Source organism: Apium graveolens, chromosome 11 (assembly GCF_009905375.1).
Source record: "Apium graveolens cultivar Ventura chromosome 11, ASM990537v1, whole genome shotgun sequence".
In the NCBI taxonomy this organism is placed as follows: domain Eukaryota; kingdom Viridiplantae; phylum Streptophyta; class Magnoliopsida; order Apiales; family Apiaceae; genus Apium; species Apium graveolens.
In genome coordinates, this window is record NC_133657.1 from 111,676,234 (window position 1) to 111,748,322 (window position 72,089).

Genomic DNA, 72,089 nt, shown 5'->3' on the forward strand with positions numbered 1-72,089 from the left:
AATATTATTTTGAATATTCATTCGAGGACTTATGACTACGCTTATTTTATTAAATAATATTCTTTATTTTATTAAAGAATAATGTTTCGATAATCAAACTTATTTTCGATTATTCAAATAAAGATCGTACTTTCGTATAAGTATATCTTTGGTTATTTATTATTCATTTCAAGTATAAGTTTTAAAACTTCTACTTCAATTATTTTTATAAGGATTATCCTTATGGGAATATTATTTAAATAATAATATTCAGATATTTTCTAATATATCGGGACTGATTTATTTCATTAAATCAGCATTACTCCAAACATTCTTAAAAATGTTTTCTAGACTTTAAAATGATTTTAAAAGTTAGAGCGGATCCCAAAACTCATTTTTATATTTAAGATATTCCTTTCGAAGGGGATTTAAATACTCGCTCAAAACCTGAGGTTGCTGTTTTGAGAAAACATCTTAATTACTTGCCCAACATTCGGGAAGTAAGTCCATCTATTTGAGTCGGCATAAGCAACATGGGCTCAGTGGGCGTCCATGAAAGTGTAAGTGGCTCAGTGGGAGTCCATCAATGCGTAAGTGGCTGAGTGGCAGTCCAGCATAGGTCCAAATGCGGCCAGGGTGATGACCAGTGGGGAATTCGTCCATCTACTAGTAGAAAAGGTTACTTATTGGTATCTTTGCCTGATCAGCAAGATATCAGGTTTATGCCAAGGTTTTCTCCTTTCCAAATTCATTGGATATTGCAACTCTGTTTATAATTTTCATAACAGAGGTTTTCAAGGAGTGTATGAAATGTATATATATATAGGTGTATATATATATCGAGACTTAATGAAGTATCTCGTAACTTCATTTCTTTCAAATGATATTTCAAAGATTGAATCTATTCAAGTCTTATCTTGTAGTCTCATCAGTGTGATGAACTTTTGAAACTGATTATAACTTGAACGGTGGTAGTTCAAGTAGTATTTAGAAAAGATATAAGTATATTGGAGTATCTTGTAACTTCATCTTTTAAACTTATATCTAGTAAATGATTATCTTATGCATGTCAAAGATTTTCAGAAAAACGTTGAGACAAGGTTAGATATATGAGATCACCTTACAACGATATTTTTATACAGTTATAAACTGGAACTCTGTGTATATTATACATGTCAGAGGATTTCAAAGATTTGAGAGGTATATATGTATATATATACTGAATATTTTTGCGACTTGGTCGCATTAAAATAACAAACTTGGTTCATTTCTTTTTAACCAAGACTTTCATGAGTACTGTGAGTATGCTCATATATTGTTAATTATTATACATATTATTTCGGTGGGCTTGTTTCTCACCCTTGCTTTCTTCTTTCATCACACAACAATAGATAGACAAGATGAACAGGATCAAGCTCCCATTCGTGAGCGGTTAGGAAACGTTCCGCAGTTTCCTGTAGGCGTTGATGTCGTTGTAGCTGAGGTAGGAGCTACCAGTAGGCTAGGCTTTTAACTTTTGTTGTGTCAGACTTATGTATATTTATGAATTGTAATAATGGCAAAGAATATGTAAACTATTCAGAAACCCTTTTTATGGTGAAATGGTTTATAATTGTGGAATAAAATGACTTGTGTTATTTTTGGTATTCATCTCTGAGACTATAACTTGTGGTGTGTGTGTGTATATTGTGGGGTCATAGTACGCAGTAGTTGGTTGACTGTTAAGATTAAGATTAAGTAGTTGGTTGACTTATGTATATTTATGTAAATCTGATTCTCTAGGATACCACAATCCCAGATCAGCTGTACCCTTAAGGTACTTGAAAATTCTCTTCATAACTATTAAATGAGGTTCTCTTGGATCAGCCTGAAATCTTACACAAAGACAGGTAGCATACATGATATCAGGTCTACTTGCAGTTAAATAGAGTAATGAACCAATCATACCTCTGTAGTTAGTAATATCTACTGGTGAGCCAGTATCTTTATCTAACTTGGTTGCAGTGGCCATGGAAGTGGATGCAGTTGAATAATCTTGCATTCCAAATTTCTTCAGTAAATTTCTGGTGTACTTGGATTGACAGATAAAAGTACCTTCTTCATTTTGCTTGACTTGAAGACCCAGAAAATAACTAAGTTCTCCCATCATACTCATTTCATATCTTGACTACATTAGCTTTGCAAACCTCTCACAGAGTTTGGCATTTGTAGAACCAAATATGATATCATCAACATATATCTGTACCAAAAGTAAGTCCTTTCCATGGTTGAGGTAGAACAGTGTTTTATCAATTGTACCTTTGTGAAATCCACTTTCCAGAAGGAATTGAGCTAAAGTCTCATACCATGCTCTAGGAGCTTGCTTAAGGCCATAAAGTGCTTTGTCAAGCCTGTAGACATGATTTAGAAATTTTGAATCTACAAAGCCTGGAGGTTGTTCAACATAGACCTCTTCTTCCAATTCTCCATTAAGAAAAGCACTTTTCACATCCATTTGAAAGACTTTAAACTTTTTGTGAGCAGCATAAGTCAAAAAGATCCTTATGGCTTCTAATATAGCAACTGGTGCAAATGTTTCATCATAATCAATACCCTCCTGTTGAGAGTAGCATTTAGCAACCAGCCTTGCTTTATTCCTTGTAATTATGCTATCACTGTCAGTTTTGTTTCTGAACACCCATTTTGTGCCAACAACTGATCTGTTCTTTGGTCTTGGAACTAGGGTCCAGACTTTATTCCTTTCAAATTCATTTAACTCTTCCTGCATTGCTTGCACCCAATGAGCATCTTGAAGAGCTTCTTCCACTTTCTTTGGTTCAATCTGAGATAGAAAAGAATGATAGAGACATTCATTTGATGTTGCAGTTCTAGATCTGACACCTGCTTCAGGATCTCCAATAATTAAGTCAGGTGTATGTGATTTGGTCCACTTCCTTGCAGATTGAAGTTGACTTCTAGAACTGGATCCTCCCCCATGATCCATGTTGTCTCCATCAGCATTTTCTGATGCTCCCCCTGTAGTTATGCTCTCTGAGACTTCAGAATTTGACTTGGATCCTTTAAGATTTGAAGTATCAGAGATTCCAGAATTATCAGAATTTGGCTCATCAGAGCTAGATGAATCAGAGCTTGAAGAGCTAGTGATAGGTTCTGATGCTTCTTGAGAGTCTTGAGATGTGGTAGGATTTTCAGCTTGCTTCCCCTGGACAGGTGCATTTTCCATTAGAGTTGTTACCACAGATTCAATGACATCAGTACTTACAGGATCAGAATTTACAGAATCGGAATTTAAGTCTTCATTTTCAAATCTCAGCTGATCATGATCATTGAAATCTTGAAGTCTAGTAATCTTCTTATCATCAAAAGATACATTGATAGATTCCATGACAACCCTTGTTCTTAAATTGTAGACTCTGAAGGCTTTTGTGGAAAATGGATATCCAACAAAGATTCATTCATCAGCTTTTAGATCAAATTTTGACAGCTGCTCAGGATGAGTCTTAAGAACAAAACACTTACAACCAAATACATGAAAGTATTTCAGATTTGGCTTCGTTTTCTTTACCATCTCATATGGTGTTTTTCCTTATTTATGAGTGTTGTATTCTGTGTAAAATAAGCAGTCTGCACAGCTTCAGCCTAAAAGTAGGTTGGCAGCTTTGCTTCATCAAGCATAGTTCATGCAACTTCAATGAGAGTCCTGTTCTTCCTTTGTACAACTCCATTTTTTTATGGAGTTCCAGGTGCAGAAAATTCATGTTTGATTCCATGCTCTTTGTAGAACTCTTCCATGATTGAATTCTTGAACTCAATTCCATTATCACTTCTTATAATTTTAATAAAATCTTTGACCAACTTATCCAGCTGTCTGACATGATCAGTTAGAGTAAATGCAGTTTCATTCTTCTTGTGCAAGAAGTACACCCAAGTGTACCTTGTGAACTCATCCACTATAACCATAGCATATTTCTTTTTTGCAGTAGACATGACATTGACTGGACCAAATAGATCAACATGCAGTAGGTGATAAGGCTCAAGAATTGATGACTCAGTTTTGCTCTTGAAAGAAGACTTTCTTTGTTTTGCCTTTTCACATGAATCACAAAGGCCATCAGGAGCAAATATTGATTTTGGCAGTCCTCTCACAAGATCTTTCTTTACAAGCTCATTTATGTTGTTGAAGTTTAAATGAGAGAGTCTTTTGTGCCTATTCTAGCTTTCTTCAATTGATGCTCTACTCAACAGACACACTGCAAAACCATCAGAACTTGTTACAGATAAATGTCCTCCGATAAATGTCCTATTCTTCCAATTGGAATTGAGATGCAATACCGTAACCCAAGCCTAGGTGTTGGGTTTACCATTAAGGTATGTGTAGACTAAATAAGTCAATAAAAAACATTACTTCGAAAAGAGGTGTATATCACCAAGAAAATGATTCTCCCGAGATATCGGAGACACGCTGCAAAACCAGAAAGTCTGGTTTCATAAATGTTACCATGCCTGTAACCTTTCAGAACCACTTTGCCTGTAGAATTACTTATAACTTTACAATGTTATTCAAAGAAATCCACATGATAATCTATGTCACAGATTTTACTCACATTCAGCAGATTGTGTTTAAGTCCTGAGACAAGAGCTACTGTTTCAGTGATGACATTCCCAAGATTAATACTTCCATATCCCAGAGTTTTTCCCATGTTGCCATCTCCATAAGAAACTCCTGGGCCAGCTTTCTCCATAAAGTCTGAGAGCAGGGCTTTATTTCCAGTCATATGTCCTGAACATCCGCTATTTAGTACTAAGATGTTTGTCATGTTGCCCTGCGATCACAAAGACCACTAATGGTTAGTTTTAAGGACCCGGACTTGCTTGGATCCTTTGGCGTTTTTAAGTTTGTTAGCATTTGCAGCGGATTTAATATCAGAGTTTATGCTTACATGTTGTTTATCAGAACTTATATCAGACTTTGCATCAGACTTTACACTAGAAGGAATTAAAGCAACTTTCTTCAAAGAAGGTTTTATTTGATAATAATCATAGTATAAACTATGATATTCCTTAGAAGTATAAATGGAATGTCATAAACTTCCACAATGAAAACAAGGATTTTGTGGCTTAAACCTAACAGACTGACTCTTAACTCCTGACTTAGGAGGTAAAGAGTTTATATTCTTATTCTTCCTGCAAAAAGAAACAAGATAGTTAGAGTTTCCACAGTTATAACATTTCTTTCTAGGAGCATTAGGAACAGGCATATAATTATTGCTTTTATTCACACCTTCCTTTCCATTCCTATTTTTCCTAGCTGCCTTAACCTTGTTGACATTCCTTATTTCTTTCAGCTTATGCTTAAGCTGCTTCTTTGTCATTAAGCCTATGTTGACTTCAGCTGGTTTATCCTGTTCTAATTTGTCAGAAGTTGACTTCTCCTTAACTTCTGTCACATACTCTTTCATCTTTTCAGAATCAGACTTTACAGTTTTAGTTACAAACTTAACAGGATTTACCTTTGGCTTAACAGTTTGTTTAACAACAATTGGCTCATTTTGTTCAGTTCCTTTTTCACTTTTATCATCTCCATAACCTAAGCCCTCTTTCCAGTTTCCAATACTTAATAAATTCTGAGTTGTTCTGCCAGAGTTAGTCCAAGTCTTGATAATCTCTTTTTCTTTTTCTAACTCAGTTTTTAGAGATTTATTCAATTTTAGCAATTCATCTCTAACATAAAAAGCATCATCTCTTTCTTTCTGAGTTTGATGGAACATAACTAACTCCTTTTTCTAAATAATCATTCCTTTTCTTAAAAGCAAGATTTTCAGAAGTTAATCTTTCACATGTTAAAGTTTGATCTCTGTAGCTAATAAACATGGTTTTAAGATATAATCTCAACTCAGTAATATCATCAGTATGAAAGGCATAAGTTGTTTGAGGTACCTTTAATTCAGCAGTCTCAGGGCTGCCATCAGCATTTGCCATTAAAGCATAATTCACCTCATCTTCAGAATTTGAAGAGTCTGTCCAACTTTTCTTCTTTGTGACAAGTGCCTTGCCTTTGTCACTCTTTCCTTTCTTGCAGTCAGGAGTTATATGGCTTCTTTCACCACAATTGTAGCATTTGACATTTTAGTTGTCTCCTCTGTCAGACTTTGCACTTTTTCCTTTATACTTTATGAATCCTTTCTTATCAGTACTTCCACCTTTCTTGAAAAACTTCTTTCCCCTTCTGAATTTACTCTATCTTTGTGATACCCTTCACCATAAGAGCATAAAATTTCATCATCTCTTCATCAGCATCTATTTCAGGTAAACTTTCAGTTTCTGAATCATCTGATGGATTTTAATCGCAGCGGAGGCATGGTAAAACACTTTTACACACATAAAATCCAAATAAAAGCATATAAATCGTGGTAAAAACGAGGGAATCGATTACTAACCTTTAATATGCGATCCAGGAGCAACGATCGGAGATCCTTAGCAGCTGCTCCTCAAACGTGAAGCACTCTACCGGTATCCACCAAGAAAATGACGTTAAGGAGGAGGAGGAGGTGAAGAGAATTTGTTTTTCTAAAACTTTTGGGTTTTTGGGTTCGAATGAAAATAGGGTCTATAATAGTATATTTATAGACAAAATTTTCAGCTGAAATTTTCCATAAATATTATTATTATTATCCCATTTATTATTCTCATTAATAATTAAAACACCTTTTAATTATTAATCCTTTTTCTAAACACTTTAGAAATAATTCTCTCTCTTGATTTAATTTCCAAAAATTGAATCCTTTAATTAATAATATTAAGAACTTTTCTTAATTAATTTATAATCAATTAAATCTCATTTAATTAATTATTAAATTTGCCAATTAAATATTTATTTTATAAATAAATAATTATCAGCCATTATTAATTAATTCCTCCACCATTTAATCATTCTCTTTTTATGTTGTGACCCTGTAGGTTCAATATTAAGCCGGTAGTAGAAATAAATAATAATAAAACTATTTTATCATTATTTATATAAATTCTCTAATTTATTAAAAATGATTAATTAATTAATCATATTTATTCTACATCATGAGGGATACTTCTCAGCATATCGCGACTATCCGGATAATATGAATTCACTGCTTAGAATACCAAGAACCTATTCAGTGAATAGTTACCGTACAATAAACTCCTTCTACCCTACAATGTCTCGACTAAATACAAGGCATTGATCTCGTGTCAAGCCTATCTAATTTAATCACTTGCTTACCATTTACTATGCGTAGTTCTATGCAAATTAAAAACTCCTTTCTAATTTCATTCACTCTGGCCAGAGATTCCTGAACTAGCATAAGTGGATCAGCCTTGAACATTCGCTTCCTTCACTGGAAGGGGTAGATCCTTTATTGATCATACAATATCTTCATGTACAAATTTCTATACCTAGTAGAGCCCTAATAATTGTCCCTGGAGACTAAGAACTAAACCAAAGCATAGTTCAGTGTACACAAGATGACTATGATGACCTCAAGTCTAAGGATACTTGTACAACTATCACTATGTGAACAACTGCTGACACGTGAGTGAACTTCATCAGTTGTTCAGCTGTGCGAGTCATGTTCAGTGAACTTATTCTATAATAAGCACCTACATACTAGCTATAGTGTCACCACACAAATGTCTATGAGAACAGACATCCTTCATAATGAAGCAAGCATAGTATGTACCGATCTTTGTGGATTATTAATTACCAGTTAGTAATCCTATGATCAGGAACTATTTAAGTTTAGAGTTATCATCTTTTAGGTCTCACTATTATGATCTCATCATAATCCATAAAAAGCTTTACTCTAAACTATGGTATATCTTATTTAAACACTTAAATAGATAGAGCCCGTAATAAAAACAAAACAAGTCTTTTATTAGTATCAATGAAATCAAAACAGATTACACGGGAAGTTATTCCTTATTCCTAATTCATGATTGGACTTAGGACATATTCCTTTCAATCTCCCACTTGTACTAAAGCCAATCACTCTGGTATGTAATACCCATCTTGTCTTTATGACGATCAAAGTGACTTTCATAAAGTAGCTTTGTGAGTGGGTCTGCTATGTTGTTATGTGTGTCAACTCTAATTCAATACAATACAAGAAATGTTACCGCGCTCCCACTAACCCTTTTGTAGACGCATGGTTCATCTTCATTTTTGATAAAATCAAACTCTTTGATTGTCTCATCAAAACGAATGTTCTATCTTTCGAGAAGCTTGCTTTAAACCACATATGGTTCGCAGCAGCTTACACACTAGGTTTTCATTTCTCTTGGAAAGAAAACCATCTGGCTATTTGCCAGATCTCATAGTCGTAGTAAGCAGCAATCGCAAGCAAAATCCGAACTGATTATAACAGGGCTACAGGTAAAAGGTTTCATCAAAGTCAATCCATTGCCTTTGTTTGAATTCTTTTGCCACAAGCCTGGCCTTAAAGGTCTCCACCTGGCCATCTGCTCTAATCATTCTTTTGTATCCCGTATACATAGAATTCATTCCGGATTTCATGGCACTATGCCATTTCTCTGAGTCAACACTACTCATAGCCTCATTATAGGTTACAGGGTCGTCATCATCAATGATCGACAACTCATTGTCATTCTCAATGATAAGGCCATAATACCTCTCAGGTTGGCGAGACACTCTCCCTGATCTATGAATGGGCTGTTCCACAAAAGGTTGTTCAGTCAGAACAGGTGTTTCCACTCGATCTGTAGTAGTTTGTGCTTCTTGAACTTCATCAAGTTCAATTTTGCTCCCACTGTTTCCTTCAAGGATAAACTCCTTTTCCAAGAAGGTAGCATGTCTGGAGACAAACACCCGATGATCGGTGCAAAAGTAATACCCTAAAGTCTCTTTAGGATATCCCACAAAACTACATTTTATGGATCGATATTCCAGCTTATCTGGGTCAACTTACTTGACATAAGCTGGACATCCCCAAATCTTAACGTGTTTAAGACTCGGTTTCCTTTCTTTCCATATCTCATATGAAGTTTGAGGAACATATTTTGGAAGGCACCTTATTCAGTAAATATGCTGAGGTTTCCAATGCATAACCCCATAGGAATACTGGAAGATTTGCATAGCTCATCATGGACCGAACTATGTCTAACAAAGTTCGATTTCTCCTTTCAGATACCAATCTGGAGGAGTCCACTGGGAGACTATACCATTTACTTTGAGATAATTTAAAAACACTCCATTAAAGTATTCACCACCTCGATCTAATTGAAGAATTATAATACTATGTTTGGTTTGTTTCTCCACTTCATACTTATACTCTTTGAACTTTTCAAAGGCTTCAGACTTGTGTTTCATCAAACACATATCCGAATCTAGATCTATCATCTATGAAAGTAATGAAGTATGAAAATCCACCCATGGCTTGCTTAGACATTGGTCCACATACATCTGTGTGTACCATTCCTAGCAAATTTGCAGTCCTCTCTCCATGTCTACTAAATGGAGACTGCAGTGCCACTATGAAGTGAGATTTTCATCATCCCTTTTCTTTTATTAGTTTGTTCAATATGAAGTAAATTATGTCACATTTATACAGACCATTATTTAAAGTACCACGTCCATAAAGAATATTATCTCTAAGAATAGAACATTCATTATTCTCAATAATAAATGAAAATCCAGCCAAGTCTAACATGGGAATAATATTCCTCACAATCGAGGGAACAAAATAACAATTATTGAAAACAATAGTCTTGCCCGTAGGCATATGTAAATGAAATGATTCTACATCTTCAGCAGCAACTCTTGCTCCATTTCCATCAGTAGAATCACCTCCTCTTCCTCAAGAGTCCAACTTCTCCTTGGTCCCTGCAATAAATTGCATAATTGAGAACCACAGGCGGTATCTAATACCCAAGTAGAAATTTGATTTAATGACATATTCACTTCTATCATGAACATACCTGAATCAGAAGTGGTAGTCTCACTACCCTTCTTCTTCTTCAATTCTGCAAGGTAAACCTTGCAGTTCCTCTTCCAGTGCCCCACCTTGTTACAGTGAAAGCAAACAACTTTGCTCTTGGGGTCTTCAGCTTTTGGTGGAACCGGGTTTTCTTCACCTACTTTCTTCTTCTTGGAAGAGTTCCTCTTCCTTTTCTTAGGATTGGAACCTTCACCAATTAGAAGAACAGAACTCTTTTTAGGGGAAAATTCGATTCCGCAGTCTTCAACATATTGTGGAGTTCAGGCAGGCTGACATCTAACTTATTCATGTGAAAGTTCATAACAAACTACGAGAACGAACTCGGAAGCGATTGTAAGACCAAGTCTTGGCTCAACTCCCCATCCATGGCAAAACCAAGTTGTCCAAGACGTTCAATCAAATTGATCATCTTAAGTACATGGTCATTCACAGATGATCCCTCAGACATCCTACAACCGAACAGCTCCTTCGATATCTCATACCGAGCTGTCCTCCCCGCCACATCATACAACTCTTGTAGATGCATGAGGATAGTGTGAGCATCCATATGCTCATATTGCTTCCGTAGCTCAATGTTCATGGAAGCTAGCATGATGTATTGAGCTACATTTGCATCATCTATCCAATTACGATACACAACATGTTCATCATTATGCGCATTGCTAGCAGGTTCAGTAGGCTTAGGTGAGTCAATCACGTATTCCAGCTTCTCAATCCTGAGAACAATTCTCAAGTTTCAAAGCCAGTCAGCATAATTAGGACCAGTCAATTTGTGAGCATCTAGTATGCTCCTGAGTGATAGTATAGAAGATATAATGTAAATTGTAAATCTGTAAATGATAAACACATAACAACACTTAGCAAATATTCGATTTCATTTTAAAACACTATATGAATCGGGTCTTTATTCATAAGTGGCTCCCACTAGTTTATCTAATTTATTCAACCCCCTACGTGAAAATTTAAGCATTCATAATGCTAGTGGGAATAGGGATCCTACATTCCATTACACAACCCCGGTTGTGGCACGAAACGCCATGTAATGTTCAATAGGCAGACAACTCTTGTCAATTACATCTAATGTTATTCCCTAATCAAACTTTAGCCTCTTGAATAATTGAGTCACGGCTGTGGCACGACAAACTCAATATTCTAAGTCAAGTCTAACCCAACATTCCGTACAATTGAATCAGTCCCCAAAGGCCCACGGCTGTGGCACGTAACGACCTTTAGATTCTTATTCAATGTACACATCTCTATGTAATAGACAAGTATTTCTTATTTCGAAATCAAAGCCCTCGGCTGTGGCACGAAACGACAATGATTTAAAAATAAGAACTACTTTCTATCATGTTGGAAGGCTATGACCGACACAAGCCCGTTGTATCATTGGCCAATTACTACTTGATATTATTTAATTTTAGAGGGATTATATTATGTTACAATCATAATCATATTATAAAGAAATTCTTCCTTTTAAATTAAATATTTCAAATCAATAATCAATAATCAGATGATTCCCAGATCGGGTGGAGCATTGTCAAGAGGCGTCACTTAATAACCCTTTCTTGCAGATAGAAATCTGTTGTTGACAGAATCATCATTTCTCTCATATCGAAAATTCATATTCAATTACGTGTTTCATAAACACAAGAATCTCATGATTGTATTCATAATATTATTCTTAAGGTTATGAATAATTTCACTATACTAGGTTGTCTTACAAACGCCTTATGTTCATTTAAGTTCACCTAAATTTATCATTGCATGATAAACTAAGCATATATCACATATATCAACATGAATAAACATCAAGGTAGGCATGTTATATCACCTAGCACATTAGTCTAAGCATTATACATCTCTATGTATCACATTAAGCATTTAAAAGCAATTAAAAACAGTTAAAAACAGCTTTAAAACACTTTCGGAAATATAAACAGTTCAAAACTTTTATATAAACTAAAATTGATCACTCCATTAGATCCGTCTCGGAAAAATGAATCCAACGGTATATTGCACGCCCAAAACGGAGTTACGAAACTCCCAGAAAATCAATTTTAATGTAAACAGTCGGGCTGTAACGCATTACAGGAACGCGTTATAAGCCCTGTAACGCATTCCGGTGATGCGTTACAACCCTTTTAACCAATTAAAAGGTGTAACGCATTCCGTGAATGCGCCACAGGCTGTAACGCATTCCCGGAATGCGCGACACCCCTTTTTTTTTGTTGCAGCAGCCGCCGGACAGATTCTCTCGAACGCCATGCATGTCAGCTTCTGCCGTCCTTTTCTGTGTCTTCTCTTCACACAGCAGGTAATAGCAGACAACACAAATATATATATATATATACTATATATACATATATTTACTTATTTAATTACGAATTTTAATTGTAAGAACTTCAAAAATTCATAATAAAAAATCTATACATCATAAAATTATGAAAAAAATACCCAGACGATCTACAACACTTGTAGAACCCAGATCAACATTCAAAATTATTCTGAGAAATGATTTCTCATCAGACATAATTAATCCATAATATAACTTGTAAAAATCATAATTAATTCATACAAGCACATAAAATTCTGAAATTTTTACCACAGATCTATATGCATACAACCTAAGCTCTGATACCAATGTTGGATTTTAAATGCAGCGGGGGCATGGTAAAACACTTTTACACATACTAAATCCAAATAAAAGCATATAAATCGTGGTAAAAACAAGGGGATCGATTACTAACCTTTAATATGCGATCCAGGAGCAACGATCAGAGATCCTTAGCAGCTGCTCCTCAAACGTGAAGCACTCTACAGGTATCCTCCAAGAAAACGACGTTAAGGAGGAGGAGGAGGTGGAGAGAATTTGTTTTTCTAAAACTTTTGGGTTTTTGGGTTCGAATGAAAATAGGGTCTATAATAGTATATTTATAGGCAAAATTTTCAGCTGAAATTTTCCATAAATATTATTATTATTATCCCATTTATTATTCTCATTAATAATTAAAACACCTTTTAATTATTAATCCTTTTTCTAAACACTTTAGAAATAATTTTCTCTCTTGATTTAATTTCCAAAAATTAAATCCTTTAATTAATAATATTAAGAACTTTTCTTAATTAATTTATAATCAATTAAATCTCATTTAATTAATTATTAAATTTGCCAATTAATTATTTATTTCATAAATAAATAATTATCAGCCATTATTAATTAATTCCTCCACCATTAAATCATTCTCTTTTTATGGTGTGACCCTGTAGGTTCAATATTAAGCCGGTAGTAGAAATAAATAATAATAACACTATTTTATCATTATTTATATAAATTTTCTAATTTATTAAATATGATTAATTAATTAATCATATTTATTCTACGTCGTGAGGGATACTTCTCAGCATATCGCGACTATCCGGATAATATGAATTCACTGCTTAGAATACCAAGAACCTATTCAGTGAATAGTTACCGTACAATAAACTCCTTCTACCCTACAATATCCCGATTAAATACAAGGCATGGATCTCATGTCAAGCCTATCTAATTTAATCACTTGCTTACCATTTACTATGCGTAGTTCTATGCAAATTAGAAACTTCTTTCTAATTTCATTCACTCTGGCCAGAGATTCCTGAACTAGCATAAGTGGATCAGCCTTGAACATTCGCTTCCTTCACTAGAAGGGGTAGATCCTTTATTGATCATACACTATCTTCGTGTACAAATTCCTATACCAGTAGAGCCCTAATAATTGTCCCTGGAGACTAAGAACTAAACCAAAGCATAGTTCAGTGTACACAAGATGACTATGATGACCTCAAGTCTAAGGATACTTGTACAACTATCACTCTGTGAACAACTGCTGACACGTGAGTGAACTCCATCAGTTGTTCAGCTGTGCGAATCATGTTCAGTGAACTTATTCTATAATAAGCACCTACATACTAGCTATAGTGTCACCACACAAATGTCTATGAGAACAGACATCCTTCATAATGAAACAAGCATAGTATGTACCGATCTTTGCTGATTATTAATTACCAGTTAGTAATCCTATGATCAGGAACTATTTAAGTTTAGAGTTATCATCTTTTAGGTCTCACTATTATGATCTCATCATAATCCATAAAAAGCTTTACTCTAAACTATGGTATATCTTATTTAAACACTTAAATAGATAGAGCCCGTAATAAAAACAAAACAAGTCTTTTATTAATATCAATGAAATCAAAACAGATTACACAGGAAGTTATTCCTAAATCCTAATTCATGATTGGACTTAGGACATATTCCTTTCATCATCATCATCAGAACTTGATGATTCTGAATCAGACTTTGTGATGAGAGCTTTTCCTTTGCCTTTCTTTGAGACAGCCACTTTGGGGAATTCCTCCTCAGCCTTAAGAGCAACTGTCCTTGACTTTCTCCCATATCTCTTGCTTCTTTGATCCATCTAAAGTTCATAAGTCTTGAGCATACCATAAATTTCATCAAGAGTAGTTTCATCAAGAGCATAGTTGTCTCTTATAGTAGTAGACTTCAAATCCCAACTTTCAGGAAGAGCTAAAAGGAATTTTAGATTTGAATCTTCAAGATCATATTCCTTGTCCACCAGTGACAGATCATTCAAGAGTTTGACAAACCTGTCATATAAGTCAGTTAATGACTCATCAGCTTTTGAGTCAAAGTGCTCATACTCTTGAGTGAGTATAGTCCTCCTGTTCTTCTTGATTGCATCAGTTCCCTGACATCTTGTCTCCAAAGCATCCCATATCTCCTTTGCAGTCTTGCAATGAATTACCCAGTTTGACAGACATTATCAATGGCACTATGCAGCAAATGTCTTACCTTTGAATCCTTGTCAATAGATGAGATATCTTCAGCTATATACTCACTTTTCTCCTTTGGTATGGTCTTTGCTGGCTGATCTGCAACTACAACAAAGAGCTTGGTTGGCTTATGCGGTCCTTCATTAATTCTGTCAAGGTATTCTGGATCAGTAGCTTCCAGAAACATAGCCATCTTCACTTTCCATATGGGATACTCAGAAGGTCTCAGTATGGGAACCCTAATAGTCTCATATCGACTGTGGGTTTGAGTATTTTTAGTTTTTTCAATTTTGGTGGGCTTGGTTGGATTTTATGCTTCTTCAGACATGATTGTTTGGATCTTTACTGTATGTGTGTTAACCGATAGGCTCTGATATCAATTGTTAGGTCACACAACACTGTAGAAGGGGGTTGAATACAGTGTAGAATACAATCAAATCGATTTCGAACACAAGTAATAGTAAACAGATATATTCGATATAATAAACTTTGTTACAATGGAACGGTTCTCTCTCAATGATGAACAAATATCACGAGAGCTGCTAGGTTACAATGTATAATCTTCTCGATAATGATAACACATATAGTGTAAACCTATGTCTGTGTTTATATAGTACACAGTTACAAGATAACTTCTAATTGATATGGAATATAATTCTGTCTCCTAAAATATATCAATCAGATATCTTATACAATTATTCTTATCTTCTAACTTTTTCCATGCATATCTTCTTTTGTATTAGTCTTGATCTTCTTTCCTGTAAATCAGCCTCCTTCCTTAACTGTTATTCCTCCCGTACTTAAGTTCTGATATCCATCTTCTGATATTTATCTTCTGATAATCTAAAATCTGATATCCTTAAGTTCTGACTTCCAGTAAGTACTGATTCCAGTAAGTACTGATATTTCCTGTTTGTTAAGATCTGAAAACTGAACATGAAACATATTAGACATAACATCTCAAATAAATCTAACATTATCATCATTAGAGTATTTGAAGGTATGCCAACCAAGGATTATCCTAGTCAAGTCAAAGTAAGACTTTGTGATGGGATTACCAAGAATGATAGTGAATTACAATGCGGTTGTAATATTAGTAGTGTATAGAGAAGTCAGTCATTTTCTTTCCCTCTCTATTTCTCTTCCTCTGTTTCTTTATCTCAATCTATCTTTCTCTTTCTCCCTCTCTCTATCAGTGATAGTGATTCTATTGTAAAATTGGTCAAATGGTATGTGGATGGAACAGTGGTGAGGAGTCAAACTCCTGTGATAATTATGTTATACAAGGAATCTGAGTTTTTATTTGAGATTTCGGAAAAAGTGATGTTGTAGGTAATAGAAAGTTGGCAAGAAGACACCTATTGTTCACCCGGGTATAGGGTGAGGTTTAAAAATATTTAAAAATAATATTTTACAGCTATTTTGTTACGTGTTAAATGAATTATTATGTGCTTAATAATGTTAAAATGTGTTTGTCCATGATTTAATATGCGGTGAATGTATATGTGGTCCTGTAAGGACCAGAGTATTTTTCGGATACTCATTACGTGTTTAAAATACATTTATATGAAATTACTCGCAATCTGGACGTGTGTTATAGTGCGTTTTTATCGAGGTACTTGTTTTGAGGAGATAATTTACGTAGCATATTTCCGTGTTAATTTATTTCCGGGGCATAGAAAAGGAGTTTGACGGCGTTGATTACTCCACATGGCATTTCAGCATGTATATGTTTATGGCCATGAATTTCGGATTTTTCTGGAGGTATTTTCCGGACATCAGATATTCTCTTCGGGGTGATCAGAATTTATTTTAGGTAACGATTTCAAAATTCCGCTATCGTATTTGGGTATATTATAGCATGTTAGTGTTTATATATTTATTTCAGAAGTTTTAGAAGTTTTTGTAGAAGTCGCTTTTGGAGGTATCTTTCATTTCTGGCGTGTTTATATGTGCAGATAGAAATTATTGTGTGTTTTAAATTTATTGATTTTATTAGAGTAGAGTTGGATTATATTGTTTGAAATTGATTTTGTGGGGTTCTGACCCCGGGAAAAGTCCGTCTTACAAATATGTTATTTCGAATTTTTTTATAAAATATCTATTTTAATTTCAAATCATTATCTTTTATTATTTTTGAAAATTATAATTTGAATTAATTATTTATAATTTATTTTGATTAATTATTTATTCATTTAATTAATTGATTAATTCATTTAATCAATTAATTTTATTTATAAATAATTGAATGAAGTGTAATTATTTATAATTAAGCCAAATAATATTTTAGAATTATTTTGAGCTTTTAAAATTATATAAAGGTATTGTATATTAATTGAATTAACCTTATTTTATTCATAATAAATACACCGTTCATCCATTTAATACGAAATGAACGTATCTAGACTCAGAAAAATATTATGCTTCTATTAAAAATACTTTCGAGACATAAATCCTTTTATTTAGAAAGGTCTCTTGTTTTGCAAGCCAGTTCTAAGTCACGTATTTATCGAAATGTCATATTTTGACTCAGTTTCAGTTTTAAACCAACCAAGTCATATGTTTTGATGAACTAAATCATGTATTTTATGAATTATGTGATATGTGAATTATATGTTTACTGCAAGTCAAGGCAAATTTTCTTTTATGTTTACTGCAAGTCAAGGCAGATTTTCTTATGTGTTTACAGCAAGTCAAGGTTGATTCTTACTATATATTTGATTGTTGATTGAGATTGAAAATAGGTGGATAGTCTAATAAAAAGAGAAAATGTTGCCGAATTTTTGGTAGATTTCATATAAATTTATTGGATATAAATGAGTTTATTATATAAATAAATTGTCAGTCTACATATAATTGAAACATGTCTACGTGCGTATATGAGTCAAGAGTCTTTTGTCTGATTGTTTTCTATATATGTGGGTTATCGTTTGGGTAGACGATAGAGTTTTGACGCGCAGTTCGTCGAGTAATTATCATGTAGACGATTAAGATTGTATCTTTTAATTATAGATGTGAGTTGTTCAAGACGATCAAGACCAGACTTTGGGATCCAGGGTAAAGTTGATCAGTAATGCATATCGGGCTTCTAGCAATCGCAGGAACATCATATCAGTGAATTATTAAAATAGAAGACATCAATGTCATGAGATGTCAGAACGAGTCAATTGTGTTATTGTGAGTGTGCTTAACTGCTAAAAACCAATGGCAAGTTTTCTTGTACTATTCTAATTCCAGAATAGTTAAATGTTTTAGACATCAAAATGATTTGATTTTGATTATGCAAGTTATTATACACTATTCTAATTTTAGAATAGTTATATGTTTATAGATTTAGATTAAACTGTTTTATAAAGCTTTTGGAAGACATTGCATGCATATAATCATTGGGATTATTGAAGTCGTGTTATTCTAGCAATTGTTCTGCTAGTATATAATTCATTTCCAGATAGATAGTGAATTACTATGCTGTCCCTTTCACTCTATACAGTAGAACTTGATATTGATATTTAGCGAAAAACTAATCATTCTAGTTATTTCGCCATCAGTTGTTGAGATTACTCCGGACCATGAGAAATGGGGAGTAGATTATGATAGGATATCGATTGATTCGATTCCTTAATGACGAAAAATTATTTTGATTGAAAGATTCGTAAGTGGCCCGGGAGGACGGTCCAGCATTAGGGCGTTGTGTTAACTGAAATATGTTAACACAATTTTGTCCTTTGGCCACAGTGTGCCTTTTTATTAAAGTACATATCAGTTGTGGCCGGTATGTAGCTTTTGTCTCATTTTTGGGATCTGAATTCAATGAATTATGATCCAGCTCTATCACAGTGGGTGATCAGCATGTGATAAGGCATCCGCCGGAATATTGTGATTCCCAATCTAAAAATTATTGCTCACTATTTTATAAGCTTACTGTTAGCTTCAGTTATTATGATTTAAAATGTTCTGCCCTAGTGCAGATGTCGGCTTTTATATCAAAAGACCATATATATGCTATAATGAACTTGCTGAGCATTTATTTCGCTCATACTTGCCTGTTTTTAAATTTAACCTTCCAGTGAGGAGTAGCTTGCACTATTTAACGGACTAGTGTAAGTTCTATTGTGTAAAGTTGTTTATTTATATATTAGTTATGTTATCTTATAGTTGAGCCTAGTATACTTCTTTTCGAAGTTATACTAGTAGGTTTAGTATTGAGTTGGAATTTATTGAGAAGAGTTTTAAAAGAAAGTGAAAAAATTATTTATGTAATTTGGATATCTTGTTTCTAGAACTGTAACCTAAAAAGATCTTGGTGTAGTTTGGGGTCACATATGCGATATTTCAGTTGCTGACATTTATTTATTGATTAAAAATGTTATGTTGTATTGAGGTTTCATCGTGACGACCAAATCCTGTGACCCCGGATTTGGGGGCGTTACATATTTTTATTCTAAATTCAGTTATTTAATATTTACTAAAGATTGATCTAATTACTTAAAAGGTAAATTAGTTGAGGAATAATAACTTAAATATTCTTTTAAAATATAATTACTCGGTATTTAATTATTTAATTATTGTTATTAAATATTAAATGTTTAATAAATGATTTAATATAATCATAAAAACCTATTTTTAAATACTTTCCAAGTTTTAGAAAATCATTCTAATACTTTCGAATTGTCAAAAAATATTATCTCTACGTATTTTAAATATCTTGACTATAGTCAAAAGAACCCCTCTTATTTATTTATCTGTTGACAACAGTCAATTCACATTATCTTAGTACTTCCTCCTAAAATTCTTAGAAGTACACACACACACACATATATATATATATCAACAAGAAAAACAATTGGGGAACTTCGATGTGGTTTGAGTTTTTGGGATATGATAAGAATTTTCAAAGGACTAGGAGGGGTCTAGTATTTTGAGTATTAGGGAGACTATCAAAGGTACCGTGGGAGAGGGTACTCTGTGCACTCAGGAATCTGTGAAGTATGTCTATACCCGAATGGGACACAATACATAGACTGAATGCGGCCAGGGTGGTAAACGGGATACGAATGTGTCGTCCTTCTACTATTAGAAAAGGTTATAGATTTTTGTATTACGACTGATCATCGTATGTGGTGGCTCCGGTGAATGTCCCATTTTTCCAATTGGAATTGAGATGCAATACCATAACTCAAGCCTAGGTGCTACATTTACCATTAAGGTATTTATAGACTCAATAAGTCGATCAAAAATATTGTTTTGAAAAGAGGTGTATGTCACCAAGAAAATGATTCTCATGGGTTTATAAATCAAGAACATTGTCAAGATATTTTGATATTTATAAAATATCTAATTTGATTAAAAAGGAATATGTGTGTACCACCAAGTTTTCAAATCGTTCTATTATATGATGAAATATTATTTTTTGTATATCGTTTTCGAGAATATAACTTGTGTATGTGTGTGTGAGAGAGAGAGAGAAAGATTGGATCTTTTGGATTATTTATTCAGTAAGGATGGCGTGACGATCTAAATTCTTAACCCCGGAATTGGCGGCTTTACAGCTAGGCCACATCCTTTCTTGTTTCACTCAGAAGCAGAGCTTCTGCTGTTTTTATTTCTCTTTATTTTTACTTTGACACTTATAATGTTTCATACAAACAAAAGCCTTATATATAGGATGCAAAAGATAGGTTGATCTAATCGCCTGCATCACCATATATGAGTACTTAATAACCCAACCTATATGGACTATACATCAATCCATGTTTCTAGACTAAGTGAATTATTTGACACATTACTAGATTATCGAACTCTTCAAAATTGCATGCATATGTTTTCCAGCAAAACCAAATTGGACAAATTATAATAAGTATACAATGAGAATCCAATAATCTTCTAGGACGTTATTTCTCATTACTGCAATAATTATCATCATTGCTGTTCAAGAAACAAATGCACTTAACCATAACCTAATATGTAATGAAAAACTAATTAGATAAATTATTGGGCTTATGTTCTAAACCCCTTTAATTTGGAGGGTTAACAAATCACTTGAACTCAAAATTTATAAGTTTGCATTTTCCCATGTGCTGATACATTAGATTCGCATGTCACTCTTTCTGCAATTTATGTTGTCTGTTATAACATTACAAAAAAAATTAGTAGATGATTTTTATACTTTTTTCTGGTCCTTCAAACTTTCTAAACTAATTCTTTATTGTTAAGATAAAATATGCAATTAAGTCATCCTTCTAACACTACTACATAGTTTAAGGAGAGCGTGTAATTTAAAATTTACCAACAAAAAGTTGAACGAATTAAATAAGTTTACCAACAAAAATTTTGAACTAATCTGAGTAGACGATAAAGTGTTGTGATTATAATAGAAAATTTTCTTTATAACATATTTGTACGATTTTTTCTTTAAGTTGATGACGTCGTTATAAGGTGAAGATTATTTAATTATCTATTTATTTATTTTAGATATTATTTGTCGTCTAATGAAATAAGATTGGAGAACCTTCGAGAATAATAGATATATCAACGTTTTCCTTTCTAGAGTCTTCCTTTATGGATATATTATAGATATTAAACACCGTAATCGCAAATATGGTGAACCTTCGAGAATAATCGAGACATTGGCATTTTCCTTTCTAGAGTCTTCCTTTGGGGATAGATTGTAAGTATTTAAGCGTTGTAATCACAAATTTGTAGCTATTCTTGAGGTTCATCAAAATTTCTTTTTATATTCTTTATAGTTTCTCTAGTCTCATACTTTCTTAATTTTCTACTAGAATTAACTAATCTTGCATTACAAAGTTCATTAAATTGTGAAATCAACATCCAAACACTTTGTAAGAAATTACCACCATTTCTCATTAGTTATTTCATTTCTTAACCTCCCCCCTCAAACTCTGCTTCTCTCTCTGTTTTCTTGTGTTCATAACCCTGTTATTAATCACTTTGTTATCTATCACTTTCAGAATCTAATTCCAGATCTTGACAACCATTTTTTTCAATTATTTTCCCTTTTTATCATTAAAAAAACCAGCACAAATATACATCCTTGCTTACTGTATGTTTTTCCTATACATGAAATAAAAAGAATCCATCAATAAAGTCGATAAGGCTTATTTTCAGAAACATTGGCCAAAATCTGCTGATTAAACATTTCGAATTTTATTACCCATCTTATAAGGGTATATTTCTAGAATTGAGAAAAATATCCATTCATCTTGTAATTCATATATTGATAAAGCCTATAAATAAGCAATGAAGAAGATGCTCCAAAATTTTAGATACTTATCCGAAGTGGAAAGGGATAAATTAAAGGTAAATTTTTAATTCAAAAATTGAAAATATTTTGTCATTTCTTTCTTTACCGCGAGTTAGGAATCTATTCATCAATAGTGATAGCTGTAGTAAGTGGTAAAGGAGTACTATTCCGGATCCATTTGATGCTATAAGAATCTTTGAAAACTTTAAGTCAATAACAAATTACGATAATATGGTGTGAATCTCACTTCCATTCACAAAACTCGCAGATATATATATGGGAAGGTAGCTTTGGGGGCAATTGAAAACATAATAGGCGTATACTCATTTGATATTGATATGTATCACATATTTACATATCTTTTTATTGTTTATTAGGTCTCATGTCAATTATATCTCTAATGCGGAGCTGAAAATTGAAGAGTTTTCAGCGTGATTTACCACATTAAGATAGCAGAAGTATAGATAATAGATCGATCTTTTTATATAATAATGGATGTAACATTCTCTTTATTTTTTAATTTCATTTGGCAACCTTGAATTTATCCGCAGGTAATGAATGGCTCCCCCTTGTTTGTGCATACATCCCAAATGTTGTGTATGTGGCAAGAGATACGAAGATTTACGAAGGGCTATATGTCACACGGAGTTCATTATCTGCCACCCAATTACCTGTCATTGGCTTCTCCACTGCAATCCACAGCTGCACCGACTGCTTCTGCCAACATCACATATGGTAAGTGAGCAACCAGCCGCATGCACCGACTACACCGAGAGAGAGGGAGAGACTTGTGTAGTCGAGAGCATTTTTATACAATTTTTGGTGTTTTGTCCATCATTTCCTTTCAAATTTGATCAATTTTTACTTTATTTCTTCTATGTAACTGTATAAATCGGTGAAAAATTGTAAAAGTTAATAAAGTTAATCATAAATTTCATGGGCCCGTTTAATTTGGGCACGTGCGGAGCTAGTGTAATCTATAATTGAAAAATGATATTCGACTCAATTGTTTCTTGCTTTTTACTCTTTGCATTAGTACGTACTAGGGATTTTTGTCCGCGCTACGCATTCTAAATAAATTTAAATTTTTTAAAATATATTAAATAATATAAAGAAAAATGTTAACGTAACTTTTCAGTTGAACACGAACACAACATTACTCTTTTAACCAAAAAAATGACGCGAATATAATTTTTCATATATGATAGAAAAATATATTTAAGATACTAAGACAACATAATAAATGTAAATTTATTTATATATGTTTTTTACTCAATGTAAACATATTTATAAAAAATAACGAAAAATATATTTATATACGAAAAAGTTTCTTTATACTGTCGACCCGATTATAAATGTAATAATTTGTTTTTTGAATATAATGTATATATTTATATGATTATAATTAACTTAAAAAAAGTTTGTTAAATTTTATACTCTCATAACTTTTTGTAACATCTAATCTCATTTTTGAATATACAATAATTGAAAGAGTACATACATCTTATGATATCAAATTATCATATCAAATATGAATCGAGGGAGCCAATCTTAAGAAGCCAACATTCAACGCAAATGCTGGATGCGACGATTACAGGATTTTTGGGCTCACAGACTTGGCTGGATTCTCTCAATATTATTGTAATGTGGACCTGAGACTTTGTTCCTTGAAAGAATTTGACGGGTTGAGACTTAAGCATCTATTTTAAATCAACTTCATGTCCTGGCTTGCGCAAATAAAATTTAACCAATTAATGTGGAACTTTAGTATTAGAAGACACTAATTTATTTGTCAAATTGATACATTCAAGACTTACCACTTACAAGTACCTCTATACTAAATAAATTGTACTGTACATATATGCAATGCACTTTTCAGCTTAGAAAGCACAGGTATAACAGAATCATACTCAATCATTACTGGACCCAGATAGTACTGTGGCTAGCAAAATTTATGTCAAGGCATATTAAGTCACTTAGGAACATACCGCTTCCAGGACTTTCCTTCAAAGCAGACGAAGATAACTTCTTATTTCCTGCTTCTGCTTCAGATAATTGTATAAAGTGCTCAAACTGTGTTTTCATGTTACAAATTTCTTTCTCAATGCCAAGATCAATGGCATCAGGAAGCAAGTCGACAATGTCTTCCAAGTCATCTTCATCATATACAAAAAAAACACCATCCTCATGTTGCTGGCTGAGCCAGTAGTTATAGAACCATGTCGGGGTTTTCATCAATTGCCACCATTCTGATGAGAAGCCCTTCACTTGACGAAGAGCAGCTGAAATAAAGAGTGGGCCATTTGGATTCATGGCAGACTTTTCTTAAGAGATTCATTTCATTCTTACCTTTTGAAAATTGAAACAAAAAAACACAATGCAGAGTAGTAACTTAAGACTTTCAGTTTTTCATTGAGAATATATTATGTCTAAAATACATTGTAGATATAACAATGCTTTATCTGTTTAATAACAATGTAAATTCATTATCTGGAGGATACGTACTACATTGATCACGGGGTAGTAATTGTACAAACGGATCTAAACATATAGACTGTACAAATTTTAATATATAACATTTTACATTGGCACAAATAATCAGTTTTGCCTAATGTGCGTAATTTGATTGAATACAAACATCATTTTTTACAACTCTAACATGGTTTTTGGTAAACATTCTTTAAAGTATCTTCTCAAAATGAGAAGATAATCAGCATATTCTTTAAAGGCACGTCAAAAAATTCAAGTAACATGACTGTTGAAATCAGAAAAACTAAATAAAATTGATAACTACCATTCAGTTATTCTAAATTGCGGTAACTGTTTAATTGACTAGAAAAGAACTGCCCCAAAACTACTGGACATACTCACACGTATATATACCTTTAGGTGTTTTTTTATATTTAGATGTATACTACAAATTATAAAATGACTTCACGAAGTGAAAATAGGAAGAGATGGTCAGGCATAAAGAATGTAGCGAAGCAAGAGTTGCAAAATTTGGCTATAACGTGCGCATACTTCAATAATGACATGGAAGAAACAAAGATTTTCTACTTAGAGATGTATGCTACAGTGGAAAACAGACAATCTGAATTGTTTGCTCGTTCTGTTGGCCTTGAGGAACAATTCAAGTAATATTTAAATGTGTATCTGATTTTATGATTTATATTGCTTTATATTACAAACTGAATGGCATTACTTTCAATGTTTCACAGCGAAATAGAAAATACTTTGAAGAATGGATCAAGGAAAAAATGTGGAGAGTCATCACAAAGTAGTACTGAAATTTTACATTCTTATACATGGAATTCACTCAGATTCCTAGATTCCTAGGTGATTCCTAGGTAATAACTTACAAAGTTATTAACAAATAGTGCTAGAAAGTGCTATCGTGGTCACCATTCCAATTCCATTTATTCAATACATCTCTATTTTCGAACAGAAATTATTTGAGTCTCTAGTTGGAACTTAAACTAAATTATTTTTGCTTCTGAAATTCAAAAAATTGTGAAGTAAATATTAAAAAAAATATGTAACTTAATATAACTTATAAAATATGTTGTGTAATAATGTGGAGTACAAAATGATGTTATTGATAAGAGGAAAAGACCTCGGGTCTTAATTCAAAAGATGGATAATAGCGACTACACTCCTTAAATTTGTTAAGTTCCCAATATGCATTTCATAATTTATACATAAATGTGACTAATAAATACATATTTTTTATTAATGTGGGACGGAGTATGTTAAATTAATTATAATTTTCTCAACATTTTGACTCAATTAAATTAATAAAAATTACAAATTAACTACTTTGACAACTTGTATTAAATTAAAATTAAAAAATTTATCAAATTATATTTGTTTAAATAGGAAAACCTAAACTTTTTTCTTTCATGTTGTCATGTATGCCAATCCCGCAATTTTTAATTTGAAAAAATATCACAAATTTGGTTTAAGAGTTATTACCTAATTCATTTATCTTTAACTCATATTGATACTAAACTATCTAATAATAGAAAAAATATTAAGTTAAAAAGATATATATAAAGAAAAATACTTTTTATAAATTATTTGAATTTAAAATATATCATGTAACAGTTTGACTACTCATTTATATATAGCTGAAAGTTATTTTTAAAATGATTTGTAGAAAATCTTAAATTTTTAACAATCTAAATTAATTTATACAAATAATTAATTTAGTTTTTAGAAAACAAATATTATACAAACAACTTTTGTACCCGAGAATATGAATTTATTTAAAAAAAACGCAAACTGTATATCAAATGATGGAATTAAAGTAAAAATATGGAGAGTATAAATAAAAGGTATTTTAATTACTCAAAATATATTGTCGTGATACACTAATCACTATTTCAAATTCTGTAATTATTTGATTTTTTTAGTTTTATTTATTATTCTTAAGAAATTAATAATTAACATTATTTATAAATTATGTATCTTAACTTACTAATAACGTGAATGAAAGTTTATTTAACTCTTTTTTAAAATCTTTAATGTATACTGGTGCTTTGGAAATAAAAAAACAAATCATTTAAAATAAAATCATTTGATTATACAATGCAATTGAAAAAAATTATGAATCTTTTTTTCCGATATGACTATATAAGGTTTAAATAAAATTATGTTATCTATCAATTAATAAAAATATATGAACTAAAAAATACGAAAAAAATGTTTATCAAAATTTAGTCATTTTGAAATAAGTAATTTGCAGTTAATGTTTATTTTGCAAAAAAAATATTTTGCATTGCATTTGAAATCATTTTATATTAAGTTTTCATTCATACAAATAACTATACATCAGTTCAGTCCCACAAATCTTTAAATTATTAATTAACAACTTATAAAGAGAATTTTTTTTGCAATTTTAATTCAGTGTAATTGCTTTGTATAATTGAGAAGGGGAATTTTACGTGTCTCTCACATTTTGTTTTATGAATCTTTACTATTATTTATGAAGAAAACTTAAAGATAAGAAGTATATTAATTTTTAATAAATTTGATGAAGGTTAATGTTTGAATTAGGTATAGTATTTCCCAATTAGTTAAATTAAAATAAATGAGGAAAAGCACGGTATTTCCCACAGAGCGAAGTCCCTCCAAATCAGCAGTGGTAATGGTATTTATATAGATGTTTCAAATATGTCTTTCTTTACTTTCTTAATCTGTACATGCCACCATATGTATCGAGAACATAATACAGAATATTACAATCTAACAACCTACATAAGAATAGTAAAAAATTACGGGCAAAAATATATAGAATCATAGGTGTAACTCGTATACTCTCAAGAAGTAGCATATGCCATATTTCACCCAATTGCTTCCATTTTTCACACCATACGCAAGTGTCTAAAGTTACATGTGCTTTTAAAAATCATACGTCTGAGTAGGTGTGTTGTCCTAAATCCATGTGATTTTTCATAGATTGCGCCAGAGTTGATGAAAAGCCCAAGAAATCCTACATGGCCCTATCGAACCAAGTTAAATAAATTAATAACCATCATAACATATATAATTTCTTCATCCTAAAGCAGACACTTTTTTGTAACATGACATTTTCGATGTTATTTTGAGACTGTACATTGTTATCTGAGTCTTGCCCTATTTAGCATGATCTAGTAGTGGATGAAGGATAGTAATATCCTTAAGAGAAACATCTAAAGGAGGGAAAGAACTACTTTTTCTCCATTTAACTAACAAAATAAATATTCTGTTTCCAAGTTCTAATAAAAAAACTCCAGATAACGTATCAAGTTTCAGGCTCCAAGAGCATTCCACATCCTCAATAAAAAAGACTGATTCTGCACTTTTGGTAACACTATTCTATTCCAGATAAACATTCCGTTTCTAAGTTCTAACCTTTTCAATTCTTCATACATTAGAAAAATTACTTCATAATCAGCCGACACTAAAATGCTCTTCATTACAAAATTATAATTATTTATTCAGTAACTATTCCTAAGATTAATATAGAGAAAAATTAGATTACATGAAACTTTGCAAGCTCGTCAATAAACTCACCAGGCTATAGATCAAACCACTAAATTAAATTTACTCACTTTAGTATCATAATTATATTTTGAGCCAAGATACCACAAAAATTGCAAGAATTTATACCCTCAATTCTCTGGCTAAATGCTCAAATCATCAATTTATAGCGTTGACAAAAGAAGATAACATAGTTTTGTACCTACATGTAAATATGATGTGAAACTCTAAAATTCATAGTCATAATATTTTTAGAAACCTCCCGCTCTAACCTTAAGTAAAATTGACCACAACTGAATTCAAAGTTTTAAAAAAATAAAATATGAACATGGCTACAACTTATACAATTCTAAAATAGAGATAAAATGGAGACAAAATGGAAATTTGTTATGTTTCCTTTATTCGTTTGCAGTCTCCTTTTAGATAAACATGAGTCATATTTTTAACATTGTGTTATATTTGAACTTAGAACAAAATGTGGAAATTGTGGATGTGGCAGGTGACATGGAGGTCGGAGGAAATGATAATACTGCAAAAACCAATGTTGGAATACCAAATATGGAGATGATTGGAAACCACAATCCAGATGATGCGTAAGATGAAATGATTCTCCAGTTTTCTAAAGGATTTGTTGAAAGCCTCTTAAAATCTAGATGTCATGGATATCACAAACTGATTTCAAATAGCTAATGGTATAATTGCAAGCATATGTGTATTCTAAAAGTTGTTTTTAAAAAAAGTTAACAACAAACATAGATATGAAACAATATACTATGCGTATTCACATCCTAATTCTAATCCGGATGCTGACAAACCCTGATTCAAAAATAGAGAAAAATAAAAACAAATAGAGAAAAATGAGATGTTTGAGATTTAAAATCAAACAGTTGGTGTACATACCTTGATTTGTGATTCTATAACCACCGTTGTAGAATTAATCAATCCATCATCATCTTCTGTCTAAACCAAAATTAATATAGGTAAATAATAATAGTACAAACATATTAAATCTATACAAATAACAATACTAAAATTACATAGAGGAAGAAGTGAAGAGACGCATAAAAAGGAGAAATATGATTTACTAACCTGTTTGTTCGTTGTGTTGCATTAGCATATGAAACCCAATTAAAATCCGCATGTGACCTGCAAAAAGAAAGAGAAAAAATGAGAATCTAAGATTTGAAATTTGAGAGAAAAAGAGTAATTGACGTGTATATATCAATCTAATTTAACTGAATTTACAAATCAAGAAAGTATGAATTCTAAGATTTTGTCATCGTCGGACTATCAAGTTATGAGTTTGAGATTTAATGGTGATCTATGGTGAAATCTCCGGTCAATCGAGAGAGAGATGAAGAGAGAAGGAGATAGAGAAAGAGAGAGATATAACAAACCGGAGACAATTATGCATGATTTGATTTTTTAAATTATTTTCCATAGATAGATTGATTTTGAAATTCAAAAGTAGCTAAATATTAATTAAGATGGGTCAATTAAAATTAATTGGATAATTCATGGATATAGAAAATTATATAGGATTTGGGTTATGAGTAAATTTATTTAGCCATGGGTAAATTAAGTAGTAGTCATTAAGATATATAAATTTGCAACCAGACCCGATGTAAAAATCATAGGAATATGAAAGCGCATACAAAGAGAAATGGCAGGGGCATCATCCAAGAAAATTTTCAACAAGAGCTATTTCAGACATAATGATAGATATGACGGCCTGACGGGGCATTGTGAAGAGAAATTTAGGACTTGGAAGGGAGTTATATCTGCACTTTCATGGGTGCTTATTGTAGTCAACGAACAGTTAACAATTAAGATTAACTCTAAACAAGTTGGAGGACCAAAAAGTTAAACAAATTAACTATAAGGTGACCATGCAGTCCCGATTTCGGAAATAGTGCTTGTTAATTCAACAATATTGATACTGAAAAATGTAGCTTTCCGAAAAACATGTTCAAAATTAAAAAGCAAATAAATAAACTTCAGTGGAATACCAACCAAATGAAGACATCCGTGCCATGGTCAAGAACAACTGCTGAATCAGGCTGCATAACAAGGTCTTGAGCTGGCAGTTCTTCAAAGGTGCATCGGGGTGCCACCCTGCGAACAGACAGATCCAAAGACGCATTCACAAATATATTGCGCAACACAAACCTCTCATCTTCATGAATTGCAAACTGAAAGTATACATAGTCGCCTTTCATGGATAACGCAAAGCACTGCATTTCTTCAACATTAAGCATTTGTACAGATCGAGAACTGTCATTTTTAAAACTTTCCTGATAATGATAATCTGTATTTGCCTCTTCACCCCGACATTTTACCTGAGTTATAGGAATATCATCAGAACAGCGCGCACCTCCAACAAACCATGGGAACCAGCTGCCCTACTAGAAGCCCTCTGCAAGTTTACACTGAAGGCGTCTCCAAAGTTATCATGGAGTATAACAACACCTCCAGAAGCTTTTGCAAGAGGTTGCAAAATAGGAACTTGTACAGGGCACGTTCCTGCATTTAATATATCAACCACTATGTCCTGTTAACGAGCCTCACGGCCAAGATTCTCCATCCATTTTAATGCTGCCTTCTCCAGATAAGGATAGTTGGGATGACTAAATCAGTGTGCCACTGATCCAGGACCATGAGTAGTTGGCCCACCAGCACAGACGATTACACGACTATTACATCCAGCTCTCTTTATATCTCCTCTTGGAAGCTCCGCTGATGGTCCTTGAATTACTGCAAGAGCAACCTCAACTGCGGTGCCCAGGCAACGGTCTCTGGAAGCTTCAGGAAAATTTAGCTCGTATGGCCGCAAGGATGAGATTATTCAAACACTAACGTTTATAAGAAGTATTTATCTACTTATCACTTATTAGTCAGTTATTTATTTTAAGTCATAAGTTACTTATTTTAAGATTTCTCAAATGGGCGCTATATATAGCAAAATGTGATATGATGATCAGGATGCTAAACTGATGCAGCTGACAGAATCACTGAAACAACAGCTATAGCGAAAACTAAGAAATAAACTGAGCTCTCTGTGAATATTTCTAATAGTATCTAAGAAGAAACTGCTTCATTATCTCTCATGTAAACGTGTATTCTTATCTTGAAAAAAAGACTTTTAAAACAGAAATCAGATCCCTACAGGTTACAAGCAAAGCAATGCTACATAAGGCGAAAGGTGCTTTGAGTCACAAAACCCTCTAATATCCTAGTTGTGACTTGTGAGGCGCTAAGATGAGGTATCAAATCAATTAATTATGTTAAAAAATTATTTGAAATTTTAGTTGCAACTCAAAGATGTAAAATCATAACAAAGATCAGACATCAAGTAAACCATAAAATCAAATAATTATCTTTAAAAATAGGCTGGAAACTGAACCCAAATGGTAACATTCCAGAAAATATTATTATTATCTTGGTAACGTCTATGGTTTAATGCAGTTTAATGATTCATATTGCTATCTATATTTTTATCATTAGTATATTCTTGATTGTTGATGCCTTACATTCAAGTTATTTTTCAATACTATAGTGAACTTGTTCATATTAGTTTACAATGTCTTCTCCTTTACATTTCAAAATTCATGTTGAGCGATTTTTTTTTGTTACATAAAGAAATTTATAATTTCTCCTATTAAAATATATGTCAAAGGTGCTGCACAATAGTACTAAAATACCAAATTTTGGTTATCACCGTATAATTTAATCAATTTATTTCATCGGGTTCGATTTCCCGCAGGGCTAAAACTACATAATTATACAACAAAAATATTTTATTTCACTTTTTTGGTTGCACCCCGGGTTCGGTCCATATAATTACATAACGAAATATGTTTTATTTTTTATATATTCATTCCATACTTTCATCCTAATTTCAATTCAGTTCTCTGTGACTATATTATTTCAAATTCAATTATTTATATCTATAAATTTTTGAAAAGGAGTTATCCAAATTATAACCATGGATTAATTAATCAGCTGTGTTCATTTCAAGAATGAACTTATTTCTAAATGCACCTTAAGAACTACAACGATTACTGAGTAGGTTGATAAACGCATATATTTACTCATCTGTACTTCATATAAAAGCTCAACTGGACATCCTCCGTCATTAGTACACGATATGGGCCAAATAATAGAACTAATACTGTGTGCCCGATCTGTCAGTAGCAGATACTCGCATAAGAGATGGACTATTTATTTATTTATTTATTTATTTATTTATCATATTGACTTTTAAAATAAACTGCCAGATTCGGGACGAATATACTTCAAATTATATGAATGTAAAACCATTTGTACAATTACAAGCATAAGAGGAAGTCCCTAATCTGCTGCTAACTAATAATACATTGATTTATGTCGAATAAAAAGAGGTAGAGGTACCTTACTAGCTGCGAATAAGGCATTTGTTACTTCAATAACAGGCAAGAGATCCACAGAAGCCTCCAAGACTTGATCCTGAAAATCAACTGAACTATTTGAATATCGAGGACTAGGAGATGATGACGTAGGTAAAGATGAACCGGAAGGAAAAGGAAGTGGCTGAGGAGTTGGAAGTTCGAAAGGACAAAGCTACAGGTTGAAGTGGGGAAGAGAACCTAGGAGGACCAGGTGGAGTGCCTAAAATAGGATGAGGGCTACTATCCCTAATTCCATTTTCCGGTGAAACTAAACTTGGAGTTGGGGTCCTAACACACGGAGAAGGAATCAAATTCGTCCATGTAACTGGACTTAAACTAGGGATCATGTCCCAAGCCAAGGGAATCTGGTTTGACTGTATAACTGTTGTCGGACCAAAAACATTTCCTAATGGTGACGCAAAAGGAGTGTTCAACTTGGTTTCCAGGCAACGATTAGGTGATTAAGGGTTAGCAATATATCACTTCGAAAAATGGGTTTTATTCAAACCCCATTTTCGGAACATCAAACTTAAAGCTTAATGGCCAATCATCTTGAACCAATCCAAGAACCCATTAAGATTTCACCTTTATACAAATTCATCATACCCACATAATAAAAACATGATCTTTCTCCAAATTAACAACCTAACAATAAAAACTGCAGAATTATAACAAGAAAGTAATATTAAAAATTTAAAATGGGATTTAAACAAAAATGAATAAATTAAAATTAAAATTATAGAAATGTGTGCACCTGAAATAAATTGGCATGTAAATTGGATGAAACAATGCGTTTGAGTTCTTTCTGTGCGTAAATGTGAATGAGCGTTTGAACAGCGCGTATGCACGTGGGAATGATCTTTCACTTCCATGTCGCTTAAAATAAAATTATTCGATAAATAACCGATAAATTATCCAACTTTTCAAAAATCACCCGATAAATCACAAGTCGGTAGATCAAACGATTAGTTTGGATTTACGAAATCTGTAATCATGACGATAACCTATATTTGATTAAGTAGAACATTAAAAATTTGATAATCTCGGCAAAAACAAATTGATAATCACTTGAAATTTCATTCTGAAATGGAAAGTACTCATGCATAACAAAAAACTGAATACTTCTGTTGTACACTACCTTTAACATATTTTACAGGAACAAAAGATGGGAACACTTCTACAACTGTTAACTTATCCTACAAATTACAGAATGGCAACAAAAATAAAAATGACCAGGTAGATAATCTTACTTTCCTGCACTAATGTGGAGGGCAACTAAGGACGTATAGAATCCTTTTTCAATATTGATCAAGGCCTCATGCTTTCCTTTCTCTACTATAACCCCATTCTTCACCACGGCAATTACATCCGCGCCTTTGATTGTGGACAATCGATGAGCAACAACAATTGTTGTCCGATTAACTACCACACGATCTAATGCATCTTGAACAGCTCTCTCCGATTCAGCATCTAGAGCACTAGTAGCTTCATCTAGTAGTAGTATCTTTGGACTTTTAACTATGGCACGCGCAATGGCCACCCGCTGTTTTTGTCCTCCTGACAACTGTGTTCCTCTGTCTCCAACTACAGTGTCATAACCCTGCAAGTTTGCATCATGTGAAATTCCTTACTAGTTTCAAAGATTAATATGAAAGTTAAAAGATTTATAATGTATTGGTTCTACTTACTCATATACTACTAACCTGGACCAACCCGCTGATGAACTTGTGAGCGTTTGCATTTTCAGCTGCCGATATAATTTCTGCTTCAGTTGCGCCGCCTTCTTTTCCATAAGCAATGTTTGCTCGAATTGTGTCATTAAATAAAACTGGTTCTTGGCTTACAAGTCCCATCTGTTGTCTGAGCCACTTCAATTGGAGTTTCTGTATCTCAATCCCATCAAGGGTGATTTGACCTGAATCAGGATCGTAAAACCGTTGCAATAATGCGATAACAGTTGATTTTCCACTCCCACTTTCCCCGACCAAGCCAACTGTCTGCAAGAATAATCGAGCAATTTATATTACTAATTAACCACTGGGTTTATGACTTCTTCGTGCATACTTAAAAAGTTTCTATAAAACTTGTTAGACATTTTTCACCTTGCCACTAAATATTGTCAAGCTGAGGTCTTGTAAGATCTGAATGTCTGGTCTAGATGGATACTTGAAGTTTATATGGCGTAACTCTATTTCTCCACTCAAACTTTCTAAAGTTTCGCCAGACTCTTCAGTTGGATCTATTAGAGATTTTCTATCTATGATTGCAAAAATAGAAGCGGTAGCGCTCTTGGCTTTGCTTGAGTTTGGTGTCAAGGAACTCGATTGAAAAATTGAACGAGATGCCATGGTCAATGCAAAGAAAACCTGCAATGCGATAGATTTTATTAGAATTTAGAATAACATAGAACCAAAAAAATTTCATTTGAAATTGAATTTATGCTTACACGAAAAATATCATCAAATGTGGCCTTTCCATCATCAACAAGCCGAGCTCCGGCATAAAAACATGTAGCATAGAGCAAAAATAGCAATGCGGAAGAAACCCCAAACCCGATCCCGCTAATCAGTCCTTTCCTGATCCCTTTCCTCATGGGACCCTCGCATTTCTGTCTGTACAACTCAATCACCTTCTCTTCTGCACAGAAAGAAGCGACTGTCCTTATACTTCCAACAGCATCGTTAGCGACTTGGCTGGCATCTTCATATATCAGCTGCAAAAATATACAAATTCTTTGATCGAGATCAATGTATAAATTCTGTATGATAGCAATATTTCAACGTTTATGCAAACCTTGGCATCTTCACTGAACCCTGTCATGAACTTTACTTGAATATAACTGCTGAGTCCTATTAACGGTAGTAAAGCAACGACAATGAACGCCAGCTGCCAACATGCAGCAAAAGCAATAACTAGGCCAGCCACTGCAGAAGTTGTGTTTTGAACCACCTGTCCAAGTGCATCACCAACTAAAGCATGCATACTGGCTGCATCCGCAGATAGCCTTGCACCAATGGCTCCACATGAGTTTTCAAGCTTGTCAAACCAACCCACCTCCATCCTAATGACTTTTTCAAAGCACATTAGCCTAATCCGTCTGATTAATTTACAACCAGCCACCGCAAAAAAGTATTTCTGAGATGGATAAACAATAAATGATGCAATTCCAAGGGCAACAAATATTAGAGCCCAGAATTTTGAGTCCTGTTTCATTTCATGTGGAGTCTCATATAATATCTTGATCACGCTAGCCAGCAATATACCATAAATTGGGAATATGACACCATTGAGCATAGAAGATATAGATCCAATAATTAGAACAGGTATCTCAGGCTTGTTGAGATACATAAGTTGGCGCAGTGGGACTTTTTTATTCTGTTCAGATGCTTTTTTTCCGGGGCTTTCAGGTTCAAATAATGTTGCCTCGGTGAAGTTAGGTCCAATGGCTAGATTCGAAGATACAGAAAGTGAATGACGACTGCTATTTCCTGGCCCAGATGAATCCCGATCTATTGATTGCTGGATTGACATTCCTACACATTCACGAGTTTCTATGTTGTCTTTGTACCCTACACATTCACTTTCTGTTTCTTGCAGTTTTATTAGCTGAGAGTATGCACCTTCAGAATCTTTAAGTAGTTCTGAATGTGATCCTGCTAATTAAAAAATTAGATAATGAATACTTCTACTTTAATAAAAAGAGTTGAAGAAGATGGTCAAGACAAAGACACCTAGCTTCTAAGGCAGCCTTAATCATGTGTAGCACAAAAATAAAAAATTGAACAAGCTTCGTGACTTTTCCAGGAGATACCTTTTTCAACCATCTTTCCACAATGAATCACTGCAATCAAATCAGCATTTCTAACTGTGTGTAAGCGATGTGCCACAATGACAGTTGTTCTATTAATCATTATCCTGTCCAATGCCTGTTGAACAATTCTCTCGGATTCGGCATCAAGTGCACTAGTTGCATCTAAAAGCAGAATTCGCCGGTTTTTTAGAATTGCTCTGGAAATGGCAACTTTTTGCTTTTGTCCACCAGAAAGTTGAGTTCCATGCTCACCGACCAAGCTATCCAGTCCCTACACGAAACACAAAGGTCAAAGAACAAAAAACCATAATTTAGACAGAAAGATTAAGAGATGAATCAATCAGCTAGGGACCTGAGGTAGTTTATCAATGAATGTAGCAGCGTTTGCTAGCTCAGCTGCTGCTATGATCTCTTCCATAGTTGCCCCATCCTTTCCATATGCAATGTTATCCTTAATACTTAATGAGAAAAGCACAGGTTCTTGACTGACGAGACCAATCTTCTCTCTCATCCATTTTAGCTGAAACTCCTTAACATTTGTTCCATTTATAAGAACTTCACCAGCTTGTGGATCATAAAATCTCTCAATACCACTGATCACTGTTGACTTTCCGCTTCCACTTTGTCCGACTAAAGCTGCAGTGGTTCCACTGGGAATACAGAGGGAGAACCCACTAAATATGTGCTCATCTGGCCGGGCAGGATAACTGAAGTACACATCTCTTAACTCAATATCACCATGAAAATCATCCAATTTCTTTCCTCGGGTATCATATGCATCTATCTCTGGCTTTCTATGTATAGTGTTAAACATCTTGTAAGCTGCAGCTCGACCTGTTGCAAGCGCACTCAAACATGGAGAAGCCTGTCCCAGATTCCTATTAAATTCAATTCAATGTTAAATTAGCTTGATGGTGCACATGTTATATTTAGAAAATTCTGAAAGTAATATATATGGTAAACGACCACTATGAAGTTCTGGATTCTAAATAACAAAAATGAAACTCACAATGACCCTATCATGACCGCAAGAACAATACTGATCACATCACTCCCTCTGTAATTTTTTTCCAGTACCATCTTTACACCAAACCAAACAGCCAAAGCATAACTGCAGAACAAAAACAAGTATAATGTTCCAACACCCAATCCAGTAGCCAAGCCTTCACCAATCCCTGAATTATAGGGGTTGATAAAAGATTTTCTATAATGTGCCACAGCTTGTTTTTTCCCGGTGTAAGATGCGACCTAGATAAGAGTCAATACTGTAATAGACATTAAAAAATCTACTGGTTCTACAATGGCTATATTGGAGACACAAACAAATACAAATATCTCAGAAAAATTGCAGCACATATCTCATGCACATTAGTGACACACCGTTCTGATTGAACGGATGGTTTGTTTAGCAACAATAGATGATTTTGCATATGCTTCTTGCCCACGTGATGCCATCCTGGCAATAACAATGGACATGATTCCACTAGCTACTACAATAGGCAGAATAGAACTTAACATGACAAGTGTAAAAAGCCATCCTTTAATAATAGCTACTGAAAATCCCCCAATGAAAGTTGCTATCAGCTGTATTAATTTCCCAACCTGCATATGTGGCAGATAAAAGAATTTGCATTCGTTAGATTCTCGATAAATAGGAAGCAGATAAATTAACATAGTTGTACCTTCTTAGATTAAGGATTTATGCAGGATATTATGTATATAATGATCGCCTTTTGGGATGTATATAAACAGTTTACATAGTTGTACCTTCTCCCCCATTGCATCTTGTATGAGGACAGTGTCTCCAGACATCCTCCCCACCACTTCTCCAGTCGTTTCCACATCAAAAAAACTGATTTCTTGTCTTAATATTGTTTTAAGATATAATCTCCTTATCCGTGCAGCCTGCCTCTCTCCTGTAACCACCCAACAAGCCACCTCTGAAAAACAATAAACCATATTCATGATGTGAGTTCAATTGCAAACACTTCCCGAGGCAGAACCAAGCGCTACATTCATATTGATAGTTGACAAATCAATACATAAGGACGACTTGCGAAAAAATGATGCTAGCCCAGCCCCTATAGCCAGATATACAAATTTTAAGGATACCTAAAATGATATCAAGTTAAAAAACTTAACATCATACTTATTTGCACACTGAATGAAAAAACCAAATAAACTACACATTAATGATTGTTGCGACGTATAGATTAACAAAACATAGATGGTCTAAAATGAGTAGCATTTACCTTGGAAACTTTTTCTACTGTCTGGTTATTACTTTGATTTCTACCATAAGCCTCAGCTGATTCCCCTAAAAGAATACTGAACATAGGCAAACACATTCCGTTACCAATAGCTGATATGGTACCAACAATCATCAAGATAACATCCGTTGGATCAGCAAAAGAAAAGAGCTTGTAGAACGGGACTAGTTTGGCAATCTCTGTTTCCTTTTTCTTTTGATCCACATAACTGGTCTCTGCCTCTCTTTCCAGGATTTGAGCGCTTGATGTAGAGGCTAAACTAAACTCTGTATTACCACTATTTACGTTGCTCTCCATCGCCATGATACCAATTCTTAACTGATGTGATGACAATTGTTAGAAACTAGAATCAATTTCGTAATATTATAATTCTTAATGTATATATTAGAAAAATAATCGAAGGAGAACAAATTGAACATATTGAATCAAAAGAGTTGTTACTTAAATGTGAAGAACTCGGTAAGCTTATTTACCCTGAGAACAAGAGTAAATTAGATAAGTATATATAATACTCAACACTCCTATGCATGTTTCTGAATATGCACTTCTAGCTAACACTGATGCTGGAACTCTATATATATACCAGCATCTAAATTACTAAGAAATGAGACTGATAGCCTGTGATTATGGTTTTATGTGTGTGGTCCGCATAGAGCGTATATTTTAGTTGTCTTGCTGTGTTTCTCTCTATTTTCTTTGGTTTTTCTTTTTATTCCCCTATAATTAGTCAGCTGTCCCTTAGGTCAGTAGGAGATAATTGTTATAGGCTATTTAACATGTGGTAAAGAGGGAGAAGGGAAGAGTGTAACATGATATTCTAGTGAATGACACGTGTTGTTTAGAGGATAAAATTGAGATGTGGGGTTAACGGCCTACGGAAATTGAGCTTTCGGTTATAACCACTTATCGGTTGTGATTTGTAAATATTTTGACTTACGGACTTTGAAGGTGCACCATGTTTACTGTGGACATAAGTCCTTTATTATATAATGGGTTTCATGAAACCAAGAGAAAGGGAGTTTGGAGAGTCATATTTCTATTTAAGCTTTTTAGGATTAGAGCACAGGGAGACCACAAATTTGATGCTCTTAGTTAACAACTAATATATTAATACGATTGTTCTCAAGTTCAAAGTTTGGCCACTTTTGTCTCCCCGGTCCCTTGACTGTTCTTAATTAAGTTAGTGATGATAACTTAAAATCCTAACGTATAACTTAAAATAATTACATAAATAATACTCCATTCTCCCAACCAATTTTTTATGTTTGATTTGGTCAGTGATATTAAAAAAGAAATATGTATAAAACAGTTAAAAAGAGAATGAAAAATGGGTGAAAGAATTCGATGATAATGACAAAAACAAACTAGAAACCGGACATAAATGGTTGGGCAGAGGAGTAGAAGTGTTTTAAAATTTTACTTATTCCTCAGCCAAATTTTTATTAAAATAAATTTTAACAAAAATATAATTTATAAATATATATTATGAATTTGTGCTATATAATTAAACTAAATTTTATAAAAATAAGAATAATTTGATAAGGTTGCTATATGATATATTATGAAGAGTTATTATTTTAACTTTAAAGGAGGCACATGTCTTATTCCTACAAATTTGAAAATGAAATGTTTTTAATGAAAACTTAAGATTTTAATGTTAAAGGAAGTACCTGTCTTATTTTTATTTTTTTTTTGCCAAAGTCTTATCTTATTCATGAGATGGAGTGTTAAGATTTTAACTTTAAAAGATACATCTGAGATTTTGAAAATGAACTGTTTTTGTTTAGTTAGTCAGACAGCCAGGTTTAATGATTGAGAATTTAAAAATGAACCATATGTAGTTGGTCAGGAATCTAGGTTTAATGCAATGTTCATGTCAATAAATTTTAACACATTTGGGTTCTTATTTTTTCACAATGAGTTTCTTAACACAATGCAAAAGAAAATATTATGATCAGTCATATAATATATTTTTGAAAGGATATTATCTGCATTTTCTATTTATCTAGGTATTATGGGCAGTTTGGTGTTCTTGTATATGTTTGGTTAAGTCATAAATATATATGTTAAACTCGTAATAAAGAGAAAAAGTTAAATAACATAAAATAAGTTTTTACAAAAAAAAAAAAATTTGGTTACTAAATTTCAACTTATCAATTTATATGTTTATATAAAAGTTTGTGCTAATAAGTTGTGTTATGTTAATTTTAATAGTGAACGGGAAAATACAATTAAGAAAGATTTAGGACACATAAATTTTATAAAAACAAAAATTTATTGAACACCAAAAAATTACAAGAAGAGAAATATATTGTATCATTAAAAAGGTTTAATTCAGATAACAAACTGGAAAAATAAATGTATATAGAACATCAAAATATTAGAATTGACTAAAAGTTATTGAATTTTAGTTTTGAAAGTGATAAAATAAAATAAATATTAATTAAAAAATTAGTTAATGAGTAAAAATCATGATTAGATAATTTTATTCTTGATACTTTTTCTTAATAGACTTTACATGAATTTAATCTGTTATTTTTTTCATTTATATTCCGAACAAGTTACATTTGATCAAATCATTTAGCTTGTAATCATCTAGAGTGCAAACGATCTCTTAGCTTGTAATTATCTAGAACTGCAAATTAGAGATGAATCTTGTCCGAGTGAGCCGAACTTTTTTTTTTAAAACGAGTCGAGATGAGTCGAATTTAATAATTGAGCGAGAAGTGATGAAAGAGCCGAGCTCGAGCCAAACACGAGTTTGTTCATGAACAACTGAATTGAGCCGATCTTGAGCCGAGTCGAGTTATCTACTAAATAATTTACATATATTTTTCAATCGAATAAGCTTAAATTATAATTTATAATTTTATAATTTGTATCGATACCAACTACTAATCTTATGTTACAATTATATACACACACTTATAGTCTGCACTTGTTCTCTAATATATACTACCTTCGTCCCCCTCATTTCTTTACAGTTTTTTTTTCGAATGTTTGACACGCATTTTAAGGCAAATATAAAATATATTTTTGTAATTTTTTTTAAAATTTTTTTTTTGTATTAAAGTTAGAACATCATATTTTTATTTAGAAGAAAAAAATTTAAAAAAAAAATATGCAACTACATTTAATAATAGCATTAAAGTGCATGTCGAGCCCCCATCACCCAATGTAAAGAATTGAGGGGGACGAAGGGAGTATCATTTTATTTTTCAGGACGACTTTAAAAAATATATCAATTTTATTTTTAATTATTGAGATATCAATGACTTTATAAATTGTACATTACTTTTAAAAATAACAATGTCAATTTTTTTTTACTCAATTTGATTTATGTAAATTACAAATATTTAATGGTGTTTATGAAATATGAAGAACCGGAGATGAATGTATAATGATAACAATTTGATAGTTTACTTATGAAAAATCTAAGTGTTAAATTTAGAAAGATAAGTAAAAATTCTAAAATAATTAAATTATTAATAAATTTTGAAAAAATGTACTAAAAAATATTTTAGTGATCAGTAATAATTTATTATTTGTGATATATATATATTTTATCCGAGTTCGAACTGAAATCTAGTCGGGTCTGAATTAAATGATCTGAGTCCGAACTGAACACACAAAAAGTTCGACGACTTATTTATTTATCCGAGCTCATTTTCATGAGATCCGCTCTTTTAAGAAAATAAATCAAACCAAATTTATTTAAATAAATAAATCTCGAATTTTGTTTACGAACAATAAGTTCATTTACCTCTCTATAATAATTAGCTGATAATGTAGGAAGATGCCTTTGTACATTTTAAGATGAAAATTGGAAGTTGAAAATCTTATGACTTCTACTCGTTCTAGGCCTGCAGTTTTCCTTTTCTTGCCAGTTGCCCAAATATATGTCTCATTAAATTTCCTGTGTCTTGACGTACTCTTGCTGACACCCACACCATGACACCATACAAGAAATTTATAGTCCGGGCAAGTAGAGCTGGCCAAATGTGCGGGTTTGAACCGCACATTCGGGACCGGTTCGTACGGAAACCGTAAAAAATTCGGACCGTACAGGACCGGTTCAAACCCGCCCAACTCGCTAAATTACATGAACCGAATACGAATTGTAAATTCATGAACCAGGAACCGCACGAACCCGCACAGCCCGCATGAGCCAAGCCCGCACGAGCCAAGCCCGCACGAGCCGCACGAGTCACTCAACCCGCACGGCCCGCACGCAACTGTGCTCATGCGCCAACACTTCTCCTCCCTCCCTGCTGCTTCTGCCGTGTCTGCTGTGACTGTAACGTTAACCTGCAGTCTGCAGACTCCAGTTAACGTTAACCTGCAAGTTAACGTTCCTGTTCCACCTCCAACGGCAACTTTTATCTCCTTATAAATATATACATATAAACAGCAATTTATTCACAATTTCTTCGAACTCAATTTGTGGTTCTCTCTCTCAATCTCAATTTCTCCGACCTCCAACTTCTTTCTCCGACCTCCAACTTCTGTTTCTCCGACTTCTTTCTCCGACTTCTTTCTCCGACTTCTTATAACTCATTCGCAATTTTCAATTCAACAACAAAGAGGGAGCATTTATAAATTATACTTATTATAACAAAAAATGGAACAGGGAAGAGGGATCATTTCTTCTCAAGGTTCAACCCTGTCCGCTTCGATGCTCCCGCCTCGACCCGGATCGACGTTTAATACCGAAGAAGGTATGTTATTTTCCGTGTTTTTGTGTGTTTTTGATGTTTGATTTTCCGGAAAACTATGAACTTGAGGATTTGAGGTTGAGGTTTGAGGATGAGGACGGAGTTGTTGTTGTCGGTGTTTGAGGATGAGGACGGATTTGTGTGTTATATATATATAATATATTGTTTATTCGTTTTGTAAAATATGTTTTTAATTGATGGTTGTAAATTGTAATTTCGTTTTCTATTCGTTTTTATTCGTTTAATTCATGATTGTAAGTTTTTTAATTGGTTATTGTAATTTTATTAATAGATTATAATATTTTTATTCGTTTTTAATTTTATTCGTTTTTTAATTTCTGTAGGTGCTACGAGTTCGAGACAATCATCGCACGTGTGGACATATTTTTCAAAAGAAGCTATGCCGGATAATCCGAATAGATTTAAAGTACATTGTTTGATTTGTGTACAAAATGGTAGACCACAGCCACCATTTAGTTATGCTCGAGGGACCGGCACGGGAACACTAAGCCGACATTTGGAGAATATTCACTCTATTACGAAGGCGAGTCACGAAAGCGGAGAAGCACGAAGAGGTCCACAACAATCACAACTCGGTGGTTTTATGACATCAACGGGAGGTGGAGGTATGCCTTTTTCCTATAGTAGAGATAGAATGATAGAAAATTTTGCTACTTATGTTATACTAGACGAGTTACCATTTTCTCACGGTGAGAGTGATAATTTAGAATATATGATGAAAACTACGATAAATCCGGCATTTAGAAAAATTCCTAGAAACACACTAAAACGTCACACAATAACACAATATCATTGCGCTAGAGCACAATTAATTGAATTTTTTCGAGAATTTGATGGTATGGTTTCGTTAACTAGTGATTGTTGGAGTTCGAGTCAAGGTGAGCCTTATATATGTGTTACCGTTCATTGGATTGGTATCGATTACATGTTACAAAAACGAATTATTGCATTTGATGTTATGGACGAATCACACACCGGTTATAATATTATGTCTAGAATTTTAGATACAATTAAAGAATTTAATTTGTTTAACAAGGTATTCACAATTTCCTTAGATAATGCTGCTAATAACAACAAATGTATTAATTATATTAGGACCGAAATTCCTTTAGTTTTAGATGGAGTATTTTTACACATTAGATGTTGTGCTCACATAGTTAACTTAACGGCTCAAGTAGGAATTCAACAAATAACTAATTTATTAGAACCTATTAGGAAGGTAATTAAGTATCTACGTTTGGCGGGTAAATATAGGTCTAGGTATAAGAAATTGTGTAAAGAAAATGGACTAAGGCCGAAAAAATGGGGTATCGATTGTCCTACAAGATGGAGTTCGACATATAAATTACTTGTTGAAGCAATTAAATATAAACCCATTATTACCATCTTATATAACGACGATCCAATTCACCAATACGAAGTAGGAATTATTACCGAGGAAGATTGGGAATTAGCATCTACTGTACGTGACATACTTTATTGTTTTGCGCATGCTACTAAAGTTTTTTCTTATGTTTATGAACCAAATGTACACCATTGTATCATTGAATGTGTTAGTATTGTTACTACTTTAAAGGAATACGAAGAAAATGATAATTTTAGTGATATTATTAAGGATATGAAAATTAAATGGATCGAATACTTTACCGAATTTCCGTATATTTATGGTATTGCATGTCTTCTTGATCCCGGTGTTAGGAAGGAAGGTTTAGAAAATATGTTAGAACATTATTATGCTATGTTAGGAGTTTCATATAATCATGTTTTATATGTAACTAATTGTTTAAATTTGTTGTTTCGTCTTATAGATATGTATGCTCCAAAAACTCAAAGTACTATACCACCAAAGAGTAGTAATACTTCTAGTAGGTTTAGTAGTACCATTTCATCTATACTAACCAAAAAACAAAAATGTAGAATTTCCCAGTCATCTACCGTACCTTCTTCTGCCACTAGTATGGTTCACGAATTTTTTTCATATAGTTATGAGTTAAATGATGATTTTGATATACTAACATGGTGGAAGAATCATGAGTTACAATTTCCGGTTTTAGCAAAAATTGCAAAGGATATTTTAGTTGTCCCCGCTTCTACAATTGCGTCCGAGTCCGCTTTTAGTGCAGGCAGAAGAGTGTTAGATGAGAAGAGATCCAGTCTTGCGCCAGACGTTGTAAAAATTTTAGTTTGCAAAAAAGATTGGGATCAAGCCGATAAAAGACAACAAGGAAGGAAAGAAGACTCCGACGATGACGACGAGCCATGGATGACAATGGATACTTCATCTGAATCGGGAACCTCAACTAGCGAACAACTTTAGAACAAATATTTAATGTAATTTTTTTTTTAAGTTTTAATATCATTTGATTTGTAATTTTTTAATGTTTGATACGGTTTGTTCCGTTTTTTAGAGAGAGAGGAGTCCTCTCACATCATTTGTAATTTTTTTAAATTAATAAAATTTATAAGAGGTACCGTCCTCTTTTTAACCAAAAATTTAAAATAATAAAATTAATTGATTACAACTATAATATTTTGAATAAATTATGTGAGATAATAGAAAATAATGTTACATTTTGCTATTTATTTTTTATTAATTGATTATTAATTTCGAGTTATTATTGCTCGAGTTTTCAGGAATTATTGCTTCCAGTCAGGATCTGAATTATGCAGCCCGCACACGGCTCGCCCAGCCCGCACACACGGCTCGCCCAACTCACGAATCCAACCCGCACAGCCCGCACACACAGCTCGCCCGCGAATTTGTTCGGTTCGTTCGGTTCGGTTACGAGTCCTGTTTTAACGGGTCAAACCCGGCCCGAGCCCGGTTCGTAATTCAGCGGTCCGGTTCAGTGTTTAAATACGGAGTGTTCAACCCGTGTGCGGCCCGGCCCGGCACGCAGGGACCGCATATGTGGCCAGCTCTACGGGCAAGTGAGGATGGTCAAGGTCAATTCTGGCCTAAACGTTGCCGCCCCTCGTCATGTAAACCAAAAATCTGGAGATTTTCTGACTAGGTGGTACACTTTGACCAAACTGATCAAGTAGTAACATGAACTAACTACTTCATAAATCGTAAACATCAGGTTTTATAACACTTTCGTTTTGTTTTGTCCAACACTCATATTTTATCTGCTGTGTCGTGAGTCGGGTTCAGAAACAATTTTGTAAAGTATCTGTCAAACTCGATTAACTCCGCATACTCTTAGAGTCCTAGTCATGCTCGTGTCTGACTTTTTCAAAAAAAAAAAAATTTTGAAAATGTCACGAAAAAGTATCAAACGCCAAATTATACAAATATATATTACTCCTATAAAGTAAGACAAAAATATTTTATTATTGAGTTTTAAGTTTTTAATGGAGAAAATGTTGCATTACATTTAAACTACCGTTATGTATTTATGACATTGTAGTATAACATGCAACACTATAGGACATGGCGTTGCATTAGATTTTTTTTTTTTTAAAAGAACGCCGGCTTGGAATTAAAAATATGATGTGACATATAGAACCCACCTGCAAGACCCACAAATACTGGCATGTGGCCCTACGAATATCGTTGTATTTGATTCACGGTGTTACAGTAGAGACTTTAGTATTGTCTGAGATGTTGCACTATTTAATTAATATTAACCAGTGTTGTCTAGGATGATGGTTCTACTTTTCTTAAATTTTATTGTCGACGATCCAGCCATACGAATGTTAATACATGTTGATTTTATTAACGAGTAACGTTTTTAAGAAAATTTCAAGATTTAAATGGTATGGTTTGAGAATAATCATATCGGGATCAAAACATATTTACATTAACTACTCTTATCCTGAATGATGGTTCTAGTTTTTAAATTCATTTTCAAAGATCTAACCGTATGAATGTTAATACTTATTGATTTGATTATCGTGTGATTTTTTTTAAAATTTCAACATGTATACGGTGTGGTTTTAGAATAGTCAAACTGTGGTCAAAACGGATTCACATTAACTAGTCGGTCCAGAATGATGGTTTCACATTTCTTTTAAAATTTGTTTTCGACGATCCAACCGTGCGGATGTGAATACGTATTGATTTTATTAACGTGTAATGTTAAAAAAAATATTTGAAATTAAATAGTGTGGTTTGAGAATAATCATATCGGAAGTAAAATAGGTTCACATTAACTACTTTTGTCCCAAAGGAAAGTTAAAATTTGTTTTCGACGATCTAACTGTACGAATGTTTGTGACGGCCTCAACCCCGGGGTTAGGAGTTGACGTCACCAAACGGGACAAACAGAATTATAAACAACAAGGTTATTATTATTATATACTAATATGACCCAAACCAATATCCGATCCAGGTTCAAGTATGATCCAAGTTATACATTAATATAAACCATTTATTCAAAAAGTCTGACACGCTAACTTATTCAGCAACTCATCAGACCCCACACGGTCTGATACTAACTACATTTGTGGAGCCGGGTCCTGAAGGGGCTGAGACACGGTTTTACCAAGGTCTGACTGGTCTTCTAGGTATCTGCAATATATATATATAACAGGTTGCAAGGGTGAGCATAATTACTCAGCAGTACTAACATATGAATATCAAGATAAAAATAGTAGGTAAACAGTTATAGGAACAGAAATATAAATCAACATGAAATTCGTAATCTGTAAATCATTTCGAGCATTAGTAAATAAAGAAGAGCTGAGATAACTGGATATCATTGACTAGCATGTTTTAACAAAACAAACGCAGTTGTGTGCTGTGTAAGTAGCAGAGTTCAATTTTAGCATGATATTCACATATATTAATCAACTGTATCAATCACTTATTCCCTTACGGGAATCACAAAGCCAAATCAAATACGTAACGGATATGTGAAGAGAGTTGATCAGGCTATCAACACCAGACGGTTCCAACTACCATCCCATTTACATGTTCTGGAACTCAGAGACTAGCTAGGTCTCTAACCTGCTGGACTAATCGGTTATGAAATGCGCGCAACCGAGTTAGCCTATTACACAACCTTAATAGGCCACTCTGGCCCCTATGTATCCCATATCTGATCATTTTATCCAGTTTTCAAAACACTTGTACCTGTCTCATTTCAAAATCATTCATTTTAATATCACACGTAAAACTAGTTCACAAATCATTTTCATTCGAGATAGGTACCTTTCAAAGATACTTTTCCCCAAAACGGTTTGAAACAGTTATTTATAACTACAGGGGATACGTAACTTAAAACGTTTCTGTTCCTTTACGAGAATAAAATAACAGTCTATTCATACGTACTGAACCATAAAAGAATGGTCAGGGTACTTTCCTTGCAACGCTTTCGAAACCTTAAGTAGCTTTTACGCTGACTTCGGTCCTTGTGAAACTCGAGTGGGATCTACAGTAACAGAATACCCTAATTAGTTATACCGACATGCTTGATATCCTCGATCCTATATAACCCAGTCTGATAACCCAACTCGTATAACGATTATACACGCAATCACGTAATCTGTATTTATATAAGGGGAAAATGTTTTGTATTACAAAGTATATTTCTTGTATTTAAAATAAATTTTTAGAAAATTTTGACAGCAACTCTTCTGTTTATAAGCCTACCCGTCGAAACATAATTGACGTCAACAACCAATGAATCTCAATTCACGCTACAACACAAATTCCACAATTCCATAATTATTTATATACGAAACCAATTATACAAATTATTTTATTTATTTTATAAAATTAGGACTCAGAAAGTATTATCACAGTCTGCCGTTGACTCACCGAAGTTCATCGTCAACGGCGGTAAAATCCACGGCTACCCGATAAATTTTCGGGTTTCCAACGTAAATTTCACTGGTTTAATGTAATTGTTTCTCACACGAAAAATATGTTTATTTCACGAATATTACTCGAACAAATTTTTCCAGCAGAAATTAACAAAATAATATCAAAATAAACTAACAGCCACGCGCCACACGCGCGAAACGAAAAAGGAAGAAACAGGGCAGCACATAACCAGAAGCACAGAACCAAGGCAGCACACACAGCCAACACACACACAACACTCTACTCACACACACATATACACGCGTATACACACGTATATACACACATACACATATATATATATATATATACATATATATAAGGTAAGCAAAACAGAACCCATCGGAATCAAGGCGGCACCACCGGAAAATGCAGCACCCAGCCAAGAAACAGGAGATGAAGAAATATCGGGGGAAAAGAGAAAGGAACAGAGAGATTGTGAGGGAGAGAGAGAAGAGAGGCTCGAGAGAAATCGAGAAAGAGAGAGAGACAAAGAATCGATGTTTGCCCCCTCCCTCAATTGACACAACAGCCCACACTCATGTTGCACAGGCATAAGGCACGTGTCCAGTTTTATTGGATACGTATCGATTTATTTTTATTTTGACTGACTGTAGGCTAATTTGCCCCGCAATAAACTCTTTTAATGATAAACTCTGCAAATAATTATTAATCAGAACAATACCAAAATGATCTTAAAATGTTATAAATGTCTTGAAGTTAATAAAAACATAAATTTCATAATTTTAAAATAATTTCTGAAATATAATTTATACCCGCTTTTAACAATTAAATGAATCAACACGCAGGTGAAATTAATCCCAAAAATTTCCAAAATAATTTTAAAATTCTTAGAATATTATAAACTTCATAAAATATGAGTTTCGTGATTTTTGAAGAATTCTGGAATTAAATACCGATTTTACAAGTAAATACAATCAGAAAATCATTTAATGATAAATAATTAATGAAATATTGATTTCTCAATTTTATAAAATCCAAAAAAATAATTAGTGAAATTATAAAATCATTAAAATAATTTTAGAGACAATCCAAATATTTACGAAATTAAAACTGCAATAAAATCACTTTTAAAAGTAAAACAAAATCATACAACTCAATAATAAATTACATAATTCAACCCTATACATCAATAATTACACATAAATAATAAAACAACACACCGCTGTCAAATCCAATACACATATTTTTTTTAATTAATTATTCAACCTTTACACCTTTAAAATAATACAAAATATACGAGTCATTATATCCTTCCCCTCTTAAAAAGATTCTGTCCCCGGAATCTGACTTGACTAAATAAATGAGGATATTTATCATGCATGTCTGGCTCTAACTCCCAATTAGACTCTTCTACTTGAGGATTTCTCCAAAGTACTTTAACTATAGGAATAGACTTATTTCTAAGGACTCGCTCTTTACGATCTAAAATCTGGATTGGCTGTTTCAACATAGGACAAATCTGGCTGAAGCTCAATTGGTTCGTAGTCTATCACTTGATTCGAATAAGGAACATAGGGTTTCAACATGGATACGTGGAACACATTATGGATATGTTGTATCTACGGCGGCAATGCTATCTCGTAAGCAACTTTCGCTATTTTCTTCAAAACTGCAAATGGTCCTATAAATCTAGGGCTAAGTTTACCTTTCTGACCAAATCGCACTAAACCTTTTCAGGGTGAGACTTTCAACAATACCAGTGACCCTACTTCGAAGTTCATGTATTTTCGATGCAAGTCCGCATTCTTTCTCTGTCTATCCTGGGTTGCTTCTAACCTTTTCTGAATCAATGCTATTGTATCTTTAGTCTGTTCAACTAGCTTGGGGCCTAACACTTACTTCTCTCCTACTTCATCCCAATACAATGGTGATCTACACTTACGTCCATACAAAGCTTAATAGGGTGGCATTCCAATGCTGGCATGATAGCTATTGTTGTACGAGAACTCAATCAAAGGTAAGTGTTCGTCCCAATTTCCCTTAAAATCCAAAGCATAAACCCTTAACATATCTTCTATGGTCTGAATTGTTCTCTCACTTTGACCATCCTTCTGAGGGTGATAGACGGTACTCATATTCAGCTTAGTTCCTAGATTTCTTGAAACTTGGTCAAAAACCTTGAATTAAACCTTGGGTCTCGATCTGATACAATAGACACATGAACTCCATGCTTGGTTACTATTTCATCCAAATACAACTTAACTAACTTTACCAAAGAATACCTTTCGTTGATCGGATGTAAATGCGCTGACTTTGTTAATCTGTCAATAATTACCCAGATAGAATTGTGATTATCTTTCATCTTTGGCGATCCCACCATAAAATCCATTGCAATCTCTTCCCACTTCCAGTAGGGAATCTCCAAAGGTTGTAACAATCCACTTGGCCGTTGATGTTTTGCTTTTACCATCTGGCACACGTGACATTTGCCAACCCAATTTGCAATATCCTTCTTCATTCCTGGCCACCAGAAGTTTTTCTTCAAATCTTGGTACTATACTAGCCAACTCTGTGAACTTGGCTTCATACTCTGTGACACTTCTGTCACCTTGCTTCAACTCCAAAAACTCCATCTCCATCTGACTCTGGAGACAATCCAGAAAATATTTTTCCAAGAACAGTTCTGTAAATCAGGTCCATGGAATAGGACCTTCTCCTTTTAATGCTCGGGTAGACTCCCACCAATAATTTGAATCATTTTTCACAAAATAACTAGCATAATCTGTCTTTGAATCCTCACTCACCTTGGTGAGTGTAAAAGCCTTCTCCATTTCCTTCAACCAGATCCTGGAAGCAACAGGATCCACTTCACTTTTAAATTATGGGGGTTTCACATCCTGTAAAGACTTAAAACTAATAGCTTGGGTCATCCCCCTCATCTGGTGCTGCTGTTGGATTTGCAGCTGCTGCTGTTGGATTTGTTGCTGTTGTTGCTGTATGAGCTGCTGGTGTTGTTGTTGTTGTTGCTGAAATTGTTGTTGTTGATGGTGGAATTGTTGTTGCTTTTGGGCCAGCTGGGTAGATTGCTGATGCAACAAATTTATCAATTCACTCATGGAGGGATCCCCAGTAGATCCATGGTTGGGTTGAGAATTCTTCTTTAGTGGTATTCTCCTGAAACATAGCAGTCATATATAAGAAAATGGATTGCTCCAAATAGTTTATACATATGTACCAGGAGAGTGTTGCAACTAAGTCAATATCCTCATTCCCAGTTAATTGGATCCATCCTGAGTGAATGATCATATTCTAGAAATACCAGCAATAGAAGCAACAATAATAGTAACAACAATAATAACAACGCACAAGTATATTTGAAAACTGAACAACATAATAAAGCAGCTACTATATAACAACCAACAGAAATCCAACCGATACAACTGAAATCCAACTAGAAAACCATCCGAGTACACAACAAAATTGGCTGACATAGCAGCCTCCGCCTACTACAAACTATAACAACATAATGTACTGTTAGATATATGTGTGATGTCATTTCTAATATGATTTGTGTTTAGTTTTCAGATCTTACTTAACAGGACAAATCAGTACTTAACTGGAAATCAGTACTTATACTGAAGTCAGGACTTAAGATATCAGAACTTAAGTTGTCAGAACTTAAGTTATCAGGAGATATTTATCAGGAGATAATATCAGGACTTAAGGAGGCTTTCAGATAAGGAAGGCAGCTGATTGAAAGGAAAGAAGATCAAGACAAACATAAGAAGAGATATGCATGGAGAAGAATTCTATAAGGAATAGAATACTTGGAAGAAAAGATGCATGATTGATATATATTAGGAAGCAGAATTATATTCGATATCAATTAGAAGATTATCTTGTAACTGTGTGTCTATATAAACACAGCATAGGGTTTACACTATATGTGTTATCTTAATTGAGTTTATTATTCATTGTAACCCTAGCAGCTCTCGTGATAATTTGTTCATCACTGAGAGAGAACAGTTCTTTGTAACAGAGTTTATTGTGTTGAATAAAATCTGTGTTTTGTTACTTGAGTTCTTATATTCGATTTGATTGTAGTAAACACTATATTCAACCCCCTTCTACAGTGTGTGTGACCTAACAAGTGGTATCAGAGCAATCTGTTAACATACATACAGTAAAGATCCAAAAACAATCATATCTGAAGAAGCACAAACTCCAACCAAGCCCACCAAAACTGAAGAAACTCCAAAGACTTAAATCCATAATCGATATGAGACTATTAGGGTTCCCATACTGAAACCTTCTGAGTATCCCATATGGAAGGTGAGGATGTCTATGTTTCTGGAAGCTACAGATCCAGAATACCTTGACAGAATTAATGAAGGACCACACAAGCCAACCAAGCTCTCTGTTATAGTTGCAGATCAGCCAGCACAGACTGTACCAAAGGAGAAAAGTGAATATACGGCTGAAGATATCTCATTTATTGCAAAGAATGCAAAGGTAAGACATTTGCTGCACAGTGCCATTGATAATGTAATGTCAAATAGGGTAATTAACTGCAAGACTGCAAAGGAGATTTTGGGATGCCTTGGAGACAAGATGTCAGGGAACTGATTCAATTAAGAAGAACAGGAGGATTATACTCACTCAAGAGTATGAGCACTTTGACTCAAAACCTGATGAGTCATTAACTGGTTTATATGATAGATTTGTAAAAATCTTGAATGATCTGTCACCGGTGGATAAGGAATATGATCTTGAAGATACTAATCTGAAATTTCTTTTAGCTCTTCCTGAAAGTTGGGATTTGAAGGCCACAACTATAAGAGACAACTATGCTCTTGATGAAACTACTCTTGATGAAATTTATGGTATGCTCAAGACTCATAAACTTGAGATGGATCAAAGAAGCAAGAGACATGGGAGAAAATCAAGAACAGTTGCTCTGAAGGCTGAGGAGGAATCCCCTAAAGTGGTTGTCTCAAAGAAAGGTAAAGGAAAGGCTCTCATCACAAAGTCTGATACTGAGTCATCAAGTCCTGATAGTGATGAGGATTCAAAAACTGAAAGTCTATCCGAGATGGACCCTGATGAAGAGATGATAAAGCTGTGTGCTTTTATTGTGAAAGAAATCACAAAGATTGCATACAGGAAATTCAGAAGGGGAAAGAAGTTTTCCAGGAAAGGTGCAAGTTCTGATAAGAAAGGTTTCAGAAAATCTGAAGGTAAAGGAGGAAAGTCTGACAGAGGAGATTACTCAAATGTCAAATGCTGCAACTGTGGTAAGAAATGCCACATATCTCCTGATTGCAAGAAAGGAAAAAGTGATAAAGGCAAGGCTCTTGTCACAAAGAATAAAAGCTGGACAGACAATTCAGATTATGAAAGTGAGGTGAACTATATCTTGATGGCAATTACTGATAGCAGTTCTGAAGCTGCTGAGTTAAAGGTACCTCAAACAACTTATGCTTTTCATACTGATGATATTACTGAGTTGAGAAGATATTTTAATACCATGTTCATTAGTTATAGAGATCAAACTTTAACATGTGAAAGATTAACTTCTGAAAATCTTGCTTATAAAAAGAGGAATGATTATTTAGAAAAAGAGTTAGTTATGTTCCATCAGACTCAGAAAGATAGAGATGATGTTTTCTATGTTAGAGATGAAGTGCTTAAAATGAATGAATCTCTAAAAACTGAGTTAGAAAAGGAAAGAGAGATTATCAGGACCTTGACTAACTCTGGCAGAACAACTCAGAATTTGTTAAGTAGTGGAAACTGGAAAGAAGGCTTAGGTTATGGAGATGATAAGAATAATAAAGGAACTTGTTAGGTCCCAATATGTTTGTAGAAGGGGGGGTTGAATACAAACAATACTGAATAATCGAATTTAGTGCGGAATAAAAAATTGAAACAAAATTCAAGTTAAATAAAAATATTATTAAACTTGAAAGGTGTTACAACTACGGTATCGATTACAAGGGATTAATCTCAAATTAATTATCACAAATCTAGAATAAATTCGACTTGAACTTTTTCTATTTTTGCAATAAAAAGATTCAAATGCTAAACGCAATTTGAGATTAAGTTCTAGGGATTTTGATCCGCTAGATAGTTACACAAGAACGAGAGAATGATTTCTAGTTGTTTGGATTTAACTTGGAAACTAGAAATTGTGATCTTGAATTTAGCAGATAAAAATGAAATATTATGCTTCTTCTTTTTCTGTTGTGTTCTTGGTTTGTTGAGAATGGATAAAAAAGTATTCTGCTGCTTCTGTTATATTTAATTCATTCAACAGACCTACTTGAACTGGAAAGACAATCTGATAATTGGCATGACAATCGGCAAGACAATCCATTGAGTTAGCAAGACAATCTGTTGAACCACCATGACTTTCGGCAAGACTATCTCCTGAACTAGTATGACAATATGTTGAACTAGCAAGACAATCTGCTGAACCAGTAGAACTTTCGGTGAGACAATTGAAATGACTTGGCATGAGAATCGGTATGACAATCCAGATTGTCATGCTAGTTCAATTTCAATTGTCTTGCTGAATTAAAACTGATTTTAATCCAATTAAAATTCTGAAAATTCTTAATATTAATTCAGAATTAATTAATCAATTAATTCAATTAATCAATAAATTAATCTTTGTAGATATAATTTATTTTCTTAATTAAACTATATGACTTAATTAATTAATAGAGAATTAATACTAAATTTGAACATCAACCATTCTTCTGAAAATCTTCTGAAAATCACTGAGAATTATGAATCAATTCCACCACTTCAATGTTGACACTCGATGTACTGTCTGGTTCATGAGTGACTAACTTCCATGACGTTTCTTCATGTCTTGACTTTGATACTTGATTTTCTTCAGATTAAATCCCTGTAATTATCTGATACCCTGACGAGATCTCTGTCACTTGATTAAATCTACAATCTTGATTTGTATCACTGAGGCTTGATCAATTTCTTGAGCTTCTTCCAGTGAATTAATTCCCCAAGTCTGTAGATGAACCTTGTTTCTGAATCCTTTGACAGATGTTACTTTGTGAGATCTCTTTGACGGTAGATCCATTATTTACTTGTTACATTCTTATTTGAATTGAGTTAAATCCTCGAATAAACAAATAGGCTATGACATATGCCTTTCAGAACTGTAGAAATTGAGCCTATAGTTGTTAAACAGAAGCCAAAGGTAAATCCTGTTAAGTTTGTAGCTGTAAAGTCTGATATTGATAAATCAGAAGTTAAAGAGAAATTAACTTCTGACAAACCAAAACAGGATAAGCCAACTGAAGTTAACATAGGCTTAATGACAAAGAAGCAGCTTAAGCATACGCTGAAAGATGTTAAAAATGTAAACAAGGTAAAACCACCTAGGAAAAATAGGAATGGAAAGGTAGGTGTGAATAAAAGTAATGATTATAAGCCTGTTCCTAATGCTCCTAGAAAGAAATGTTATAACTGTGGAAATTCTAACCATCTGGCTTCTTTTTGCAGGAAGAATAAGAACATAAACTCCTTACCTTCAAAATTAGGAGTTAAGAGTCAGTCTGTTAGTTATAGGCCAAAAAATCCTTGTTTTCATTGTGGTATTTTATGGCATTCCATTTATACTTGTAAGGAATATCATAGTTTGTACAATGATTATTATCAAATAAAACATTCTTTAAAGAAAGTTTACATTATTCCTTCTAGTGTAAGTTCTGATGCAAAGTCTGATATTGTAAATTCTGATAAGAAAACTGTTAACATAAACTCTGATGCTAAATCCGCTACAAATGTTAACAAACTTAATAAGGCCAAAGGATCCAAGCAAGTCTGGGTCCTTAAAACTAATCATTAGTGGTCTTTGTGATTGCAGAGCAACAGGAAAAATATCCTAGTTCTGGACAGTGGATGTTCAGGACATATGACTGGAAATAAAGCCCTGCTATCAGACCTTATGGAGAAAGTTGGACCAGGTGTTTCTTATGGAGATGGCAATATGGGAAAAACTCTGGGATATGACAATATCAATCTTGGGAATGTTGATAAGTGGCATTTTATACCACTTAGAACGTCTTAAAATGGCTTAAATTGGTGTCTTGAAATCAAGTATTTTGTGTATTTGATGCGTTTTTCTAGTGTTTATGCATTTCAGGGTATTAGTTGCATTTCGGAGGAGGAATCATCAAGAATAAGCCTTGGCATGTGTTCACCATTGCGAGAGGAAAAGAACGGGCAGATTACGGTGAAGAAACGGAGCAAACCTGGAAATTTTCCAGTAGGGTCCTGCGCGCCTGCGCAGCAATGCTGAGCGGCCGCGCAGCAGCCTTGCGCGCCCGCGCAGAAATGCTGAGCGGCCGCGCAGGGTCGGGGAAAATAATATATTGTTTAGACTTCTACTTCTGTTTGGCTTCCAACTTCTATGTAATCTGAGTTTTATGGGACTATTATATAAGTAGATTTGAGACGTTTTTCACAGAGAATAAAGAGGGGATTATGTTTTAGATTGTGTTTTGCAAGAAGCGAAGGAGATAAGGAAGAAGACCGATTTAGCACACAGCAACGAAGAGGAAGCATATATTCTTGTGATTCTTGTTTCGTTGTAACGTTGGATGCTAGTTTTCTTGCTTTGACTTATTTACTCTTGTGACGTACTCTGTTTTAATATAATTAGTTTAGTTGTTATTTTCTTGTGTTTGTTTATCATGATTTCATATGAACCCATGATGGCGATAAGTTCTATTATGGGCTAATCGTGATCATGGGGTTGCAACGGATTTATTATGGAATTCTTTAGTTAATTGTTTAATACTTTAGTGTGTGATGATTGCATGATATCTAGTATTGGTTGTGCGTATTCGTCTTATGTGCGTCGCGAACATATAAGATAGGGTGTTAATCTCTTGTGAAGCGACAGTGGATCTTGAGATTTAGAACTTGCCATGCTAGCATAGGTTCATGTACATTGTGCATGATTAGTGGGTAACTCTAACAGTTTTATTTGCCCTATGTAATCAAAAGGAATAACTTGTGCTTAAATCGTTGTGTTGTCAATTTCTGTAGACATATAGGAACTCAACATAATTGATGACTATTCAATTTCTATCTTAATTGTGGATGTTTGGTAGAATGGTATTAGTACAATGAAAGTTGGCTTTTATCAGTTTTGTGTTATTTGATTAATATCATCACTGTCACATGCTAAAGGTAATAACTATGGCTATAGAAGGAAGTAATAATGAAGTTGTGATCTCATGAGTGTTTTATTATTGATAAATTGCAGTGTTAGTTAAGTGGTTAATTAAGTAGTTAATTATAGTTAATATTTAATCAACAATTTTAAGTGTTATTATCTTAACATTGAGAAGTAATCATACATTGGTGAGTGAGTTAAATTAGACAATAACTTAGTCTGAGTCTCTGAGGGAACGAACTAGAAAGTATTCTATATTACTTGCGAACGCGTATACTTGCATGAATATTAGTGCGTGATTTCGCCCTAACAAGTTTTTGGCGCCGCTGCCGGGGACTCGGCGTATTTGTTTAGTTTATGTACTTACCATCATTGGTCATTAGGACTCAGTGATTAGGACGTAGTAGTTAATTACTCTTTTCGGTTGTGTTTCAGGTACTTTAGTGCATTTATGCAAACTCGTTCTCGTGCTCGCAAGAGGACCTTAGATACAGCTGAGGAGAAAGACGAAGTTCTTGATACACCGGAGAAGTTAGATTTTGAGGATTCGGATTCAGGAACTGAGCAGAAAGAACCAGTAAACATGGGAGATCATATTGTTCAAGCTGATCCAGCTCTTATGGATTTTTCTCGGCCTAAAATTGATGACATTCAGTCAAGCATCCTTCATCCGGCTATTCAAGCTAACACCTTTGAAATCAAGCCGGGCACTATTCAGATGGTGCAGAATTCTGTTTCTTTTGGAGGAGCGGCAACTGAAGACCCCAACATGCACATAAGGAATTTTGTCGAGATCTGCAGCACTTTTAAGTATAATGGCGTGACTGATGAGGCTATCAAGTTGAGGCTTTTCCCATTCTCACTGAGGGATAAGGCTAAAGACTGGTTACATTCTGAACCAGCTGGGTCAATCACTACGTGGCAAGATCTTGCGTAAAAGTTTCTGGTGAAGTTTTATCCAATGGCAAAGACTGCTGCTATGAGGAGTGCTCTTACTCAGTTTGCGCAGCAACCTACAGAATCTATGTGCGAGGCGTGGGAACGCTACAAGGAAATGTTGAGAAAATGTCCATATCATGGAATGCCGGATTGGATGGTAATCACTGGTTTTTATAATGGTTTGGGGGCTCAATCTCGGCCCATGCTCGATGCAGCAGCTGGAGGCGCCTTATGGGCTAAAAGCTATACTGAGGCATACAATCTTATTGAGACGATGGCTGCAAATGAGCATCAAAACCCAACTCAGAGGATGACATCAGGCAAGGTAGCAGGTATTCTGGAAGTTGATGCAGCCACCGCTATTGCAGCCCAGCTCCAAGCGCTATCAATGAAGGTTGATTCTTTGGGTACGTATGGAGTTAATCAAATAGCTATGGTTTGTGAGCTTTGTGCAGGTTCTCATGCTACGGATCAGTGTTCTCTTATCAACGAATCTGTTCAGTATGTGAATAATTATCAGCGACAACAGCAGCCTGTGCCAGCAACATATCATCCTAACAACAGAAATCATCCAAATTTCAGCTGGGGAAATAATCAGAATGCTAATCAGCCACCATATCAGCAAGGAGTGAGTAAACAGTTTAACCCACCTGAATTCCAGCAACCACAGTAGTATGCTACAAGACAATCATATCCTCAACAGGGAAGTGCAGCTGCACCTACTAGTGCTGATTTTGAGGAACTTAAGCTGTTGTGCAAGAGTCAGGCGGTTTCTATCAAGACCTTGGAAAATCAAATCGGTCAATTAGCCAATGCAGTGCTCAATCGTCAACCTGGCACTCTTCCAAGTGACACGGAAGTACCAGGCAGGAAGGAAGCTAAAGAGCAAGTCAAGGCTATTACCTTAAGGTCTGGAAAAGTAGCTGATGCTGAAAAGGCAAAAGAAGTCGAAGCTGAAGTTTGAGATGAAGAATCTAAGCAAAGGGAGAAAGCGGTGGAACCAAGGAAGACTACTGTTGAACACACTCTGCCTGAGGCTAATACAGGGGAGAAACAGCTCTATCCTCCACCACCTTTTCCTAAGAGATTGCAGCAACAAAAGCTGGATAGACAGTTCGGGAAGTTTCTGGAGGTGTTCAAGAAACTTCACATCAATATACCTTTCGTTGAGACTCTGGAACAAATGCCTAGTTATGCGAAGTTTATGAAGACTATTCTTTCAAGGAAGGTGAAACTGGATGACCTTGAAACCGTTGCTCTCACGGAAGAATGCAGCGCGGTTCTGCAACAAATGTTACCACCAAAACTGAAAGATCCAGGAAGCTTCACCATTCCTTGCACCATTGGCAATCTAACTTTTGACAAGTGCCTTTGTGATTTGGGAGCAAGCATTAATCTGATGCCGTTGTCGATCTTTAAAAAGCTGGACCTACCTGATCCAAAACCCACATACATATCGCTACAATTGGCGGACCGTTCCATTACTTACCCAAGGGGCATAGTTGAGGATGTGCTCATCAAGGTGGATAAGCTCTTCTTTCCTGCTGTTTTTGTTATTCTGGATTTTGAGGAAGATAAAAAGATTTCCATAATCTTGGGGAGGCCTTTCTTGGCAACTGGCCGTACCTTGATAGATGTGCAAAAAGGAGAACTTACTATGTGGGTTCAAGATCAGGATGTGACCTTCAACGTATTCAAGGCAATGAAATTCCCTACAGAAGATGAGGAGTGCTTAAAAGTGGATGTGATTGATTCTGCGGTTACTTCGGAACTCGATCACATGCTAATGTCTGATGCATTGGAAAAGGCCTTAGTGGGGGAATTTGACAGTGATGATGAAGATAGCAACGAGCAATTACAATATCTGAACGCTTCTCCCTGGAAGCGAAAGCTAGATATACCATTCGAATCTCTTGGTACTTCTGACCTCAAGAATGCTGAAGGGAAGCTCAAACCATCAATAGAGGAAGCGCCTACCTTAGAGCTCAAACCATTACCTGAACACTTGAGGTATGCCTTTTTAGGTGATTCATCTACGTTACCTGTTATTATTGCAGCTGACCTTTCAGGTAGTGAGGAAGACAAGCTCTTAAGGATTTTGAGAGAATTCAAATCGGCTATAGGATGGACTATAGCAGACATCAAGGGGATAAGTCCCTCATATTGTATGCATAAAATTCTGTTAGAGGAAGGTAGTAAGCCAACTGTGGAACAGCAGCGAAGACTGAACCCAATCATGAAGGAGGTGGTGAAGAAAGAAATTCTGAAATGGCTAGATGCAGGCATCATTTATCCTATTTCTGACAGCTCGTGGGTGAGCCCTGTGCAATGTGTTCCTAAGAAGGGAGGTATCACTGTGGTCACAAATGAAAAGAATGAGCTCATCCCTACTCGAACAGTTACAGGATGGAGAGTATGCATGGATTATAGAAAATTGAACAAAGCCACAAGAAAGGATCACTTCCCTCTCCCATTCATTGATCAAATGCTTGACAGATTGGCGGGACATGAGTATTTTTGTCTTCTGGATGGGTATTCCGGGTACAATCAGATTTGTATTGCACCAGAGGATCAGGAAAAGACTACCTTCACTTGTCCATTTGGCACATTTGCTTTTCGTAGAGTTTCGTTTGGGTTATGTGGCACCCCGGCCACCTTTCAGAGATGCATGATGGCTATATTCTCTGACATGATTGGAAATAACGTCGAAGTGTTCATGGATGACTTCTCCGTCTTTGGACACTCATAAGATGAATGCTTGAATAATCTGCGCGCCGTACTCAAAAGATGCGTGGAAACTAATTTGGTGCTTAATTGGGAGAAATGTCATTTTATGGTGCGTGAAGGCATTATCCTTGGGCATAAGGTCTCTAGCAAAGGTCTGGAGGTGGACAAGGCCAAGGTGGGAGTCATTGAAAATCTTCCCCCACCTAATTCAGTGAAAGGAATCCGTAGTTTTCTCGGTCATCCGGGTTTTTATCGGCGATTCATCAAGGACTTTTCAAAGATATCTAAGCTATTGTGCAATTTACTTGAGAAAGATGTGCCTTTCAAATTTGATGATGAATGTTTGGCAGCATTCGAGACTCTCAAGGAGAGTTTGATCACGGCACCAGTTATTACAGCACCAGATTGGACAGAACCATTTGAGATGATGTGTGATGCGAGTGACTATGCGGTAGGTGCAGTTCTGGGACAGCGCAAGAAAAATCTCTTCCATGTGGTCTACTATGTGAGTAAGACTTTAAATGGGGCCCAATTGAACTACACCACTACTGAGAAGGAGCTTTTGGCTATAGTCTTTGTCTTTGAGAAATTTCGATCTTATCTGCTTGGTACGAAAGTGACAGTATTCACTGATCATGCAGCTATTCGCTATCTGGTTTCTAAGAAGGATTCGAAGCCGAGACTCATTCGTTGGGTGCTTTTACTTCAGGAATTTGAGTTAGAGATCAAAGATAGAAAAGGTACCGAGAATCAAGTAGCTGACCATCTCTCTAGGTTGGAGAATCCCGATTCTACTTCACAAGATAGGACGTTAATCAATGAATCTTTTCCGGATGAGCAGTTGTTTGCAATTCAGGAGGAAGAACCATGGTTTGCAGATATTGTAAACTATCTTGTCAGCAATATAATGCCTCCCAATTTGACATCCGCGCAAAAGAAGAAGTTTCTGCATGAGGTGAAGTGGTATATGTGGGATGAACCATATTTGTTTAGATAGGGAGCTGACCTGATCATCAGGAGATGTATCCCGTTCTGTGAGACGGAGGGGATATTACGAGACTGCCATTCCACGGTTTATGGTGGACACTATGGAGGTGAGAAAACGGCAGCTCGTATTCTGCAAGCAGGTTTTTTCTGGCCCACCATGTTCAAGGATGCTCATCAGTTTGTTTTAAGGTGTGATCGTTGCCAAAGAGTGGGAAATTTGTCAAGGAAGGATGAGATGCCATTAAATGTGATGCTTGAAGTCGAGGTCTTTGATGTATGGGGAATCGATTTCATGGGGCCTTTTATCTCATCTTGCAATAATCAGTACATTTTGCTGGCAGTCGATTATGTCTCAAAATGGGTCGAAGTTAAAGCTTTACCAACAAATGATGCAAAGGCAGTGCTAAATTTTCTTCATAAGCAAATTTTCACAAGGTTTGGAACACCTCGGGTAATCATAAGTGATGAAGGATCGCATTTTTGCAACCGTAAGTTCACTTCTATGATGCAGCGTTATAATGTGAATCATCGAGTAGCTACTGCCTATCATCCGCAAACAAATGGTCAAGCGGAAGTGTCTAACAGAGAGATAAAGCGCATTCTAGAGAAGGTTGTTTGTCCATCAAGGAAGGATTGGTCTTTAAAGCTCGATGAAGCTGTTTGGGCTTACAGAACAGCATACAAAACTCCACTTGGGATGTCACTGTTTCAGTTGGTGTACGGTAAGGGATGTCATCTACCGGCGGAGCTTGAGCATAAGGCCTACTGGGCATTGAAGAAATTGAACCTGGATTTAGATGAAGCTGGTAAGAAAAGAATGCTTCAGCTTAATGAGCTTGATGAATTTCGACTTCAAGCGTACGAGAATAACAAAATGTATAAGGAAAAGGTGAAAAGGTGGCACGATAGGAAGCTACATCCTAAGTTGTTTGTGCCAGGGCAACAAGTTCTGTTATTCAACTCTCGGCTCCGACTTTTTCCTGGGAAGTTGAAATCAAGGTGGTTTGGACCTTTTATTGTCAAAACTGTGTTTCCACATGGAGCGGTGGAAATTTTTGAGAATGATTCGGACCAAGCATTCAAGGTTAACGGTCAGCGGTTGAAGCACTACTATGGGGACATGGCAAACCGAGAGGTGGTTAGTGCCATTTTGTTGACTACGTGAGAAAGGAACAGAACGTCAAGCTAATGACGAAAAAGAAGCGCTGCGTGGGAGGCAACCCATGAATTGTTGTTACAAGAACCCTTAGAAGTTAATAACCTATCCAAAAACACAAAAAAATCAGAAAACAGGGGCTGAAAAAAAAATTTCCAGAGACCCTCTGCGCGCCCACACAGCTATGCTGAGCGGCCGCGCAGCTTGCTACGCGCCCGCGCAGAAATGCTGAGCGGCCGCGCAGGGGTCGAATTCCAGAAATTTTTTTTACAGTTCAGAAAGAAAAAAAAAAAAAACAAAAACACAAAAACCCATTACAACCCATAAACCCACGAATTCTTTTCCCATTACCCCATGATTTTATCCCTCAACCCCACTCCTAATCTAATTTAACCTACTCCACACCCTATATATACATACACCTATCCTACATATCTCCCACAACTTCCTACACTTAAACCCTCTCATAAACATCAAAAAATCAGTTCTTACACACTTTTATTCACAAATCAATGGCACCCAAGAGAGCACGCACTATTGACAGCAGCAGCACAGTTCCTACTGCTGATTCATCAAGGGGTACTGCTGCGAGGCCTCGGTTAACTGACAGAGCCGCGGAGGAGGAGTACACTAGGCTGTTGGGGAAGCCGATTCTGAAGGAGAGGGGGTTTTTACCATCAGGGAGGGATGGTGAGTTGTTGCCCATGATTGCAGAGAAGGGGTGGATAGCTTTTTAGGAGTCACCCGAAGCAGTACCGATGAGTGTTGTTCGCGAGTTCTACGCGAACGCGAAGGCTGAAAAGAATGGGTTTTCTGTAGTTCGGGGGCTGACGGTTGATTATCATCCTGCGGCGATTCGCCGAGTGATTGGACAGCGAGAGAGGAAGCCCGAGGAGGAGAACTAGAATGAAAAGACTGTTGAGGATTTTGACTTGGATTTGATTTGTGCGACTCTCTGTCGACCGGGCACAGTTTGGAACCGCAGTCCAGCCAATAATGAGTATCGTCACTTTCCGGTGATCGCCATGAACAGGTATGCCCGTGCATGGAACGCATTTATATGTGCTAATATTTTGCCTTCTTCACATGCACACGAGGTCACAGTTGAGAGAGCACAGTTGTTGTGGGGAATTCTGAATGAGGAATACTATGTGGACCTTGGTGAGTTTATCTACCAAGGAATTCTGAAGTTTTTGAGGGGAGCAAAGCATATGAACATCCCTTATGCATCCACGGTTACAAAGCTATGCCGTGCAGTAGGAGTGAACTGGCCGGCTCATGAGCAGTTGCAGTTGCCAGCAGCTCCTATAGATTCTGGCACTCTGAATCGGATGCAGGAGTGGACCGGTGGTGAGCCTGAGGAGCATGGGCTGGGTTATCATCTTCCAGGAGGGCGTCCAGCACGAGGTGCTACTATGGCCAGGCCAGGGCGTGGTGTGGCTAGTTCTTCGAGAGCTCAGGAGGGTGCTGGGATGGGTGATGCCCAGTATAGGAGGCTTTCACGGCGGATGGACGCCATGTATGAGACGCAGAGCAGGTTTGCTCAGGAGCTCACCCTTGCGTTAGGGACTGCTTTTCGAGGCCTTGGAGCTGATATCCAGTGGCCAGTTTTTGGTGAGGACTCTGCATACCCGCCGCCTGATACTCCACCCACTGAGGGTGATGATGATGATGACTCCGAGTAGGTATACCCTGTGTTCCTTTCTACTACCTTCACTGGGGACAGTGAAGATTTTAAGTTTGGGGGTGGTAGTTAAGGAATATTTTATGTGTGTCATATAGTTGCATATTCATGATAGTTAGTTCATATAGTTGCATAATTTTTGCCATATAGTTTTTTTTATATATATAGCTTTATTTGTTATCATATCATATAGCTCATGCATATACCATGATCCCTTTTGCAATGATTTATCGACTGAATTGTGATATTGATGCGAGTGTAGTGATAGCATTAAAGTGATATTAAGTTGTGTAGGTTGATATGCATGCTAGAAGCACTTGTATTGTCACTAAGTCTTAGAGAATGCTGAAGGACTAGATTGTTGTTATGATCTGATTATTTTCGAGGATAATCTATTTATTATGCTTACAATTTGATAATAGGTTCTTAGTGGTAAAGGCATGAAAAAGAAAAAAAAATGGAGTAAAAATGGAATTTGTTGCTAGTTGTGGCTAGGCGTCAAATGGCTAGTAGCCGGCTCGCATGTTATGCGAGTAGTCTAGGGTTGAGCAAGATGGAGCGAAACGCACTTGCTCAGAGTAAAAAAAAAATAAAAAAAAATTGCGTAATTGATCAAGAGTGGGCTCTTTGGTATTCGAGTTATTAAGTTCTTAGGGGACTTTGTGCCTAGTGACCTAAGGCTTTTAGAGTCTGGGATCCGCTAACCTAACGCTCATTACATGGATACCATTGTATAAGTCTTTTGTGGACCTCACTCATTGCACGGTCAAATAAGCATTTGCGTTGTGAATAAAAAGCACGATTCCGTAGTAAGCTCCAAAGTTCTTGTAGTGTTGTATATCACTTTGTGCCTAGAATTTTTATTCTTTGTATAATCGTAGGATTGCTTTGAGGAAAGTCTAGTCATAGTAATTGGTCTAGTTCCGAAGCATATCTGTTAAGCATTTGCACACACCACGTTTCGGGCGGTATGTCCGTTTGCATGAGTTTCTTGATCTTTAGTGTCTAACTGCATTCGTTGAGACGTGCCAATTTGGTTGGTTAATTGTAGTAAGGGGGATCGTTGCATTTTCATATAGATTGCATTCATGCATATTTTTATTTGTTTTTGAGTTGGTAACGCTTGAGGACAAGCATCGATTTAAGTTTGGGGGTGTGATAAGTGGCATTTTATACCACTTAGAACGTCTTAAAATGGCTTAAATTGGTGTCTTGAAATCAAGTATTTTGTGTATTTGATGCGTTTTTCTAGTGTTTATGCATTTCAGGGTATTAGTTGCATTTTCGCAGGGTCGGGGAAAATAATATATTGTTTAGACTTCTACTTCTGTTTGGCTTCCAACTTCTATGTAATCTGAGTTTTATGGGACTATTATATAAGTAGATTTGAGACGTTTTTCACAGAGAATAAAGAGGGGATTATGTTTTAGATTGTGTTTTGCAAGAAGCGAAGGAGATAAGGAAGAAGACCGATTTAGCACACAGCAACGAAGAGGAAGCATATATTCTTGTGATTCTTGTTTCGTTGTAACGTTGGATGCTAGTTTTCTTGCTTTGACTTATTTACTCTTGTGACGTACTCTGTTTTAATATAATTAGTTTAGTTGTTATTTTCTTGTGTTTGTTTATCATGATTTCATATGAACCCATGATGGCGATAAGTTTTATTATGGGCTAATCGTGATCATGGGGTTGCAACGGATTTATTATGGAATTCTTTAGTTAATTGTTTAATACTTTAGTGTGTGATGATTGCATGATATCTAGTATTGGTTGTGCGTATTCGTCTTATGTGCGTCGCGAACATATAAGATAGGGTGTTAATCTCTTGTAAAGCGACAGTGGATCTTGAGATTTAGAACTTGCCATGCTAGCATAGGTTCATGTACGTTGTGCATGATTAGTGGGTAACTCTAATAGTTTTATTTGCCCTATGTAATCAAAAGGAATAACTTGTGCTTAAATCGTTGTGTTGTCAATTTCTGTAGATATATAGGAACTCAACATAATTGATGACTATTCAATTTCTATCTTAATTGTGGATGTTTGGTAGAATGGTATTAGTACAATGAAAGTTGGCTTTTATCAGTTTTGTGTTATTTGATTAATATCATCACTGTCACATGCTAAAGGTAATAACTATGGCTATAGAAGGAAGTAATAATGAAGTTGTGATCTCATGAGTGTTTTATTATTGATAAATTGCAGTGTTAGTTAAGTGGTTAATTAAGTAGTTAATTATAGTTAATATTTAATCAACAATTTTAAGTGTTATTATCTTAACAATGAGAAGTAATCATACATTGGTGAGTGAGTTAAATTAGACAATAACTTAGTCTGAGTCTCTGAGGGAACGAACTAGAAAGTATTCTATATTACTTGCGAATGCGTATACTTGCGTGAATATTAGTGCGTGATTTCGCCCTAACAAATGTCATCATTGAAAAAGTAGCTCTGGTCTCAGGACTTAAACACAATTTGCTGAGTGTTTGTCAAATCTGTGACAGAGGTTATCATGTGGATTTCTTTGAAGAAGAAGTTGTAAGCAAATCTACAGGCAGAGTTGTTCTAAAAGGATATAGGCATGGTAACATTTATGAAGCCAAGCTTTCAACAAGCACTGATGGTTCTGCAATCTGTCTGTTAAGTAGAGCATCAATTGAAGAAAGCTGGAATTGGCACAAGAAACCCTCTCATTTAAATTTCAACAATATAAATGAATTAGTCAAGAAAGATCCTGTGAGAGGACTGCCAAAATCAATATTTGCTCCTGATGGCCTTTGTGATTCCTGTCAAAAGGCAAAACAAAGAAAATCTTCATTCAAGAGCAAGACTGAATCTTCAATTCCTGAGCCTTATCACCTACTACATGTTGATCTATTTGGTCCAGTGAATGTCATGTCTATTGCAAAGAAGAAATATGCTATGGTCATAGTGGATGAGTTCACCAGATACACATGGGTGTATTTCTTGCACATAAAAAGTGAAACTGCATCTATCTTGATTGATCATGTCAAACAACTGGATAAATTGGTTAAAGACTCTGTGAAAATCATAAGAAGTGATAATGGCATTGAGTTCAAGAATTTGATTATGGAAGAGTTCTGCAAAGACCATGAAATCAAGTAGGAATTTTATGCTCCTGGAACTCCACAGCAAAATTGAGTTATTGAAAGAAAGAATTGTAACGCCCCCAAATCCGGGGTCAGGAATCTGGGTCGTCACGCCATCCTTCACTCATGTGTAACCTGGTATTGATTCAATAATCCACAGACCCCAATCTCATACTCACACACACAAGTTATAGTCTTAGAAATGACGTACAAGATGTAATCTTCTTTTATTACACTCGAATGTACTTTACAGGATCTCAAACAATTATTTATAACCTCTACATGAAGTTACAATAATTACAAATGATATCTCATATCTATCTAATACTCTAGCACACCTGAGATAAAGCTGCCAGGGATCCTCCCCATGACTGCAAGCGACTAGGTCCCATACCGGCATACTGGTTATCTGTTGTGTTGTGTCATTTAAAAGAAAGCAAGTGTGAGCTATAATGCTCAGCATAAATAATGTACAGTATGAGCATGTTTGTATAATAACATCATATATTATATGTATGTTTTATTCCAAAATAGTTTTCCTTGGTGTCCCACACCTTCTTACGAAAACAATTCTTTAAGGGGGTTTTTATAACCTGCGAATACCCTAATAGTAATCCCAGCACCTAGGCTTGGGTTACGGTATTGCATATCAATTCTAATTGGAAGAGTTTGGACATCTCACAGGAGCCACCGCATACGATGATCAGTCGTCCTACGGAAGTAACCTTCTTTACTAGTAAAAGGACGAATACCGTCATCTCTCGGGTATCACCCTGGCCGCATTCGGGCTACGTGTCCCATTTTTGGGTATACACATACTTCACAAGTTCCTGAGTACACAGAGTACCTTCGCCTGCGGTACCTTTGGTAGCCCATCCAGCACACATAGTACCAGAGTCTACCCCTTCATTGTCCTTCACCAGAATTCTATCAATCTCGGGAACTTGAACCACATCGAAGTTCCCCAAGCATTTTTCTTGTTGATAGAGATAGTTTATCTTTTTAAAATATAAGTGTATATATATGTATATACGTACTTCCGAGAATTTCGGAGGAAGTACTAGGGATGTGAGTTGACCGTTGTCAACAGATAATTAATAAGGGGAAAAGTTTCTTCTCGAAACTATATTCAATATAATAATAAGTCGGGATAATATTCACCGATGATCTGAAATTATTCGAATGATACTTCTAAATCAGAAGGTATATCAGGATCTATGATCTTTAAATCAATAACAATCCTTAAATAAATAATCCTTAATTAAATAGTAGTCTATAAATAATTAAATGATAATTGATATTCATCATACCTCGAATGGGTTATTCTTTAAAAGATTTATTTAAATAGTATTCCTCAACTAGTTTGTGTTTACATAATTAATAATCTATAATGGTTAATCGGGTTTGAAATAAATAAACGTTGAAGTATACTACTCCTATAATAAAGGAATACGTATATAATATTTAATATCTGAATCAATAAAATATAGTTGAGGGAATATGCTCATTGGGAAATCGTTTTAAAAGTTCGAGGTGTTTTAATGTTTCGTAAGTTGACGATGAGTCCCTTTAAAACGTACTACTATGGACTTATATCCGTCCTATAATATCTCCGGAATGATTCCCGAGTTTTATCTTTATAAAATAAAACTGACCGACTCTCAGTCTTATGACTTATACATCACGCTCTATTGTAGCGTTAATATTCTTAATTAAAACACCTCTGGAATGCCTCCGGGTTTTCATCAACTTTTACTGACCGATCCTCGGTCTAAAATATATACACGCCACGCTACTCGCTGGCGTCAACATTCTCAATTATAAACTCCTCCGGAATACTTCCGGGTTTTTATAAGCTTACACCGACCGGCTTTCGGTCTAAATATAATATTTTGAACTCGGTATGAACATATACTAGAAATTATCAACAACTGAGTAATGTAATACATCTCAAAACTTCATAAAACAGTTTAAAGCAATCTCATGCATATATCACAGTTTTATAAAATATTCACAACACAACATTTCTTAAAAGGTAGGGTTTGAAAACTTGCCTGGGTATCTCGAGGTGGAGGATGCTCTAGGTTCCGCTCGGAAATCTATGACCACAAACACAATTCATTTCGTTAGGTCCCGTTCTAATTTACGGCGACTTGCACTCATGCGCTATTTATTATGCACACTCTCTACTTATACTACCCTTATTATTCCTTTAAGTCCTTATTCACATCATGATCGCTTCATTTTTCTAAGTATCTTAGGTTCATTCTCTTTATCGTTGTCGACTCCGCTTATGGATTCTTACGGTTTCTACTCGTGCGGTCTCGGCTCCGATATTTTTATAAAATTGAGAAATCATTATTTTTACTTGAAATTTTAATGGAAGTTAGGAAACTAAATATTTTACTCTCTGTAGAAATTTCATGATTTATGAACACATTTAAGTCAATCCTTTATATTTTCAAAGTTCGTGATTTGTAGCAGTTTTTGTCGCGTAAATCACTTTTACTAAAACGACCATAACTTTTGATCCGTAAATCGGAATCAAGCGATTCAAGCGCCTAAACGATCCTTATAACATTTCCTATCATAATCAAGGGTTATTTTCCAAGAAACTACAGTTTAAAACTTTGGGACTTTCTGCAGAAACTTAATGTTACGATTCGTTGGTTTTAACGGAGTTTTGCTTATGATCGGGATTTCGTTTACGCCCTAGATCTTAACACAACCATCAACAATCATCAATCATCATCATCATACAAACTCCTCTCAAGAACATCATGTTCTTGAGACAACAACAATCAACCTTAAATCTACTCAACTTTAAACTTCAAGATCTCAACAATACCACTTCTTAAACTAAGTTTTCTACTACATACTAAATGGATCTAAAAAAAAGAATCTTAAATAAAGTTGGGCCAAAGATTTTTACCTTTCTGGAAAGCTTGAGATGTGTTCTTGAGTATGGTGGAGGCTTGGAAGTGCTTGGTATGATTTTTGGAGCCTAGAACCACCATTGAAATCAAGAAACCAAGGAGAGGTTACTATTCATACTATTCACTAGTGAGTTTCTTGAATTTATTTCACCCATCAAACCTTGATAAAAAGAGATGAAAGAATTTTCTTACCTTAGTTTAATTGCTAGGAGGATTGAGAAGTAATTGGGTGA

The 72,089-nt window shown here is 34.8% G+C and overlaps 2 protein-coding genes, 1 non-coding gene and 1 pseudogene across 3 annotated transcripts; all 4 read right to left on the bottom strand.

Moving 5' to 3' along the window:
• Positions 1-23,902: 23,902 nt before the first annotated feature.
• On the bottom strand, positions 23,903-24,378 carry LOC141695773 (protein EARLY RESPONSIVE TO DEHYDRATION 15-like). The gene is made up of 2 exons (XM_074499992.1): positions 24,054-24,378; positions 23,903-23,916 (listed from the first exon to the last, which is right to left on the bottom strand). The coding sequence occupies exons 1-2, from the start codon at positions 24,376-24,378 to the stop codon at positions 23,903-23,905; spliced, it is 339 nt and encodes a 112-aa protein (XP_074356093.1).
• A 2,822-nt stretch (positions 24,379-27,200) lies between these two features.
• On the bottom strand, positions 27,201-30,922 carry LOC141695774 (protein transport protein SEC23 A-like; annotated as a pseudogene).
• A 2,678-nt stretch (positions 30,923-33,600) lies between these two features.
• On the bottom strand, positions 33,601-39,225 carry LOC141695255 (ABC transporter B family member 21-like). Its single transcript, XM_074499510.1, has 13 exons — positions 39,068-39,225; positions 38,577-38,912; positions 38,382-38,436; positions 38,092-38,264; positions 37,705-37,926; positions 37,334-37,572; positions 36,677-37,202; positions 36,325-36,595; positions 35,307-36,166; positions 34,960-35,226; positions 34,616-34,879; positions 34,217-34,510; positions 33,601-34,113 (listed from the first exon to the last, which is right to left on the bottom strand). The coding sequence occupies exons 2-13, from the start codon at positions 38,895-38,897 to the stop codon at positions 33,760-33,762; spliced, it is 3,846 nt and encodes a 1,281-aa protein (XP_074355611.1). The 5' UTR covers positions 38,898-38,912; positions 39,068-39,225; the 3' UTR covers positions 33,601-33,759.
• A 20,065-nt stretch (positions 39,226-59,290) lies between these two features.
• On the bottom strand, positions 59,291-59,397 carry LOC141699070 (small nucleolar RNA R71). The gene has a single exon (XR_012565558.1). It is a non-coding gene; the product is annotated as a small nucleolar RNA R71 (small nucleolar RNA).
• Positions 59,398-72,089: the final 12,692 nt, after the last annotated feature.

Bases quoted from the DNA above. Each gene is read 5' to 3' on its own strand.
- LOC141695773 (XM_074499992.1), bottom strand. From the start codon at position 24,378: ATGAATCCAAATGGCCCACTCTTTATTTCAGCTGCTCTTCGTCAAGTG.
- LOC141695255 (XM_074499510.1), bottom strand. From the start codon at position 38,897: ATGGCGATGGAGAGCAACGTAAATAGTGGTAATACAGAGTTTAGTTTA. The intron at 37,927-38,091 runs GTACAACTATGT...CCACATATGCAG, and splicing joins AAGATGCAATGGGGGAGAAG to GTTGGGAAATTAATACAGCT. The intron at 34,511-34,615 runs GTGAAAAATGTC...TTATTCTTGCAG, and splicing joins TGACAATATTTAGTGGCAAG to ACAGTTGGCTTGGTCGGGGA.